The 72,089-nt window shown below is 39.0% G+C and overlaps 3 protein-coding genes and 1 long non-coding RNA gene across 4 annotated transcripts; 3 read left to right on the top strand and 1 right to left on the bottom strand.

The window, feature by feature from the left end:
* Positions 1-15,659: 15,659 nt before the first annotated feature.
* LOC311297417 (olfactory receptor 52K2-like) lies at positions 15,660-16,622 on the top strand (the record flags this gene model as incomplete). The annotated part of the gene is made up of 1 exon (XM_084419665.1): positions 15,660-16,622. One exon carries the CDS (start codon positions 15,660-15,662, stop codon positions 16,620-16,622), a length of 963 nt encoding a protein of 320 aa, XP_084275791.1.
* Positions 16,623-23,701: 7,079 nt separating this feature from the next.
* Positions 23,702-25,140, top strand: LOC311297418 (putative nuclease HARBI1; the record flags this gene model as incomplete). Its single annotated transcript, XM_084419666.1, has 2 exons — positions 23,702-23,994; positions 24,255-25,140. 2 exons carry the CDS (start codon positions 23,702-23,704, stop codon positions 25,138-25,140), a joined length of 1,179 nt encoding a protein of 392 aa, XP_084275792.1.
* A 5,870-nt stretch (positions 25,141-31,010) lies between these two features.
* Positions 31,011-32,645, bottom strand: LOC311297513. The gene is made up of 2 exons (XR_014628818.1): positions 32,268-32,645; positions 31,011-31,512 (listed from the first exon to the last, which is right to left on the bottom strand). It is a non-coding gene; the product is annotated as an uncharacterized lncRNA (long non-coding RNA).
* A 24,372-nt stretch (positions 32,646-57,017) lies between these two features.
* Positions 57,018-57,980, top strand: LOC311297419 (olfactory receptor 52K2-like; the record flags this gene model as incomplete). Its single annotated transcript, XM_084419667.1, has 1 exon — positions 57,018-57,980. The coding sequence occupies one exon, from the start codon at positions 57,018-57,020 to the stop codon at positions 57,978-57,980; it is 963 nt and encodes a 320-aa protein (XP_084275793.1).
* Between the last annotated feature and the right edge of the window lie 14,109 nt (positions 57,981-72,089).

Here is a 72,089-nt window from a genome sequence, read left to right on the forward strand (position 1 = left end):
GCCAGCGCTCTCTTCTTTGCTGCATGGCCCGCAGCAACATGTGCAGACACAGACATGCTCGCCGCTGCATGAATCATCATTATTTTATAATTATTAGTTGGCCAAGTAGGCTATGATTAATACATTAATTTAGAGGCCTATAATAGCTACTACTATAATAAGTGACTTGGTATGGTTGCAGGTACAAATAAAGTGAAATAATAATAATAATAATAATAATAATAATAATAGGCCTGATAATAATAATAATAATAATATTAATAGTAATACACACACTTAAAAGAAAATCTCACCGGCTGCTTGATCCGCCCCTTGCACCGCCGTCCCCTCCTCTCTGAAACGGGCTATCTGACGTTTGGCCAGCTGAAAGATGTCATCCCTCTCAGCATTGGTAAACATCCTTAACTGACTGAACTTAGGCCATAAGAATATGGCCAGTTTGTGAAGTGGCTGGATGTGGACTTTCTTTATTATCCACTCAAGGTGTCGTTGGCGGATAATCGCTTGGGAAGGAGTGTCCGACACATCTGGCTGGCAATGGTGTTTCAGCTTGTGAAGCCAGGGCACGACGAGGTTCAGTGTTGGGTATTTATCCCCCTCAAACTCCCTTTGTGCGTCATAGAACGGGCGCAGAAATTGCACCAGGAAAGACAGCACATCAGGGGACACATCGTGTAGTCGCTGGCTCTCACCTCGGCTCTGAAGTATCTCCTGTAACTCTGCGTAGACTGACTCAATTGACTCCAGGGTGAGAAATACGGTGCTAAATCTGGTTTCTGCCATCTGTTTGACAGTTTTTGACAACCGGCTTGTCAGACCTGACTGCTTTAAATATCGGACTAAAGCCTTGGCGGCCTGCAGGGTCTCTGCTACTTCTGGGACTGTTTCTGAAAGCTCATCTGGGTTCAAGGCATGCCGGAGGACAGTGTTGTACAGGTGGTCTTGACAGTCCAGGCGCCGGTATGGGCGTAGAGCGGCAACATAATTAGCGCCCTGATCGGTTACCCAGACAACAGAATTCATCACTGACGCATCAAATCCAAGGACTGAGACTAATTGCTGCTGCAACTCTTTTGAATATTGTCTGCTGTTTTGGCCTCGTTTGGGAAGCTTGTTGTGGTGAGTACCCTGCTCTTCATGTCATATTGTGGTGTGTCATAGTACATGTGATTGACATGTAGCTTATTTTACGGTGATCATCCGTCCACATGTCAGTTGTCATGCCCACATTTATCAACGACATGACCCCCTTGATTTCTTCAACCACGTCCCCTCTCTTAGCAGTCGCCAGTTCTTTGCACTTTCGGGAGATTGTGGTGGGGGGTCAGGGAGTAAACTTGTTGCTGATAGACGTCCATGGGCTGCGCCTACATTTATTAGCTCTTGCGCTAACTGGATGAAACCGTTCCCTGCTACCGTTTCAAATGACCGAATGTCCATACAACAGAAATTCACACATTTATCTGTGATCAGTGATTTCACCGTAGAGGGAGTTGGTTTTGCAAGGAAATCACTCACTCTCATTTGTTTGCTGCTGCTGGTTGGCCCGCTACCGCTACATCCACCACGCTCAAAATGTCTTTGTAAATGAGATGATCCCGTCTTCTTACTATCGTAGCTTAGCACAGCCTTGCAAATTGTACTTTGTGCATAACCAGTTGGCTCATCATTTAAGGTTGTCACGATTTGAAAAACAGCCCAGAAGTTTGCCTTTCCTCTGGTGTTTTTTACCGTTTTAAGTTGGCCATCTGCAATTTTTCTCTTAATATTTTCCATTATTAGCACATGAGGTGAATCGTGGGTCACGCCGCTGACGAGAAACCTTCTGTGTGTGCGTGGCGCGTGCGTGAGACTGTCATGTCAGTCATATGTCAGTGTAATTATAAGATTATGAAAGTTATGAGGTTATGAAATGTCTTTTTATGTTTGTTTTTCTATCGTCGACGTCGACTTCTTATATATTTTTTAATTAATGTCTAAAAATATAAAAAGAAGGATAACCCAAAAAAGGCCCGAGGCCCGGCCCGCATTTGAACTACGACGTGAAAATTGGCCCGAAGCCCGGCCCTAGGGGCGTAAATAAGTCGGGGCCCGTCGGGCTCGGGCTGAAATGCAGGGCTTTAATACAAGACAGATGTTCGTGGGAGAACGAAATTATTGCAAGGTAAGTGAATTTACTATTTTGTAAAAATTCAACATTGTCTAATGTTTACTAAGATAATTAGCAAACACTAAAATTTATTGTATGCATTTTGATTCGACTGTTTCAAAAGTCGACAACAACAAAGCTGACAAGCTGTTCTGACACTGACAGTACCGGTCAACCTTTCTTTGTTTGAAACTGGTGGACAAGAAGATACAGCATTCATTCATTCATCACATTTGTCATTATTCTAACAATGTTTTAGAAATCTGAAACACCTGCCAGAACAGCAGTCGACACATTAGACCTACAGTCAGATGGATTACCTAACATAATTGAAGGTTGACCAGCATAAACACACAGGACATTGTAGTAATTATACTGTTGGTACTATAACCCCATTGCTAAAATGCAGTCTTCATTTGATTGTTTTAACCCTCTGGGGTCTAAGGTGTTTTTGGGGTCCTTGAGATGTTCTGACATGCCCTGACATTTGTGCTTTTTTCAGTTGCTTATAAACATATTAATGGCAAAAAAAAATTACACACTATTTAGCACAAACAGGGCTACCATAATATGTGAGCAACAAGAATGTACATGTCTGCATTTTTGAGAGAATAATGTTTATGTGTGGTTATTGAAAAAACTAAAAACTAAAGTTTCTGAAATAAGACCACAAAACACATACTAAATATGTGCCAATAAGACTTTTGTCTAATGGATGTCATCGCCTAGTGTTTTTTCTTCAAAATTAAGTGAAAATCACCCTGCCTAATCATTCACATAACACAATACATTGATTTGAATTTTGCAAAGCACTTTCTGTTTGGAAAGGCAATATAGTTGGGTCATATATAGCAATTCCGTGACCGTGGAGAGGGAAGGTTCGTTTCTCATTGGATTTGTCATCTATAAAGGTTAAAGAAAAAAATTAGTCGGGGTGCCCCTCACAAAAATGTGGGGAAAATCTTTGAGAGCCCTATATCCAAAATGGCTGCCATCAGCCAAGCTGGAAATTAACTTTTTAATGGTTTTGGCCACGGTTCTGCATAATACATGGTTTCTGAGGCTATTTGGTTCATGCAATTCATAAATTATGTAGATTTATTGATTTGACCTATTTTTGACCTTCAAATTCAAGATGGCCGCCAATTTTTGGCTCTTTAAGGCGAGACACTACAGGTGAATAGGGTAATTTTTTTAACTTGCAGATATCACCATGAAACTTTGCCAGTTGATTACTCGCATGAATAGGAGGAAAACATGTATTGCAAGTTTTCTGTAATTTTTTGTTTAAATATGCTAATAGGCTATATCTAATTAAATATGCGCTAATTTACATATATTTTGAAGTGACGAATCTGACCATTGAAAAAAAAAAAAAGGTTCAAAATTATTTGTGCATTTTGTTGATATATTCAATGAAAAGACATTACAAGATGCATTACAAGAATATCTCCTTTTGAACCCTGTAAATCAGAAAATACTGCCAATAGCCTTAAATTCATTTCGGCCCTATTTTTAGCCATAAAATGTCATATAAATCAGGCCAAGAATGATGTATCAACAAATCCCTCTGGACAAACCAGAATATAGTTGCGAATACAACTGTAAAGTTTGGTGTATGCATATTCACCTATAAAAGACAAAGGAGATTATTTAGCTTGGAGTTGTTTTTTATTAACATTTTAACAAAAAGACTCTTCATCTGAATCTGTTGAATCTCCACACTGACTCCTCTCATCATCACTGCTATTCTCATCTGAGCAGTCATGAGGTGTGAGCTGCTGGGGCAAGGGGGGCAGGGTGTGATGCACTGGTCGACACTTTCCGTTCACTAGCTCCCAGCCGTGACCAATGGGAGAAGGATGCTCTTGCAGGTTGTAATGGAGCTGGCAATATGTAAGGTAATTTGTCCTTTCCATATGAAGATTCAAAGAATCCTCATCAGGTGGGAGACGGATTGTATACTTATTCTTCAGTTTGTGCCATTTGGAAAGTCACTACCAGTGATCACATGGAGAGGTATGATGATATCTGCAACCTCTTCCGAGAGCATGGCACGGCAGTTGATTAACGCATGCTTACGTTTAATCAGCAGATCACCTCTGACTTGCTGCGAGACGTAAGCTGCTTGGACATACACATCTGTGTCCTCGCAGTCTAGAACAACAGGCCCAGTGTACTTACTGGCTCTCACCTTTGCATAGGCAGAGAGAAGGATTGTATCTGCTTCTGGATGTCTGAAGACATAGTCCCCATTAGCCCATTAGCCACACCAGTTCTCAGGTTGGTTGACGTTTCTCTCTCGTCTATCATCATGCCTCTCCATGTGATCACTGGTAGTGACCACACCTCAGGGTTCTATGGGCATGGGAAGAAGAAGGTGTTGGAGAAGGTGAAGATCAATTCTGAGGCAAGAGAGCTCCTGGGACGAGTGGGTGAGAGTCTGGAATTAAAACATGAAGTCAGAGCAGATATGAAGGCATTTGTCCTCTCCATCATTTATGATGAGAGTGCAGATGTGAGCTACGGGCAGGCCAGACTTTCCAAATGGCACAAACTGAAGAATAAGTATACAATCCGTCTCCCACCTGATGAGGATTCTTTGAATCTTCATATGGAAAGGACAAACTACCTTACATATTGCCAGCTCCATTACAACCTGCAAGAGCATCCTTCTCCCATTGGTCACGGCTGGGAGCTAGTGAACGGAAAGTGTCGACCAGTGCGTCACACCCTGCCCCCCTTGCCCCAGCAGCTCACACCTCATGACTGCTCAGATGAGAATAGCAGTGATGATGAGAGGAGTCAGTGTGGAGATTCAACAGATTCAGATGAAGAGTCTTTTTGTTAAAATGTTAATAAAAAACAACTCCAAGCTAAATAATCTCCTTTGTCTTTTATAGGTGAATATGCATACACCAAACTTTACAGTTGTATTCGCAACTACACTCACCTAAAGGATTATTAGGAACACCTGTTCAATTTCTCATTAATGCAATTATCTAATCAACCAATCACATTTGTGTGTTGCAGTTGCTTCAATGCATTTAGGGGTGTGGTCCTGGTCAAGACAATCTCCTGAACTCCAAACTGAATGTCAGAATGGGAAAGAAAGGTGATTTAAGCAATTTTGAGCGTGGCATGGTTGTTGGTGCCAGACGGGCCGGTCTGAGTATTTCACAATCTGCTCAGTTACTGGGATTTTCACGCACAACCATTTCTAGGGTTTACAAAGAATGGTGTGAAAAGGGAAAAACATCCAGTATGGGCTGTCTTGTGGGCGAAAATGCCTTGTTGATGCTAGAGGTCAGAGGAGAATGGGCCGACTGATTCAAGCTGACAGAAGAGCAACTTTGACTGAAATAACCACTCGTTACAACCGAGGTATGCAGCAAAGCATTTGTGAAGCCACAACACGCACAACCTTGAGGCGGATGGGCTACAACAGCAGAAGACCCCACCGGGTACCACTCATCTCCACTACAAATAGGAAAAAGAGGCTACAATTTGCACGAGCTCACCAAAATTGGACAGTTGAAGACTGAAAAAATGTTGCCTGGTCTGATGAGTCTCGATTTCTGTTGAGACATTCAGATGGTAGAGTCAGAATTTGGCGTAAACAGAATGAGAACATGGATCCATCATGCCTTGTTACCACTGTGCAGGCTGGTGGTGGTGGTGTAATGGTGTGGGGGATGTTTTCTTGGCACACTTTAGGCCCCTTAGTGCCAATTGGGCATCGTTTAAATGCCACGGCCTACCTGAGCATTGTTTCTGACCATGTCCATCCCTTTATGACCACCATGTACCCATCCTCTGATGGCTACTTCCAGCAGGATAATGCACCATGTCACAAAGCTCGAATCATTTCAAATTGGTTTCTTGAACATGACAATGAGTTCACTGTACTAAAATGGCCCCCACAGTCACCAGATCTCAACCCAATAAAGCATCTTTGGGATGTGGTGGAACGGGAGCTTCGTGCCCTGGATGTGCATCCCACAAATCTCCATCAACTGCAAGATGCTATCCTATCAATATGGGCCAACATTTCTAAAGAATGCTTTCAGCACCTTGTTGAATCAATGTCACGTAGAATTAAGGCAGTTCTGAAGGCGAAAGGGGGTCAAACACAGTATTAGTATGGTGTTCCTAATAATCCTTTAGGTGAGTGTATATTGTGGTTTGTCCAGAGGGATTTGTTGATACATCATTCTTGGCCTGATTTGTATGACATTTTATGGCTAAAAATAGGGCCGAAATGAATTTAAGGCTATTGGCAGTATTTTCTGATTTACAGGGTTCAAAAGTAAATATTCTTGTAATGTATCTTGTAATGTCTTTTCATTGAATATATCAACAAAATGCACAAATCACTTTGAACCTTTTTTTTTTTCAATGGTCAGATTCGTCACTTCAAAATATATGCAAATTAGCGCATATTTAATTAGATATAGCCTGATTAGCATATTTAAACAAAAAATTACAGAAAACTTGCAATACATTTTTTCCTCCTATTCATGAGAGTAATCAACTGGCAAAGTTTCATAGTGATATCTGCAAGTAAAAAAAATTACCCTATTCACCTGTAGTGTCTCGCCTTAAAGAGCCAAAAATTGGCGGCCATCTTGAATTTGAAGGTAAAAAATAGGTCAAATCAATAAATCTACATAATTTATGAATTGCATGACCCAAATAGCCTCAGAAACCATGTATTATGCAGAACTGTGGCCAAAACCATTAAAAAGTTAATTTCCAGCTTGGCTGACGGCAGCCATTTTGGATATAGGGCTCTCAAAGATTTTCCCCACATTTTTGTGAGGGGCACCCCGACTAATTTTTTTCTTTAACCTTTATAGATGACAAATCCAGTGAGAAACGAACCTTCCCTCTCCACGGTCACGGAATTGCTATATATGACCCAACTAATATGCGGAGTGGGCGTCAACCATCCAACACCATCATGCATATTTAGTGGTTCACACCTGAGGAGACAATGGGGCCCGCATACTTAATTAGCCATTCATTCAGGTGAGTCACTGAGCCACAAGAATGTAAGAGCAACAGTTGGAAGTATCTCAATTCTTTTTTATTTTTCCACATATTGTGCTTGCAATTTAATATCCAAGGAAAACATGTCTAGTAATTGTGCAGTTAATTCTCATACTGTATTTTCAGTTTTGGAATATTTATCCTCTCCCCAAATTTGTCACTAATAAAACACAATAAAAATTATTTAACCCTCTGGGCTTCTTCGTAAAATAGTCACACTTAGCTTCCTCCCGCCCGAAAACGGGCGAAGCCTTAAAATTTTACTTTACTTTTTCCCAGGATAACCAATCAAATATATTTTTGTTCTATAATGTTTTCTGATTATTATTTAGAATTTTTAGAATTTTTTATGATACTTTGCATTAATTATATAATTTTTATGAGCTATTTTTTTCCATTAGAATTAATATATATATTTTTATTTTATTTATTTTATTTTATTTTTCAATAAATGCAACATTTCACATCAAAATAGAGTGCAGGCCTAAAAAAAAAAAATTTCAAGTGAGAGAAGAGCGCCATCTAGTGGCTTCAAAATGTATAAATATGTGTCATGTCCTATAACCGCCTATAGGCTGCCTATAGCTTTTTTATTTATTTATTTGATTTATTCCCATTCGGAAAGAAAAAAAATTATTACTAAGCAACCACTGAATGGAACAACACAAATTATATATCATTTTAAAGCTTAGGATCTCAGCTTTTTCATGCATCTAATTACATTTATTAACTCCTAACGAGTGCTGAGTAATCCCTCTAAAACCGAGTGTACCGCCAGCAGGCGCCACCTAGCTGCGAAAATATTCTTTACCATATTTTTCAAAAATCTTGCCTTGATTAACACAAAGTTGATGTCATTTGAAAGCTTAGAGTCTGAACTTTACAGTGAATGTATCCACTTTGAAAAACTCTTAAGTATTGCTGAGTTATTTGCTGATAAATAGAATTTCTTTTTTTTTTCATAATCTATAAAATAATGTACTGCAATGTGTCAAAAACATCATACAGCTCATGAAACATTCTCAGATAATTGAAAATGGCACTTCATTTTTTACAGCATATTATTACAATTAAAATGAGCCCAAAATTAACAATCTATTGCTTTTATGACAAGATATTCTTCATGGAGAAAAAAATGTCCATGAGGGGGTGTCAAAGACTGTACAAAAAGGCTGTCTCTTTTCCAAATGCTGTAACTTTTGATTCCTTTATCCAAAAATTATTATTTTTTTATCCAGATGCAGCTAACATGTAGGGGGACTTCACTAACAAAGAATTTTCCTCCTACCTTATTTCCTTCCTGAGTTATTCCATGACAAATAAGAAAGATATGCAAAATCATAATAAAAATTATATATATATATTGTCTTTTATCCGCCGTTTCTTGGCAGGACAATGTCCAAATGTAATGTAAATTATATTTTCAAAAAATTTAAAAAGAGTTCTTTCAAACGATACCTACCTTTTGACTCTCCTTGCTATAGTTTTGGAGTTATTATGATTATATAATTTTTATATAGTTTGGGGCAAAATTTGCTGTTTCAGTCTTACCAGTTCATTTCTCTCTGTGTGTGTGTGTGTTTGTGTGTGTGGGTGTGTGTGTGTGTGGGGGGGAGGGTGTCTTATTTGCACTCTTGATGTTTTAGAGTGTCACCCCTTCATTGCTGAACACTTTTTTTCAGCACAGTGGCTGATCTGTAGCTTGTACCACCAAAAGTTTCTCTGAGTTTTCCTATTTTTTCGTATTTCCCATTCATTTCCTATGTCGCCCGTTTTCGGGCGGGAGGAAGCTAAGTGTGACTTTTTTTTTTACGACCCTTTAACATATCAGAATCATCTCCTTGATTTTTTTGTGTGTTCATATAGGTAATAAAACAGAAGTCGCCAAGTTTCACCCCCATCCGATGAAGCAAAAAAATTAAACAATTCGAAATGTTCAAGTTTTCGCCCGTTTTCGGGCGAAGAAGCCCAGATTAAAGAAAATGCTTATATTTACCTTTTAATAGTTTGTTTACATCTACCTTGTAAATATATTTTTTTATTAAAAAGGTTACAATTACAACAACAATTCAAGTGTAATCTTTCTTTGTAAAAACTAAAGTATATCCTACATTTTATCATACATATTTCAAAGTTAAGGATTTGATTGATTATTTGATTATTTTTGACAAAACATACTATATTTAACATGAGCAAATATTGGCAAACAAAAGCTTATTTGAGGTGGCAGATATTTTACAGTAAAAATGTATAATCTATCCAAAACTAATAAACGAAATGTTGTCTTTCATATGTCTGTAACATAGGTCTTTCATTTTTATTATAAGAAATATAAATGTTAATTTGCAGTTTAATACGTTGCTTATACAAATACATTTTATTTCAACATATTTCAGTCGATTTTTACTCAGTATAGCAATACAGTTTGCTAAAACTGAAACATTCATTCACAAACAGAAACGCCTGACTGTAACGTTGTTTTTATGAAATATTAGGGCATATAAATGTTAATTTTCAGTTTAATACGTTGCTTATACAAATAGCCTACATTTTATTTCAACATATTTCTGTCGATTTTTACTCAACTCAGTATAGCAATACAGTTTGCTAAAACATCATCATTCATTCACACAGAGACGCAATTTAAATTTAAACTGTCTTTTTGCGAGCTGTGATAAACAGCGTGCATCTCTGCAGCTGCCGTTCATTCATTCACAGAAACGCGATTAACTTGAGAAGGAAAAAAAACTTACTACAGTATTCGGATCCTCTCTCCTGCAATACCCGCACTCTGAGGTAGATTTTCCGTTATTATTATTCCTCACAGCGCTGCCAGATGGTGTAAACACGTAGGCTACAATGATATGATTAAACTTGTGTTTTCTCGAGCTGATATGGGGGCGTTCACAGGATTGCCTCAGTAATTTGCGTTTGAATAGCGCGCGCTCTCCGTGGGCGGAGTCACATTACCTTTGAATGAGCTCTAATTAGCTCGACTGGAATCGCTCTCTTTTAATACAGATTTCACAAGATGAGAATATTTGTTTTTTATATAAATTACCTCATTTTAAAGAAGAGAATTCAAGCTTCATGCCTGTATGTCTGTATGCCTGTTTGACTCAGTATTCGCTGAGTTATTGTTCATTTTCGGACGCGTTTCAGAATGGTCTTCACTGACAGAGAGAAGGCAGAACTCGCATCACGTTTATTTTTCTTTATTTGGCAAAAAGCACAACAGTTTTTTTTTTTGTGAGTATACACAAAAATAATACACATTTAACAGAATCAATTGATGTATGAAACTTGCTTGTAATATCAAAGTCAACAGAGAAAAATTAATTTCTTTTGAACTGAACTGAAAAAAATCCAGCAAAACGCGCGGGCGCGTTTGTCGACCTCAGAGGTCGTCTGCGAGCAAAAATAAAAGGCTAAACTACTGATAGTAAACAAGTCTAAACTAACTACTGATAGTTAGCTAACGCTATATCAGGTGCCATTAGCAAAAGCTACATATACTACATACCTTCATAATTATGAATAAATGAGGAGGCGTAAAACTTAAAGGGGACCTATTATGCCCCTTTTCACAAGATGTAAAATAAGTCTCTGATGTCCCCAGAGTGTGTATGTGAAGTTTTAGTTCAAAATACCCAACAGATCATTTTTTGCAGCATGTTTAAATTGTTACTTTTACGCGCTGTTTTAGTGTGTGCCCTTTAAATGCAAATAAGCTGCTGCTGCACGGCACAGGGGGCGGAGCTTCATGAGCTTGCGCTCAGTCTCAGGACAATTTCATCTCACGGAATGATGATAATATCAGAAACTCTCAGTAGCGGTGTTCATTTCGAGTCGGACAATAATGCCTACAGAGTCAGAGTGCTGTATGGAGATGGAACAGGTATAGTTTAGTTTAATTACGGTTATAACGTATTTGTCATCTGCTTGTAAACCCTCTGTTACCGGCAAAGTGTGTAATCCGGCATTCTATAGAATGCCTATAGTAGCCTACAAGTCTGCTGTTTCGGACCAGGTCCGAATGATGATCAAAAATATACTGATGAGTTTAATAAAGTTTATTGCACATCACACAAAAGATGAAGCGTCAGTTTTACTCCAGAAAATCACCGTAAGAGCTGAGTAAACAGTATAAGAAGTGCGTAAGTACATAAACGAATTTCGGTAGAGTTGAGGGAGCATTTTCTTTAAACAAAATAGTTCCACCTCGTCTTCAGCGGCTGCCTCAGATTTCGGGAGTAAATAGAGAGAGCTATGTGGATTAATACATCCAGCCACACAACACCTACAACGCTTGGGAGACATTTTCGTCAGTGTAGCAATGTGTACAACTCGCTGTGAACTCGATCAGGGCGGGTCTATGTTAAAACGGCAGTGTCTGTCAACACTCATGGGCAGGGCTCTGAAAACAGGTCGTTGGGAGACACTGCTGATGATTTATGGGGATTAATAAAAAAGGAGTGAGTGGATTTTTATCACTATTGGGTGGTTGTGTACACACACTGCCAACACACATTAACGTCCAAACAGCATGCAAAAGTGAATTTTGCATAATAGGTCCCCTTTAAATCCCTTGTCTAGCAGAGTACGTCTGTTTGGCAATAGGTTGTACATTGCAGTGGCGGTTCTAGGATTTTTCTGTAACAGGGGCCATTAAGGGGCCACATGTTACATTCAGGGGCCAAGTACAGGGTACATTCAAGCACAAAAAATAATTTATTCAGTACGGTGCAAATACATTTCGGCAGTCATTCCTTTTTCAAACGCTCTAATAAAAAATGATGAGCCAGTAAAGTTCTTAATGATTTTTTTCATTTATTTATACTGTGCATAAAGGACACAATGCATAAATCTCTCACTCACACACACACACACATTTTGTTCTGATTTGCAATGATCTCTAAAGCCACCATTTCTGCACAGTGCTTTTTTCCAATTAGAGAACCCTGATTCTGACCGGAATATAGAAATTGGGGCATTTGGGAGCGAAAAGTGTTGCCAAGTGTTGAGAATGGTGTCGTCTTGGCGGCCCTAATTTAAAAACAAATGATCGTTGCGACGGAAGCGAATCAATCAAAACTAACTTTAGCTGGAAAATAACTTTATTAAAGAACCGCTATAAAGCCAAAACAATCTTACGTTATATTATACATTTATCTCTGTGAAGCTGCTTTGAGACAATCTACATTGTTAAAAGCGCTATATAAATGAAGATGACTTGACTTGACTTGACTTTTCGCTCCCAAATGCCCCAATTTCTGAGTCTGAGCCTTTCTGAGCCAAAAAACTGAGTCTCTAGAGACAGAATACTCCAGCCACGTAAAGTCTTTGTACTAGGTCTCAATGAATGCTCTCTTCCTGTTCCCGTGCTGTGTCTTGGGGAAGACCTTGAGGACAGGTTGCACTGGACCATCTGCTCTGGATTGGAAATGTCTGGAGAGAAGCAAAAAATTTGTAAAAAAAATTTATAACTTCTTTCTGAATTCCACCTTTTAAGTTTCATAATCATGTCGTCGCTTATAAACAGTAAATTATTGTTAATCAATGCATAGTTTGTTAAATGTCCATTGAGAACTTCAACAGGATGAAAATATAGGCATACCATCAGGTCCAGGTGGAGCAGCACAACTTCTCTGCACCGAGCCCTCTGCTAGGCACCGGGAAATGTCTACAAGAAGCAAATGAAAAACAATTAAACATAACCACAGAGTCAGTACCACATACATTGCCTGTAATGTTTCTCTCATCTTATTTAAAATATGCACACAGTAAGAAGATAGTAGCTTACCGGGACTCTGGTCTGGGTGGTTCTAGAGATTGTGGGTTGAAGTCCTCATTCGCTCTCACAGGTTCGCTCTCATTCTGGCTGTCATCATCTGAGCCTGTGCCTTCACATAGAGCTAAAACAGAAATATGTGTCACAAAAATGATCCATGCTTCTATTCAACATGCCATCTGACAACTACAAATTTAGTTCTGTTTAAGAAATAAAATAATAAAATGCAATCCATACAACATTAATCATGTTAACCTAGAAAGGGTAACAATGACAGCTAAAGTTGAACTGTATACGTTACTTGACATCAGCCAGACATCAGCGAGGCATGCATTCTTCTGAAAATTAGGTTAATATGAGCAGTTATTGCTAACTTTTCTGGTACTAGCTGCTAGCAGAAACATCCATTTTGGCGTCATTATTTTCAGACCCTCAGCAAGCAGTACATTTCCCCTCGTTGCAATTTCAATGAATACCATTTAATACATTGCATTGTGTGTCTATCATCTGGCTTTGCCTACATCATGTTTTCTTGGTGAAGAGGGGTTTGGGCTACCCTGGTCCTCAGCCTGCGGTTGTCGACCGTCCTCTGCTGCCTGCTGGTTGATTCTGTCCTCTGACCGCTCTTTGCTTAAACCCTCACTTTCAGTGGTATCATCGGTTAATTTTGTAAAAAACCTCTGAATGGCTCACTGTGTCTGTCCCTTTTTTTTCATGATCACTATATCTGCCAAACACGATATTTAACATTATCACAAAGGTCTAATTACATACAAGGCGGTTAGTGCATGCAAAAACTCTAAAGCTAGCGCCACAGACGTTTGATAAAGTTAACTATAGAATCTTTGCTAGCGCTATCTTAGCAAAAACATGTTAACATTGCTAACAAATTTATTGGTTTACTTCGACAGTGCTTCCAGTGCTCCTTCCACAATTTAGTTAACAAACCTAAAATAAGTGAGAGCAGCAGCTAAATATCCTTTCATATTTTAATGACAACCAACACGAGGATTTGTGACTCACCAAGAATTGTCTTCTTCAAGTTGGATAGATGGATTCTTTCTCCCGCCTACTGGCATAACGTTGTCAGAGAATGTTCTGGTATCGCTCAAGCCAAAGCCATTCACAGTCAAAGTTTCAAGCAAAGATAATATAAAGCAAAGACCTCTGCTTCTTCTCCCAAGTTGCATCGACACATTACTGCCACCAATTGTTTGGGGGTGGAATTGCATCTGTGATCGTTGTGAAGAATTCTCCGGTTGCTCTTCTCGTCGACGATTGATGGAACGGGGACCAATCAGATTTCAGCAGGGGCCAGGACCCCTGTGGCATCGCCTCTAGAACCACCCCTGGTACACTGGAAATTGATATTAGGGGTAGCTCCTGCAAACACCAGCTAGAAGGTCGCCATTACTACGCTGTGTTTACCTCAGTAGCTGACGACTGGAAGTAGTTAAACCCGTTTTGTAGAAGCCGGAAGAATGTTGCGCATAACCCCTATATGAGTTTCAGTGAGTGCACAGTGCGGTTACACTTTTAGCTCACTGTGAACTCACATTGTGATCATATGGAGAGATCACTGTGAGATCAACGTGTTGACTGGTTAATAAGCAGAGTGTACGCGCGTTGTGGACCCGCCTATAGGTGGACATTACTAACACGATCTTTAAATAACAAAAAAATAAATAAATACGAGGACGTGAAAATGATAACTGCGTCGCGCTGAAACTAGCAAAAGACATTTGCGTCGCGCCTGGAGCTGCATTGCACCGAGTGTATGATAGGGCCCTTAGTTGTAAACTAGTTGTGCACTCAAAGTTTACTACAGTTACACTTTTTAAGTATACTTAATTTTATACTTTTATAAACTAAAAAGTGGGCCAGTTAAGTCCCAAGTATTATTGAAACAGTACAAGTATACTTCTAGTACATTGGTATTGGTATAATTACTTCATAGAGTATTCTTAAAAATATGCTTAAATATATGCCTAACTTTACTAAGGTATAGCCTACTTAATAAAATGAACTTTAAGTATACTTATTTTTTTATAAGGGATATATACTGTGAGCATATATAATGCATAAGTGAAAACCTGTGGGTGGTTCTATTCCAACATGGGAATAGTTTACAGACTCATGGGAACACGGCATAGTGTATTTAGAGACCATGATTTCATGTCACGCTTTCATTTCACTCTTACATGTAAGAAAAAAAATTATGACAGTTAAACAATAGTTATGATAGTTATAGAGAGCACAGGTTAATGCATGAAAGGCCCATGTAATTAAACATAACATAACATCATATCTTGTATCTTTATCTTTATATAATGAAACATTCACTGAACATCTAACTTGTAAAGGTCAGCTTGATTTTTTTTTCTCTCTTCACAGCAACAAGTACAACAAAGAAGCCTCACAAAGAAGGTAAAATTAAGTGTATTCTAATCCTTTATGAATCCTTTATCTAATCCTAGATGAAAAGCACATTCACTCTGCATTTTAATTCATATTGTGAAAGTGAAATCACTGAATAACATAATTGTGAGCAATACTGTAGAATTTTTTTTATTTATCATCAAATGTAGCACAGCCTACTGGACATACATGGAAAAATGGTTTAGTTTTTATCTTTAGGCATTAATTCCTTCTTTTTTTATGAACAGCATGAAGAATCTTTCTGCACAAAATATTTCATTCACAGACTTCAATCTGATTGGTTTCTACAGCCTAGGAGAATGGAGGCCTTTTTTATTTATCCCTTTCTTTCTGATGTTTTTACTGTCTATCACAGCAAATTCTATTCTCATATATTTAATCATATGTCAGAAGTCTCTGCATTCTCCTATGTATGTACTAATAGGTTTAATGGCTGTTGTAGACTTGATCTCACCTGTATTTTTTGTACCTAACATGCTTCTTAGTTTTTTATTTAATTGGAGTGGGATATCTCTAACAGGTTGTTTGATACAAATGTTTTGCATTCATTTTTTGGGAGCATTTCAGTCCACTTTGCTTTTTTGGATGGCACTGGACCGTTACTTTGCGATATGCAAACCGCTTTACTATCATAAATACATGGAAATCTCTAACTTTCTAAAGTTTATTGTTGTCCCATTAATCAGAAATGGACTCCTGAATATCACCATGGTCTCTCTGGCTGGAAAACTGTCATTTTGTTTAACAAATGTGATCGATCACTGTTTTTGTGAACACATGGCGTTGGTTCAGTTAGCATGTGGAGATATATCTATTAATAACTTAGTAGGACTTTTGTCTGCTTTCCTTATACCAACTGCAGATTTTGTTCTCATTACTGCTTCCTATGCTGTGATTTTTACCTCTGTGTTTAAATCTGGGAAGGCCCACATGAAGGCCATAAACACCTGCATTACTCACATCATTGTTATGACATGTAGTTTGATTTTTGCCCTGATTGCGTATATGTCATACAGAATAAGAAATAATTTTTCTACCAGTAGTCGTGTATTTGTGAGCACAATGTACTTACTTTTTCCAAGTTGTTTTAACCCAATTGTTTATGGAGTGAGAACAAAAGAAATAAGACAAAGGTTTATTCAGTTTATTAGAGAAGTAAAAGTCTTTCCTTTGCAAAGAAATCCAATTTAAAAACATCAAGAATATAATATGCTGATACTGTAACATTTTAAAAAGGCTGTGGTTTGTTAAAGCTATAGTTTAAAATGGCCATATAGGCCCTATTTGAAAATATGGGACTGAAAATATGTAGTTAATAATAAACATACTGTAAACACTGATGGTCATTTACAAGAATGATATTGTTCACAATTTTTGAATCCAGACCTGAAGGAGTTACTGACGAAATCAATTAGCAAAAAAAAAAAAAAAAAAAAACAGCATTCTCCATCAGCTGCAATTTTTCTCCAGCCTGTCTGATAAAGCCTACTAAATAGAATAATATCTTTTTACTCCATTTATACTCTTCTCCTTGTAAGAGAAATACAACTAGTTACCTGTATTTTTTTCTATTAGTGCCTACTTACTTGCAGTATACACACCTCTAAGAAGCCAATCTCACTACTAGAATATCGTAAACATCAGGTATTCAACCATATAATCATTTTCAGTAATATAGGGTGTACCAAAGCTTAGAATCTGTAGTTATCTGTAATCATAATATGACATGTAAATTAAGCTTCATATACAGATTTGAGTAAAAAAAAAATATATATATATATATATATATATATATATATATATATATATATAATATATGGAAAAGTTATTTTGCTCCAGCAATTTCAGACTATTACCAGGAGAGGGAGACAATAATGTATGAGATAATTGGAGAAGGAATAGCATGAACCTGCATATCTTTTTCTCATTACTGCTTTATTATTTCACTTAAAGCTTATTTTTATTATTATTAATATTATTATAATTATAATTATTATTATAAACCAGAAGGTGCTTTCTAGAAAAGCTTTGGTCATGGCATTTGACCCATTACCCAAATTTTTTTTTTTTTTTTTATAAAATAACCTGCGTTATTTTGTTGATGCCATCAGTCATTCATTTAAAAAATATATATACATTTTCTTTAGACACTACATTTTTAGATTTCTAATCATGTCTTTCTGATAACATTGAAAAAAAAAAAACATTTTCTTTAGACAAGTCAAGTCAAGTCAAGTCACCTTTATTTATATAGCGCTTTTTACAATACAGATTGTATCAAAGCAGCTTCACATTGATAACATGAAAATAATACAACAAAGTTTGTTTCTAGAAGAAAATTGCATCATCGTCCACCCATAATAAGGCAGATCAATAATATTGTTGAATATTAAATGTCCCCAACTAAGCAAGCCAAAAGCCAAGGCAACAGTGGCAAGGAACCAAAACTCCATCAGGTGACAGAATGGAGAAAAAAACCTTGGGAGAACCCAGGCTCAGTTGGGGGCCAGTTCTCCTCTGGCCAACGAGCGAACAGTGTATGATTATGATCCAGGCAGCATAACAGGTCAGAAGTCAGATTGGTCGTGTCGATGAGGCCTTCACAGGGCTGATGAGGATGGCACTTCAGGATGCGTCATGGTTAGGTCCAGGTGCAGATCCACCATCTGATCTGGATACGGCCGGGGTCCACCTCACTTCAGGAAACGGAGAGTCTGGTTGACACTTCAGGACTGCGTTGTCGTCGCGTCCAGGCGCTGGTCCTTCATCAGATCTGGATACGGCCTGGATCCGACGGACTGCGGTAAACCTCGGTATAAACAGAGAGACTAATATTAGCATAGACGCCATTCTTCTTATGATGTAACGAGTACATCAGGATTTATGGGAAGTGTTCCCGGTTCCGGCTGGCCTAATCTATGCAGTCTAATATGGAATTATAGAAGTCTATAATGTGTTATGTGTATGCTAGGTCAAAGAGATGTGTTTTTAGTCTAGCTTTGAACTGACAGAGTGTGTCTGCTTCCCGGACAATGTTAAGAAGACTGTTGCAAAATTTTGGTGCTAAATAGGAAAAGGATCTACCGCCAGCAGTCGATTTTGATATTCTAGGTATTATCAACTGGCTGGAATTTTGAGATCGCAATAGACGTAAAGGACTATAATGCGTTAAGAGCTAGCTCAAGTACTGCGGAGCTAAACCATTTAGTGCTTTGTAAGTAATCAGCAATATTAAAAAATGTATACAATGTTTAATAGGGAGCCAGTGTAGTGTTGACAGAACTGGGCTAATATGGTCATACTTCCTGATTCTAGTAAGAACTCGAGCTGCTGCATTTTGGATCAGCTGTAGTTTGTTTATTAAGCGTGAAGGGCAACCACCCAGTAGAGCATTACAATAATCTAGCCTTGATGTCATGAAAGCATGAACTAATTGATCCGCATTTGTCAATGAGAGCATATGACGTAATTTAGATATATTTTTAAGATGGAAAAATGCAGTTTTACAGATACTAGACACGTGACTTTCAAATGAAAGATTGGTATCAAAGAGCACACCCAGGTTCCTAACCGACGACGAAGACTTGACAGAGCAGCCATCAAGTGTTAGACAGTATTCTAGATTATTACGTGAGGACGTTTTTTTGTCCAATAATTAGAATCTCTGTTTTTTTCAGAATTAAGTAGTAGGAAATTACTAGTCATCCAATTTTTTATATCAGCTATGCATTCCGTTAATTTTGTGAATTGGTAAGTTTCGTCTGGGCGTGAAAAAATATAGAGCTGAGTATCATCAGCATAACAGTGAAAACTAATGCCATGCTTCCTAATGATATCTCCCAAGGGTAGCATGTACAGAGTGAACAACATTGGTCCTAGTACTGAGCCTTGTGGTACACCATACTGAACTTGTGAACGATAAGATCTCTTCATTTACTGCTACAAACTGATAACGTCAGATAAGTATGATTTAAACCATGCTAGTGCAATTCCACTAATGCCAACATAATTTTCGAGTCTATTTAAAAGAATGTTGTGGTCAATAGTATCAAATGCAGCACTAAGATCGAGTAACACTAATAGCGAGACACAACCACGCTCGGATGATAAGAGCAAATCATTTGTGACTCTAATGAGAGCAGTCTCAGTACTATGGTACGGTCTAAATCCTGACTGGAAATCCTCGCAGATATCATTTTTTTCTAAAAAAGGAACACAGTTGTGAGGATGCCGCCTTTTCTAGTATCTTTGACAGAAAAGGTAGATTCGAGATCGGCCTGTAATTGACTAATTCTGTAGGAAAGAGTTGCGGTTTTTTAACAAGCGGTTTAATCATAGCCAGCTTAAAGTTTTTTGGTACTTATCCTAGAGACAAAGAAGAATTAATGATATTAAGAAGAGGATCTATGACCTCTGGGAGCATCTCTTTCAGTAGCTTAGTCGGAATAGGGTCTAATATACATGTTGTCGATTTAGATGAATTAACGAGTTTGCAAAATTCTTCCTCTCCTATAGCAATAAACGAATAAATTTTTTCCTTAGGGACACTACAATGCACTGCCTGATGCGATACTGTAGTAGACGGTTGCATAGTTATAATTTTGTCCCTGATATTATCAATCTTATAAGTGAAGAAGTTCATAAAGTCATTACTGCTGTGTTGCTTGGAAACTTCTGGGCTTGAAGCTTTCTTTTTCGTTAGTTTAGCCACCGTTTCAAATAAATACCTAGGATTATGTTTATTTTCTTCTAATAGGGTTGAAAAATAAGCAGATCTAGCAGCTTTTAAAGCCTCTCTGTAAGTAATCGAGCTCTCCTTCCATGAAATCCGAAATACCTCTAGTTTTGTTTTCTTCCAGTTGCGCTCCATTTTTCTGGCTGCTCTCTTAAGGGCCCGAGTGTGCTCGTTGTACCACGGCGTTGGACTATTTTCTTTAATCTTCTTTAAGCGCAACGGAGCAACGGTGTCTAATGTGCTGGAAAAGAGAGAGTTAAAAGTTTCTGTTGTAATATCAAGTTATTCTAAGCTATCCGGGATGCTGAGATGATGAAACTGATTAGGAAGATTATTGATAAAGCAATCTTTAGTGGCAGAAGTGATAGGTCTAACATATTTTATAACACGGAGTTGGCTTTGCAGCCTTGGCTAAATGTAATTTACACGAGACTAGATAATGATCTGAGATGTCATCGCTCTGCTGCAGAATTTCAACAGCATCAACATCTATTCCGTGTGATAATATTAGATCTAGAGTATGATTACAACAATGAGTAGGTCCTGACACGTGTTGTCTAACTCCAATTGAGTTTACAATGTCTTTAAATGCCATACCCAATGCATCTTTTTCATTATCTATGTGTATATTAAAATCACCAACAATTAGTACTTTATCTGCAGTCAATATTAATTCTTATAGAAAGTCTGCAAATTCTTTGATAAAATCTTTATGGTGCCCTGGTGGCCTGTATACAGTAGCCAGCACAAATCTCAAACGGGATTTATCATTTACACTATATATTTTTACATTAAGTACCAACACTTCAAAAGAAGTATATTTATTGATTTCTTAGTGGTTTTGAAAATATTACTATTACAGCAACACTTCCCCCTTTGCGTTTCAGACGAGGCTCATGTTTATAACAGTAATCTTGTGGGGTGGACTCATTTAAAGTAATGTAATCGTTTGGTTTTAGCCAGGTTTCTGTCAAACACAGCACATCTAGGTTATTATCTGAAATCATATCATTAACAATGAGTGCTTTTGGAGTAAGGGATCGAATATTCAGCAACCCAAGCTTTATCATTTGCTCATCTGTATTACAGCTGTTTTTTATTTGTTGAACATCAATTAAATTTTTAACCTTAGATGGGTTTGGACGTCAGACACAGTCTCTATATGATGATAGCTAGGTGAAAGAGGCTCTATGTGATGGGATTTATCTGACCTTGGTGACGCGAGGCCGCTAGCAGACAGTCGGTTAAGCCAGTCTGTCTGCTTCCTGACCTGGTGCCCAATTTGTCATTTTTTATCTCTAAGACTATGAGCCAAATTACTAAGAGAGAAGAGCAGCACCATCCCAGGAGGGATGAATACCATCTCTTTTCAACAGGTCAGGTTTGCCCCAAAAACTTTTCCAATTGTCTATGAATTCTATATTATTTTGCGGACACCACCGAGACAGCCAGCCGTTAAGTGAACACAATCTACTAACTATCTCATCACTCCTGCGAACAGGAAGGGGGCCAGAGCAAATTACAGTCCTTGACATCGTACTTGCGAGTTCACACACCTCTTTAATATTAATTTTGGTGATCTCCGACTGGCGGAGTCGAACATCATTAGTGCCGACGTGAATAATGATCTTAGAGAATTTACGATTAGCATTAGCCAGCACTTTTAAATTTGCTTTGATGTCAGGCGCTCTGGCTGTGACTATGGTGGCTGGTGTCTCTATTTTCACGTTCCGTGTGATCGAATCACCAATTACTAGGGCACAATCAACAGAATTCTCAGTGGGTGTTTCGCTGAGCGGGGCAAATCGATTTGTTATGTTATTTGTTTTATTAACAAAGTTCGGGAGGAGCACGTTCAAATAATCAAGCAATCAATCAATCAATCAATCAACTCATCAAACAATTACCATGTCTACCCTATCAGCATGAGAGGAAGCATATATATATATATATATATTCACTCTGTCAACTCACCTAACTTCCTTGACAGTTTTCAGCATCCCTCCACCACCCCGACTCCTCACTCTTGGCTTGTTCTTTCACAGCCAGGAATACGGGGGGAGTACTCTGGGTTCGGGCCAAATACCGAGCCCGGAGCCCTCTCCTCGGACAGCACGCCAAATACGCATTTATTCTATCTGACTTATTTGTAAGTGTGAACTCGTGAAATAGTAATTGGAACGGAAGTGTGGTTTTTTGATCCGCGATTAGAGTGATCCCTCACTGTCACCCATTTGCCTTGTTGCATGGGCTCTACTTCAGCCAGAACCGAGTCATGTAAAGAGTTCACTATGTTAGGCACATCCAAAGCAGTATCTAAAGCTCTAGCACTCTTACTATCATCAATTAAAGTTTGGATGCGTGTCTCTAGTTCTGAAATCTTCTCCGTCAGCCTAACTGTCTCTTTGCATTTAGCACATATAAATCCTATATTGCCGACAGAGAAGGCTATGCTAAACATGTGACATGAAGTGCAGGTGACAATAACAGGACAAGACATTACTCACCGTGTTTGTTGACTGATTCTTACTCACCTGAGCTTTTTATGAACTCAAAGGCACGAGCGCGCGAGAGAAAAAAAGAAAAAAATAGCTGAGCGCACGGGTGGCGCATTAACAGGCTAGCGAATTACTAGTGTACGCAAAAATCACGGTTCGGTACGTACCTCGGTTTTAAAGTCACGGTTCGGTTTATTTTCGGTACAGTAAGGGAAAGAAATGCAAACATTAAACTGCAGGTTGTTTATTACTATAAACTTTTTTTAACAATTTGTTTACACTTTTTTAAACACTTTTTAATAAAATATATATATATAAAAAAAAAGAATAAGAAATAAAATACTGCTGCAAAGTTGTCCACTAAATAAAATACTCTCAGTCTCAAACCAATATCACATAATAAATTTAATGAAAAATATAAATAAATAACTATGATTACAGTGCAGCATTACCAATCCCAGCTTGTAGGCCTGCTCATATTTAAAAATTAAGGCTGGGAATCGATAAAAAAAAAAGAACTAATTAATTGCACAATTTGCTGTAATTAATTGCAATTCCTCCAAGCTTGTAATCATCAATAATTAAACTTAGAATCACCTTTTTGAATGAAACACAGGGGAAAAAAAGGAACAGAAAATAGCCCTATATTAAAATAATATTAAACATAAATATATCAATGTATTATTATTTTTCAGTAATCAATCAACATAATCAATTTAAGATTTTTTATTATATATATTTTTCTAATTATCAAAATAAAATATAGTCCTACAAAGCTATTATTACCAGAGCATGTGATCAGAGCCTAAAGCCCCGTTCACACCGCCAGCGATTTTGTCGCTGCATGTCGTCAGCGCCAGAGATTCATGTCGCTAGTGGGCGTTCCCACTACGGGTTGCCTATAAACGTCATTAGCAGATCACCCTCCTACATTATTGACATCGAATCATTTTCCTTGCCGCTAAAAACAAACATTTTTGGAGGGAAATGACTTAATATAAATAGAATCAGTGCATTAAGTGTTTCATATGTGAACAATGAATGACAAACAACGCCTGCTTTTTGCCATTGCGGCTATATATCTACGCCGAAAGCGCAAACGCCGGTCTGTCTGGGTTCACGGAACCATTCGGGCTCGGAGTCAGCACGGCGAGTACCACCGGCTGGTGCAGGAACTGCGGCTGGATGAAGTCCGGTTCCAGCAGTACTTCAGGCTGGACAGGACCCAGTTTGATGTGCTGCTGCGGAGAGTTGGCCCCTTGATTGCCAAGGAGAACACAAACTACCGCCGAGCCATTTCACCTGGTGAACGGCTGGCAATTTGTTTACGGTGAGTAACCTATTTATTAAGCTTTAAGTAATTAAGTTTAATTGTAACACCTACATGAAACCCTATATATATATATATATATATATATATATATACATATATACACATATATATACATATATATATATATATATGTATATACATATATATATATACATATATTCTAGAGCTGTTTAATTCAGTCATTTTTTTTTAAATAGCTCAACATGTTATACATATGAATTTCTGCTTTGACAATTGCATATTTCACATTTTTACAGATTCCTTGCAACAGGGGACTCTTACCGCACTATTGCCTTCAGCTACCGGGTTGGACACAGCACTGTGGCTGGTATTGTGGCAGAAGTGGCAAAGGCCATTTGGGACTCCCTGGTGGAGGAGTTCATGCCTGTTCCCACCACAGAAGATTGGCAGGAAATTGCAGCAGAGTTCTACCATCGCTGGAATTTTCCAAACTGTGTAGGATCTATTGATGGGAAGCATGTAGTAATCCAGGCTCCCAACAACTCTGGGTCACTATTCTACAACTACAAAGGGACATACTCTATTGTCCTTTTGGCAGTTGTAGATGCCAACTACTGCTTCCGCATCATAGATGTTGGCAGTTATGGAAAGACCAGTGATGGTGGGACTCTGGCTAATAGTCCTTTTGGTAATGCTCTTCGCCGTGTCACCCTAGGCTTACCTGAGGACACACTGCTGCCAGGAGCAGAGCACCTGGGACCCCAGCCTTACGTCTTCGTGGCAGATGAAGCCTTCCCTCTCCGTAGAGACCTCATGAGACCCTTCCCAGGTACCACCCTTCCCATTAGACACAGGGTGTTTAACTACAGGCTTTCGCGGGCAAGACTAACTGTGGAGAATGCGTTTGGTATACTCGCAGCACAGTGGCGAATGTACCGGCGTGTTATTGGCATCAGTCCTTCCAATGCAGAAACCTGTGTAAAGGCTACCTGTGTTCTACACAACTTCCTGCGGAGGACAACGAGGACGGTTTCCTATGTTGGCGACGGAGAAGCCTCTGGACTGCACGACATCAGCCAAGTAGGGAGCAACAATGCTGCACGGGAAGCTATGCGTGTGAGGGAGACACTAGTGAACTACTTCAGTGCTGAGGGTGCAGTTCCTTGGCAGCCACAGGCATGAGAGATTCTTCACAGAACAAACCAAAGGCTCTTTTAAGAGCCACCCACATTTGAATAAAAGAGCAATTTTTTCATGTGTCATTTCTTATGCAAACACATCTCCCCCAAATGCATAAAGTGCAGATATTAAATATTGTCCTATAGTCAATGCAGTATTGTAAACACTCTCTGATAAGCTATAAACTATAATATGTACTAAATTGTTTTATATTGCAAATCGTAAGGGTAAATGTAGTAAATTATTCTCATTTTAAATATAAATAATAAAAAAAATTCAGCAAATTATCTACTTAATCACAAAAAGGAAAATATTGAAAACTGAAGCAGATTTATGCGTTTATTTATCAAAACTGACCTTAGATGTTATCAGAGATGATACTCAAAATCAAACAGATTTTTTTTTTTCTCGAGGTACGAGCTATAGGCTCCACTCTCCTCCTCAAACATATATACATTCATTATTTTGATTAACACTATGAATGAACACACTGCACAAGGTACAGCTGACAGGACCATGAGGGTAAATAAGCTTACTAACACCCCTCATAGCCTTGTCAGCTGTACCCCGCTCTCCTCCTCAAACATATATACATAAATTATTTTGATTAACAATACTTAACAGTTATGTTCTTTTAACAGGGACAACAAAAAGTGTAAACACTATGAACACACTGCACAAGGTACAGCTGACAGGACCATGAGGGTAAATAAGCTTACTAACACCCCTCATAGCCTTGTCAGCTGTACCTCGCTCTCCTCCTCAAACATATATACATAAATTATTTTGATTAACAATACTTCACAGTTATGTTCTTTTAACAGGGACAACAAAAAGTGTAAACACTATGAACACACTGCACAAGGTACAGCTGACAGGACCATGAGGGTAAATAAGCTTACTAACACCCCTCATGGCCTTGTCAGCTGTACCTCGCTCTCCTCCTCAAACATATATACATAAATTATTTTGATTAACAATACTTCACAGTTATGTTCTTTTAACAGGGACAACAAAAAGTGTAAACACTATGAACACACTGCACAAGGTACAGCTGACAGGACCATGAGGGTAAATAAGCTTACTAACACCCCTCATAGCCTTGTCAGCTGTACCTCGCTCTCCTCCTCTTCCTGACTACACTGGGCCTCGTAAACTAATTTGTGTATTTCAAATTTCAGCCTCTCTTTTCTTCCTGGTTTTAGCTGTTTAATTTGGGGCAACACGCTTCGAATGAATAGTTCATCTGGGTCCTCTGATGGTACACATTGTGGCCTAGATGATGCCTCTGCCCTGTGTAATGCAGCCATAAGCTGTTTCTCAAATACCGTCATTGCACCCTTGTGTCTTTTCGAGCGCTCTTCTTCTTGCCTCATTATGTTGTGTGCTTGGCTGCTCGCTACGTGTGCCTGGCTAAATGCTGGGTCTGCCTGCTCTTGGTGTGCCTGGCTGAATGCTGGACCTGCCTGGCTGAATGCTGGACCCTCCTGGCTGAATGCTGGACCTTCCGGGCTGAATGCTGGACCTTCCGGGCTGAATGCTGGACCTGCCTGGCTGAATGCTGGACCCTCCTGGCTGAATGCTGGACCCTCCTGGCTGAATGCTGGACCTTCCGGGCTGAATGCTGGACCTTCCGGGCTGAATGCTGGACCTTCCGGGCTGAATGCTGGACCTTCCGGGCTGAATGCTGGACCTGCCTGGCTGAATGCTGGACCCTCCTGGCTGAATGCTGGACCCTCCTGGCTGAATGCTGGACCCTCCTGGCTGAATGCTGGACCTTCCGGGCTGAATGCTGGACCTGCCTGGCTGAATGCTGGACCCTCCTGGCTGAATGCTGGACCTTCCGGGCTGAATGCTGGACCTGCCTGGCTGAATGCTGGACCCTCCTGGCTGAATGCTGGACCCTCCTGGCTGAATGCTGGACCTTCCGGGCTGAATGCTGGACCTTCCGGGCTGAATGCTGGACCTTCCGGGCTGAATGCTGGACCTTCCGGGCTGAATGCTGGACCTTCCGGGCTGAATGCTGGACCTGCCTGGCTGAATGCTGGACCTTCCGAGCTGAATGCTGGACCTGCCTGGCTGAATGCTGGACCTTCCGAGCTGAATGCTGGACCTGCCTGGCTGAATGCTGGACCTTCCGAGCTGAATGCTGGACCTGCCTGGCTGAATGCTGGACCTGCCTGGCTGAATGCTGGACCTGCCTGGCTGAATGCTGGCTCCCTAACCCTTTGCAGCATGTTCCCACTGCTGGGTCTAGCCTCCATGAAAGGGTTGAGAAAGCCCATGATGGCACTGTACTTCCATGGTTTGTGACCCTCCGCTGCTGACCCACTTCTCTTTTGGTCTTTTGTTTTATTAACCTCCCTCCTATATGCATCACGGAGGTTCTTCCACTTTTTTCTACACTCCTCCACTAAAAATACAAAACACAATCATACACATCACACACACATTATCATTATGTATAATGATAGCTGCATCACCTGTTATATATATATATATATATATATATATAGGCTATATAATCTTTACACTGCACTGCACACACGTGTGGGTTCACTCTATTTTTACATATGCATGTAATTGTAAACACTCATTATTTGTAATAGTAATTAAATTATAATTTGTAATTAAATAGTACCGTTTTTATTTCTAGTGTTGTCCAGAACACTGTAAGTTATTAGAATACATACACACTGTACTGTAATAGGTAGACCAGATGCAGTTTATAGTCAAAACTTACTTGATATCCCCACAATCCCAGACACGTTTTTCCATGCATCATTTTTTTTAAATGTGTCTCTATATGTACACAGAGACATATCGTAAAGAACAGGGAAATTGCTAACAGCTAAAATCAACTTCTCCTCCATCTTGACACGACACCGCAGTAGCAGTACAGCAGACGGATCACGTGCACGCCACTGACTTCACTCCTATTGGTTGTCGCTCGCGAAAATCGCTTCTCATTTGCATAAAGTTGAAATTTCTGAACTTTTGTCGCGCGTCTCGTGTCGCTTGACACGCCCACATTCTGTCGCCAACGGTCACTGTCGCTCGTGTCGCCGGGTGTCGCCAGCGCTCCACTGAAATGAATGGGATTATGTCGCTTTGTCGCTGCGTGTCGCTGGCGGTGTGAACGGGGCTTAAGTGTACCATTGTTGCCAGCATGACTATACCAGCTCAGCAAACAGAAGTCTACTACTGAGAAATTTCACGTTATTTGAGCGGACTTTGCTTTTCCAGTGCGTGATCGGTACATGATTGGAGTGTTTGGGCCGTTAACGACAGAGCAGAACACGCAGCGCAAACACGGAGTCGAACATTGAACATTGAGCAGAGAGCGCAGCGCGCAGACACACACACACACACACACACGGAACGGAGAGTGCGGCGGCGCACACGGAGCCGAAAAGCTTTTTTCGCCCTGCAGTCGATTTCATTGGTTTAGGTTACAGTGACGACGGGTAAAACTTTAAAATCAGCTGCAGGGCGGGATTTGCGCTGAACGCGGAGACTTCCGCCACTTAATATGTTCGTGTGGAAACACGAAAATGTACCTATGTTCCGCACACAAAATATTGCATTCGGTCATTCGGTACACACGTGCACCGAACCGAAAGCCCTGTACCGAAACGGTCCGGTACGAATACACGTACCGTTACACCCCTAGTGTATTGTGCAAGTAGTGACGGAAGCTAGCGATGTCAGGTTAATCTGAGATGTTGGGTAAGCTGTATTTAGTAGTAAACAACTAGAAATTGTAGTAAATGATGGTTCAAAACAAAGAAATACGAGGCTAAGACGGAGCTTACATCACTGAAGCAAACAAACTCACAGCAGGCAGCGAGGCAGACAGGAGCAATCGATCAGCGATCAGGGAGGCAGACAGGAGCAATCAAGAGGAAGGGCGGATGAATCCGGAGGCTAGAGAATCCAAAATATATTTCTCCATGGCCTCCCTTTCTGGAACAGAAAGTGAGTAACCGCCCGGTCGAAGACCCGTCTCATCTCCTCCGAGAGTGCCTGGAATGAAGAACAGCAGAGATGTTGGTTTTCCCACACCGCCGTTCCCCACAGAGCCGCCCGTCCCGAGAGTAGCGTAAGGACGAAGGCTACCTTAGATTCCTCCGTACTGAAAGTCTGAGGTTGCAGGGCAAAGAACATAGAACATTTCGTCAGAAAAGCTCTACAGTAATTAGGCTCACCAGAGTATAACTCCGGGGTAGGCAGTCGAGGTTCGGGCTGGCTGCTGGCTGCTGGTGGAGTGGGGGGGAATCGGCGGTGGGCTGGGCGCAGTGGGACGAGCGAGTTGTTGAATCTGTTGGGTCAGCTCGGACACCTGTGCTACCAAGGCCTGTAATGCTCGTCCTGTGACAGCCAGATCCTCTTCCTGTTGGTCCATTCTTGAAATGCTGCATGACAAAAACTCGTTGAGATCAGGTGCAGGTCTACTTGCTGAATCCATTTTGGTCAGAGAGTTCTGTGATGAAATGACGAAGATGATTCAATTGCAAGTAAAATATATGTTTATTAAAGTGAGCAGGTCAGAGACGGTGAAAGTGGTGAAGATAAAGTCCAGGGATGAACTGCACTTGGCAGCACAGAGACGCTGAGGACAGCCCGGAATTCCGATGATGAATGACGTGATGATGGTGATGAACTCAAACTGGAAACCAGGAAGTATGTAGCGCGGGTGACAGAAGTGCAGGACGAAGACGAACACACAAGCTGTGTCCCAATGTTGAAGGCTGCATCCTTCGAAGGACGCAGACTTCAAGGATGCAGCCTATGCGTCCTCTGAAGGACGCACCATGTAGCCTTCCTAGGATTTCCTAATTGTGCAACCAGGTGTTCCCGATCACCGCTCCTGGCGCCAAGCAACGGTGCGAGAGGACAGCTGCTATCCTGATCATTCATTTTGATAACTGAGTAAACAGCTATGGAGCCAGAATTGGCTATTGTCATTTTTATGTTTTATATTTTACTGGAGGTCATGGTGTGCCCCGGCGCTGCCGGATCATGTATTTTCGGTTTAGCCCTGTTTGAATACAAAACCCAATTTAATACGGTTAAAAAGTCCAGTATTTCTCGCGCTCGTCATCGGCAGCTGTCACGGTTGCCAGGCGACAAGAACAATCCTCCGTAGGCTAGACCGGTCCGAGCGCTTCAGATCCGCCCTTTGATATGGGACGCTGCTGTAGTTAGCAACAATTTGTTAATATTGTGACAATAAGCCTACATTTTGTTACTTTAATTTTCGGAACTGCATATTTCGTTAAGTATTCACTTACAAATGTGAAGTAACCTGAAGTACCTTTTTCCCTCACATCACAATGTGATTACATTACACTACACAAAAGTATATAATGTAACACAGATATTACTGTATATTGAAAATATACAGAAGTAAAATGCAACATAGCCTACGCAGTAATGCAGTAGTAGCCTAATATAAATGCAGTAGTTATTAAAAGTACTTTTTTCAGAAAGCCGTCGATTGAATCAGCCCTGCAAACCTGTTGGTAGACAACTTAGTGGATAGTGGAAATATGCACTTTAACACTCTGGAGACCATCCCAGATGATGTCCCACCAGCAGGAGGCATTACCAGGGGCAGCCCATCTCGGTCCAGCAGCTCAGCTCAATAGAGTCTACATCATTTTTTTCTTATTTTATGTATTGTAAAATTAAATGTTTATGTTGATTTTGATATGTTTAACGTATTTTGTAAATAGTTGGAAAAAGTACTTTAATGTAGCCTAAAGAACAAATGATTTTCATTTACCAATTTTATTTGAAAAAATAAAAAGGTATAGAATTTGTTTCATGCAGAAAGTATTACTGTCATTACAAAAATAAACAATGTCCAGAACAATTCATTCTCTTTTATTTACACAATTAAAGTTGCATAAAAATAAATGTACATAATTTTTCTTTTAAAAAATAAAAGTGAAAAAAGTTAAACAAGAATATGTAGAAAATATATATATTTTTCAATCATTCTCTCAAGAAGAGAAAACAGCCTGTCCATCCTCTCCCTTCTTTCCTGTGCACTCCTCGCCTCTGCCTCCCTCTGTAGTTGCATTTCTTCTCTGATCAAGTCCAAAAACTCGTCCTGTCTCGCCGCCTTCGTGCTGGTGCTCCTGCTGGTGCTACTGGTGGTGCTGGTGCTGCTGCCCCTGGCTCCTCCTCACCATGGGCACCCACTGCTGAACTCGGCCCTGGTCTGTCCTCAGGGATTGAGGCGATGAGGACAGGGGGGTTGGTGCAATGCCTCTGTCCCAACACCTCATCCATGAGGACAAACCAGGGCCAAGCTGCAGCAGTGGGTTTCCCACTCACACCCTCTCCTGTCCCAGGACACTTGCAATCCTAAAGGCAGAGCAAATGAACCATATTGTTAACAACAACAGGACAATACATTTCAGCAAAGATGTGTGTACTACTTTTCTTTATATATATATATATATATATATTAGGGCTGTGAAAAGATTAATTAAAAGTTTGTGTTTACAAAATATATGTGTGTGTACTGTGTATAATTATTTTGTATATATAAATACACACACATGCATGTATATATTTAAGAAATATTTGCATACATATACTGTATATATTTATATATAATTTATATCATATATATATATATATATATATATATATATATATATATAATTTTTTATATATAAATAACACATTTTTCTTAAATATATACATGCATGTGTGTGTATTTATATATACAAATTTAATTATACACAGTACACACACATATATTATTTTAACACAAACTTAAGAAATCATATTTCTGTATACTAAAATTTGGTTAAAACCACATAGCTTGCATGACAGCACTACAAAAACACATAAAAGTGAAACCCCATTGCCTTATCTACTGCTTTTCTTATTGTTTTGGGCTTTATTGGGTGAGTAATATTTCTTATAATACACAAGTGCAAATATTGCAAATAGGTCGTTAAACTAATAACGTTATTACCACAAGTTTTGCCTAAAACTACCTGATAAATGAAGCCACGCAATGGTGACGAAGGAGTTAAGAAGAAGTTTATAAGAAAATTTAACTCTGGTTTCGCTAGCTATTTGAGTAAATGAAAACATAATACTTACACATTTAAATGTGAATTTGCTGTCCACCACCGATCTCTAGTCTCGGCCGCCTTTAAAAATAAATAAATAAATGCTGTCGTCAACGGAGCGCAATGACTTATGGGGTAGAATAGGCCGCTAAGTGTCCATTTATGTATCCTTCTTTTCACGGGGAAACGAAGGGTGCATTTGGCGTCGCTTTTGAATCAGGGAAGCCTTCGTCGCGGCGCGATGACGCCAACCGGCCTTCGAATACGGCCTTCGGAGGATGGAGAATTGAATTGGGACAGCCTTCATCGAGCCGCGGTGACGCAATCGGCCTTCAAATGCGACCTTCCAAGGATGCAGCCTTTGAATTGGGACGTCCTTCGTCGCGCCGCGGTGACGCAATTGGCCTTCAAATACGGCCATCCGGCCTTCAAATACGGTCTTCGAAGGACGTAGCCTTCACTTTGGGACACAGCTACAGGCTCTGACGACAGGCGGATCACACGGGAAACAGGCAGGAATAGGCAGGAGCACACGGAACATCCAACAACGCTTCTCATTACACTGCCGCCTACAAGTTTGGCATGCTCTTGACAGCATATACACGGGTTCGTGTGCACGATGTTATTTTTGAAAACGAAGAGGGGTGAAATGTCCGTTTATGAAAATAGCCATCCACATGTAAACGTAGAATAAACAAGTTGAATAAACAACTTAAATTTTTTTTTTAACTCAAAAATGTATGTTTAAACAACTGCACTAGATTTTCTGTTGAATTAACAAGTATAATTGATATTTTAACTAATACATGTAAGTTGAAACAACTGCACTAAATTTTCTGCTGGTTTTATTTCAATTATACTCTAATGCTTCAATAGCAGTAAATTTACTTTATAAACTAAACTTAATTTATCTATATTGCTGTCTGGTAGACTGCATTAAAAAACCTAAACTTCAATTTTATTTTATACATTAAAACTGTTATTTACAATTATGAGCACAGATTAATTAAATTACACAAAAAATTGTCTAGCTGCTTCAGTTTTTATTCGTGGTCAGATTCAATCCATCACAGATTTGGGCGATTCATGAAAATGAACAGCTCAAGATGATTCACTGAGTTATTTTTTTCTCTGAGAATTTTCGAGAAAAGCCTGCGGAAACCGGATGATTTTTCCATGTTGGACCTTACACGTGTCTTCAGAAGGAGTGATACAGAATAAGTGTGACATTTTATATTGTGAAAGTGGATGCAAGTTTTTAGTTCGTAATAAGCGTTTTATTGTCTTGTGTTATCGAATATTAAAGATTTGTAAAGCACACAATTAAATGTTTGTTATAGTCACAGTGTAAATATTGTTCACAAATTCGTCATTTCTGACAATAAATTACTAAAAGCAGATTTTCAGAAGTATATTATCCATTTTGAGTCAGAGTGTTTTTGCACATAGAAGATTAGCTGATTTTACTTCCTTATGTTCACTTAAAGCTTCAGTCAAGCTGCTCGTTCACCAACCGGACCAAACCGGATTTTTTTTTTTTTACCTCAGTTTTATCTCGGTTGCAGAGCGCCAGATATAGGAAAGTTTTCACCACAATCTTTGAATTAAAAAAAGTAAAAGTCAAATTGAATCGATATGGGTGATAAAAATAACAAGTAATACGTCTGTGGTTTGAAATGTCACGGTTTTCATTATTACTATTCAGTGTTTGGATTTTGCCGGCCCCGTGCCATTTCGTTGCGCTTTTGTTCATGTTTTTAATAAATCTTGATAATAGGGTGAATTACACACGATGTTGTCACGAATGTAAGATTATTGAGTGTATTTCTGCACATTGTTTTGCACGTAGAAGATTCGCTCATTGTATTTCCTCGTGTTGACTCACAGGTTCTCTTTCAAACATTCGCTCGGTATCTCACTATGGGAAACGCCTCTGGGCGTGACAGACCTGGAAGCACCAATCACACCACGTCTGTCAGTTGACAGACCAATCACGACAGTGATGCGGGAGTCCGGCCTCCCTTATACAGTATATACCACTACCGATGGTCCCTACTCCATTCTCGTTCTCTTCCCCGTGAAGATCAAAATTGGAAGCTATTTTCAGCAGGACCTGTTTTTCAAAATAGTTGTTTAACTGTTCTGAGACGAGCCGTCAAGGTACGTCACCGAATGCAGCTGTTTTTGTTAGCGGGTCTTTTTCACTGTAACAGTGATTTGATTTGATTCTGGTATACTAAGAGAATTAACGTGTTATGGCGAATTCTCTTATATTCCTTTCTGAGTTGCACGTTGTGGTGAGCTTGGATAGCCTACTATTTTTGCTATGGCAACTAACGTTACTAGTTCTGCAAGCGGCGGACCGAAAGCAGAAACTTCACGTCCGTGTGCGTGCGGTTCAATGATATCAGGCAAGGTGAAGGTTAAGTGAAGGTTCACCCTCCCCAGCTCAGGCGGAGCTCGACCTACTGGAAATGTGCCGGAGGGCGGCGGCTAAACTCTCCATAGACTGGCCGTCGCAGCAGACGGGCCAGGGGGCAGAGAGAGATCTCTATGACGGCAAGAGACTGCCGTCACGTGACCCACCAGTGAAACAGCTCATTCCAGCGGTCCCCGCGTGCGTTTCAGAGATGAAACGTTTCTGGGATAAGCCTTTTTCACACAGGGTTCCTGTAAAAGGATTTTCTAGGCTGGATGTTGATAACATGGAGGAGTTAGGGATGTCAAATTCCCCTCCTGTTGAGCTGTCAGTTGCACATCATCTCCACCCTAACCGCAGGGCAGCCTTTTCCTCAGCTTCAGCTTCACTGCCAGGAGCGCCTAGCAGCCTCAGTTTTTCAGAAAATGTATTGTTCTTCTGCACTGGCAGTGAGGGCTCTTAATGCCACCTCTCTCCTCACTGCTTATCAAGCAGAGTTTATGGAAGAGATGGGGAGGCAAATGGATGCTGGGACACCAAACCCAGCCCTCTGGGAAGAGATTTGTGTCATTGCAGATCTCAACCTGAGAACTTCCGGAGGTGCGGTCCAGAGCTGTGGCCGCAGCATGGGCCTGGCAGTGGTCGGCGAGCGAGCTCTCTGGCTGGGACTGTCAGGGTTGTCAGACAGAGAAAAATACTTTTTGGATGCTCCGGTTGAGCCCAAAGCCCTTTTCGGGGCATCTGTCACTGCTATGCGTCAACGGAAAAAGCAATCTGAAAAAGCAGGAGGGAGAGGCTTTCCAAACCTGCCTCCCTCGCAGATCCGCTGCTAGGGTTCCTCAACCACCACGGTCCAGGTTTGAAGCCCCCCAGAGGAGTGGTCGGTCAGATTTCAGAGGCCCTAGGCCTTCTCAGCCTCAGCAGACTGAGCCACAGTCTAAGCCAGCTCAGCCGAGGGTAAAACCATCCTTCGCTGCGGCTGCAGCCAGACACCGACCAGCAAACCCTCAGGGAGGGAAGAAATGGCGAGCAACCTTATGTTTCATTATGTTCAGGACAAAGGGATGAACAACAGCACTCACGGAGTATCTGTTGTTATCGTCCCTCAAAAAGAGCGGTCATTTTCTCCCCCTCCCGCCAAGAGAAGGCGTTGGACACGGGAACTGTTCACAGGAAAAAGTTATCCAATGACCAGTTCAGTTGTGAAGTTTGCACCAGTTCCCCCAGTGCCTCACAGAGAAGTTTCCCTCCCTCCATCCACGGGGTTACAACAGAGGGCAGAGGGCTGTTTTCTAAAAGACATGTGTGCTGTGAAAATAATAAACACGTTTCCTGTGCATCCAGGCAGTGGGCCGAGGGCACAGCAATGTTTGAAAAGAAAAACACACACAAAAACAAAATTGTCTTATCAGGGATCTGCTGCTGTGCACGATGTCATAGCAATAGGCAGAGAGAGAGACAAAAATGCTCGTGTCTCATTTGGAGAGCTTAGGCTTCAAGATAAATGAGAATAAAAGCTGCTTGGTGCCCATGCAAGAGATAATTTACCTGAGTCTCAGACTGAACTCGGACTTATATCAAGCGTTTCTGTCCGAGGAGCGCATCGGCACATCCGTCTGTCCAACGGAAATCCTCTGTATGGATAAGGGCAGAGCCTTTTCAACTGTTAAGGTTTATCTTGCCGCAATTTCTGCGTGTCATGTGGGGATTGACAGAAACACTATAGGTAAAAAAAAACTCTCTTGTATGCAGGTTTATGAGAGGTACACGACATTTTTCACGAACAGGGTTTCAAAGCCATTGATTCCGCCGTGGGATCTGTCTGTGGTCCTTATCTCAGTCCCCGTTTGAGCCTATAGAGAGTGTTGAATTAAAGCTCCTTTCGCTAAAGGCTGCTTTATTATTGGCTCTTTCAACCGTAAAGCGGGTTAGTGAACTTCACGCGTTGTCGGTTCATAATTCCTGTATGCAGTTCGCTATGGATCACTCGAGAGTAACTCTCAAAACGAATCCAGCATTTGTGCCTAAAGTTAGTGAGTCAGCTCTCGCCTGTAAACAGGTGGATTTACTGGCTTTCCATCCGCAGCCTTTTTCCTCGTCAGAGGATGCGCGGCTTCATTGCTTGTGCCCTGTCCGTGCGTTACGTCACTATGTGGACAGAACGAAAGCACTAAGGAAGAGTAATCAGTTATTTGTTTCATGGGCTGATTCTCATAAAGGGAAACCTATTTCGCATCAGCGCCTGTCCCACTGGGTAGTGGAAGCTATTATATTAAGTTATAATGGCATGGGTCTCTGTCCTCTGGAAGGGCTGAGGGCTCATTCTACCAGAGGTTTGGCTACCTCATGGGCACTGTTTAAGGGCGTTTCAGTTCAGGACATATGTGCTGCAGCAAGTTGGGCTTCGCCTCACACATTTGTCCGATTTTAAGACTGGATGTCACTGAGCCATCACTGGCTCATTCCGTCCTAAGTGTGTATAAAAAAATAAAAATAAAAACTCGTTATGGTGTGTTTATGTTACATACATCACTGAGTTGGTTGACAGGCCTGCTTCAGACAGCATATCTGCAATACGGGAGTTGTCTATATCCCATAGTGAGATACCGAGCAAATGTTTGAAAGAGAACTTTAGGTTACTTACGTAACCCCGGTTCTCTGATAACATGAGTGAGGTATCTCACTAGGGCTGGGTACCGAGTTCGATACTTTTTAGGTACCTACCGAATTGCCTCGTTACTATCCAGTATCGAAAAATTACATGTTGTCCGGTACCAGATTTCGATACCTAAGGGGTTAACTCGTCAATGTCAGTGCTCAAACAATGAAATGCACAACGACACCCCTAAAGTCGCTCAAGCACATACACGCAAACTCTACACACACTACTCTACACTCTCCGCGCACGAGACGCGTGCACGCACTCACAAACTCTCCACGCACATACAGTGAGGAAAATAAGTATTTGAACACCCTGCTATTTTGCAAGTTCTCCCACTTAGAAATCATGGAGGGGTCTGAAATTGTCATCGTAGGTGCATGTCCACTGTGAGAGACATAATCTAAAAAAAAAAAATCCAGAAATCACAATGTATGATTTTTTTAACTATTTATTTGTATGATACAGCTGCAAATAAGTATTTGAACACCTGAGAAAATCAATGTTAATATTTGGTACAGTAGCCTTTGTTTGCAATTACAGAGGTAAAACGTTTCCTGTAGTTTTTCACCAGGTTTGCACACACTGCAGGGGGGATTTTGGCCCACTCCTCCACACAGATCTTCTCTAGATCAGTCAGGTTTCTGGGCTGTCGCTGAGAAACACGGAGTTTGAGCTCCCTCCAAAGATTCCCTATTGGGTTTAGGTCTGGAGACTGGCTAGGCCACGCCAGAACCTTGATATGCTTCTTACAGAGCCACTCCTTGGTTATCCTGGCTGTGTGCTTCGGGTCATTTTCATGTTGGAAAACCCAGCCTCGACCCATCTTCAATGCTCTAACTGAGGGAAGGAGGTTGTTCCCCAAAATCTCGCAATACATGGCCCCGGTCATCCTCTCCTTAATACAGTGCAGTCGCCCTGTCCCATGTGCAGAAAAACACCCCCAAAGCATGATGCTACCACCCCCATGCTTCACAGTAGGGATGGTGTTCTTGGGATGGTACTCATCATTCTTTTTCCTCCAAACACGTTTAGTGGAATTATGACCAAAAAGTTATATTTTGGTCTCATCTGACCACATGACTTTCTCCCATGACTCCTCTGGATCATCCAAATGGTCATTGGCAAACTTAAGACGGGCCTTGACATGTGCTGGTTTAAGCAGGGGAACCTTCCGTGCCATGCATGATTTCAAACCATGACGTCTTAGTGTATTACCAACAGTAACCTTGGAAACGGTGGTCCCAGCTCTTTTCAGGTCATTGACCAGCTCCTCCCGTGTAGTTCTGGGCTGATTTCTCACCTTTCTTAGGATCATTGAGACCCCACGAGGTGAGATCTTGCATGGAGCCCCAGTCCGAGGGAGATTGACAGTCATGTTTAGCTTCTTCCATTTTCTAACGATTGCTCCAACAGTGGACCTTTTTTCACCAAGCTGCTTGGCAATTTCCCCGTAGCCCTTTCCAGCCTTGTGGAGGTGTACAATTTTGTCTCTAGTGTCTTTGGACAGCTCTTTGGTCTTGGCCATGTTAGTAGTTGGATTCTTACTGATTGTATGGGGTGGACAGGTGTCTTTATGCAGCTAACGACCTCAAACAGGTGCATCTAATTTAGGATAATAAATGGAGTGGAGGTGGACATTTTAAAGGCAGACTAACAGGTCTTTGAGGGTCAGAATTCTAGCTGATAGACAGGTGTTCAAATACTTATTTGCAGCTGTATCATACAAATAAATAGTTAAAAAATCATATATTGTGATTTCTGGATTTTTTTTTTTTAGATTATGTCTCTCACAGTGGACATGCACCTACGATGACAATTTCAGACCCCTCCATGATTTCCAAGTGGGAGAACTTGCAAAATAGCAGGGTGTTCAAATACTTATTTTCCTCACTGTACTTATATGAGACGCGAGCACACACACACACACAAACACACGCATATACTCAATGAGACGCGAGCACACACACAAACTCTCCACGCACATATTCATATGAGACGCGAGCACACACACATAATACCTTAAAGATGTGGAAAAGTCGATCAAAAGTGTGGCTACATTTCTCCAGGCTCGATGTCAACAGCGCGCGATGCAGTATTTGCGGTAAAATTATTGCTGCAAAGACTGGTACCAGACAAATATGATGAAGCCCTTGACAGTCTTCGACTGGTAAATGAAGAGATACCTTGTTGATCACTCTGACAGTGTTTATATTGCAATAATGACCTACTGAATGTACACTGCCGTTCAAAAATGTGTTGGTTAGTTAGTAAGGATGCATTAAAGTGATCAAAAGTGACCTTAAAACATGTGTAATGTTACAAAATATTTCGTTTTTAAATAAATGCTGTTCTTTTGAAATTGTTATTCATCAAAGAATCATGAAAAAAAATATCAGTTTCCAAAATATTAAGCAGCAAACTGTTTTCATATTTCTGAAGGATCATGTGACACTGAAGTAATGATTTTAAAAATTCAGCTTTGACATCACAGGAATAAATTACATTTTGAAATATATTCAAATAAGATTTTAAATTGTAATACTAATAATTTCTCAATATTACAAGTTTTACTGTATTTTTGATCAAACAAGTTCAGCTTTGGTGAGCATGAGCTCTTTATAAAAAAAACAAAATTGTTCCTTTGTGCTTTTTTGTTCCTTTGTGCACTGGCTAAGGAGCCAAAGGAGTCAAACTGAAAAAAATAAAACCAAAGTTTTTCTGAGGTAATGTGTTATGTAATCTTGTTAAAATGGATTTCATAAAATTGGTCTCGGAAAAAGTATCGCTCAGGAACCAGTATCGAAATCAAGGTATCGGTATCGGTATCAGTATCGACATTTTTTTAACAATACCCAGCCCTATATCTCACCACACTTCCCTCCTTGCAGTGGAGAAGAGATATGCAGAGAATGGAGTAGGGACCATCGGTAGTGGTATATATAAGGGAGGCCGGACTCCCGCATCACTGTCGTGATTGGTCAACTGACAGACGTGGTGTGATTGGTGCTTCCAGGTCTGTCACGCCCAGAGGCGTTTCCCATAGTGAGATACTGAGCGAATGTAATCAGAGAACTGGGGTTACGTAAGTAACCTAAAGTTCCGTCAAGTTGACTAAAAGCTTGTTCACCAACCGGATTTTTTACCTCATTCACTACATCTCAGTTGCAGAGCACCAGATACCTACAGGTGAGTTTTCGCTGCAATCTTTGGAATTCTTAAAATTAACTATCAATTTGAATTGATGTGGGTAAAATAAGTAACTTAATATATCTGTACTTTTAAATGTGACTGTTTTTATTAATATTGGAAATGGTTGTGATTGACACACACTGCATGTTTCAGTGATGCGTGTTTGAGTCACTTGTAATTTGAGAACACATTTCAACCATCTTCCTAAATTCATCATATATCATTTATAAATGGAGTGGAGGTGTCTGAAGTTTTAGGCATTTGAAAGTAAAAATATTAAAGGGTTAGTTCACCCAAAAATGAAAATTCTGTCATGCATTAATCATTTCTTGTAAAATAATTCTACAATTTGTCACCCTCATGTTGTTCCAACCCCGTAAGATTTTCGTTCATCTTCAGAACACAAATTAAGATTTTTTTGATTAAATCTGTGAGCTGTCTCACTCCTCCATAGGCTTCTAGGAAATTTCATTCTGCCGGTCCAGAAAAGTTAGTAAAAACATTGTTAAAATAGTCCAAGTGACTACAGTGGCTCAACCTTAAGTTTATCAAGCGACGAGAATACTTTCTGTGTGCAAAAACAAACAAAAATAACAACTTTATTCAACTCTTCATTTTCTTACGTGTGGTCCTCTGACGCGAGTTCACAAGAGCGCAATGACGCATGCGTCGTGGCGCTCTCGTGAACTCAATCAGAGGCCCACACAGAAGAAAATGAATAGTTGAGAAAAAAATTTTTTTGTTTTTGCACAAAAAGTATTCTCTTCGCTTGATAAACTTAAGGTTGAGCCACTGTAGTCACTTGGACTATTTTAACAATGTTTTTACTAACTTTTCTGGGCTGGCAGATATAGATTACCTAGCAGCCTATGAAGGCGTGAGCAAAAGGTGGAGAACATTCGGGTAAAAAAAAAAGTCTACCTTTTAGCCTTTAAGTTTGTAGTTTGCGGATCTGACAGAAGTTGTTGGCGATTCTTTCTTTTGTAAAGTCAATGTGAAACCTCCTGTCGCCGATCCATCACGCAGTGTGAACACAGCAGCAACTGAATGTTTCCCCAGATAGTTGAGCAATGTGAAAAGAACAGTGACCAAAATTATCTAAAAATCACTACTTGAAAATTGTGCAGTGTTTGCTAACGCCTGTTCGCCTGTTGCTGAGTGTATTTGCAATTAACCCTCTGGGGACCAAAAACGCGCCCGCGCGTTTTGCTCGTTTTTTTTTTTTTAGCAATGAAAATAAACAGTAAATGCTCTGTTAATTTTGATCTTTCATTTTCGTGTAATACATCAATCGATCCTGTTCAGTTTCTATTTTTTTTCTGTATACTCACAATAAAAATAAAGTGTTTTGTTTTTTGACAAATAAAGAAAAATTAACATGATGCGATTTCTGCCTTCTCTCTGTCAGTAAACTCCCATTTGAAACGCGTTCGAAAATGATCTATAACTCCGCGAAAATTCAGTCAAACAGGCAAACAGACCCACGGGCATAAAGCTTGAGATCGCATCTTTTAAATGAAGTAATTTATATAAAAAACAAATATTCTCAGCTTCTGTAATCTGTACAAAAAGAGAGCGACTCCAGTCGAGCTCATTACGAGCCATTCAAAAGTAATTTGACCACTCCCCGGAGAGCGCATGCTATTCAAACGCAAATTCTGAGAACGCCCACATTAGCTGTAAACAAAGCGCGTTGCAATCGAGTGAGGCATAATATAGCCTAGCCTACCTGGTGAAAAGTTTCCTCAGAACAGTGCTGATATGAGGAGCAATATCTGCGTTATGGAATAACGTTAGTGTAGGCCTATGCAAACCGCAAAAAGATGAATCGCATTTCTATAATATGACTCGCCTTTCTGTGAGATGAATGAAGGGTACATATTTGTAAAGACTGTTTAGCCTAAATATGAATCGCGCATCTGTGTGTGAAAGAATAAACTGCTTTGCTATAGCCTACTGAGATGAGTAAAAATCGACTGGAATATGTTGAAATAAAATGTATTTGTATAAGCAACGTATTAAACTGCAAATTAGCATTTATATGCCCTAATATTTCATAAAAACAACGTAGTTTTATATATATATTTGCTATATTCAAACTAATGAATACATATGATAAAATGTAGGCCTATAATCTTTTTTCTTTTTCTTTTTTACAAAGAAAGAGTACACTTCCCATATGGAAAAGGTTTGCTAAAAACTCCTGTGATTCTTATATGTTCCAACAGAATATTGTAAGGGACATATATGCTGCGAAAACCACATATATAAATTGTATAATATTAGTGTATTTTTAATCATATTATGTCATATATGTCCTACATACAACTGAAGCCATATAGATTTTCATGATGTAAAAACATAGGAAAATAATGCTAATTTAATATGAATGTCTAACATGGATGTGTATAAAACACAGTGCAGTTTACCAATCAGTATAAGGCTGTGCTTCACTCATGCTTGTTCTTATCTTGTCCTAAGTCCAGCCCTATGCCTGTAGTCAATCATGGTTACTGTATACTGTATAATCAGCCTTAGATGAAACATTTAAACTACGCACACAAGCACACATTTATTAGAGTGTGTTCTACAAGATACAGTTGCATATTTCACATATAAATAGTTTTCATTTTAAATCCTGCATCACCAGATTTCATTTTCATTTGTGAAAATTTCTCTAAACATTATCACAGTACTATGTTATACAACATGCAGTTCTATTCTTAACATATAACTTTCCTAAATGTCGAAGTGATTCTTATGGGTAAAATAAAAAATAAATTCTAAAAAAAATAATTCAGTGGCTTAGTAAATATCACAGCAATAATTAACTTTATTCACTTAATAAAATCTCTGAATATCATTTACTTGATAGTTTGAGTTGAACATAACGAAATAGGCTAATTGACTAAAACTCCAACAATTAATTTTGTCTGAAATTTACAGTTATATTTAAGTTTGAAGTTTTTCACTAAAATAATTTAGTATTTGACTAACCAATTATTTATTTAAAATACACTGAGCTAATAAATTTGTGAAATTTCCATCACCATATTTGAGAATGGATAATTAAAATGATCTGTTTCAAGAACCACAAATATTACTTAAATAAAATCAATATTATTAATATTTAACACGCATAAGAAATTAAGTTTACTCAATTAAAACAATGCGCGCACCTCCTCCCTCCCCCCTCCCCCCTCCACTCTGAAGTGACGTGACGACATCTCAGCGGTTGAGTGAGCGCGCGCTGTTTGAATTCTCTTCAGTCTTCAGAGAGTTCTCCTCTTCTCTTCTCAGCGGCGCAGAATTGGTGCATTTCCTCTGTGAAATTCAGGTGTGTGGATGTTTTATTTGATCTGTATAATCATTAATGTGCTTTAAATCATTTTATTTAATGCGAAAGAACATACAGAGATGCAATGTTACTCACCGAGTGTCGGCTCGCGTCTGCCTTTTCGCATGATTGTAACGCCTTGCATAAACACACGACTATATTCCTAAAGATAATGAATATAACTAATTTGGATGATAAAATGTCCTCAGAACTGTGCACTATTTGTTTATTGGCTATGGCGAGCGGATAATGCCTTTTCTAAGTCTACCCTGAAGAAGGCGAAGGAGCAGTCTACCCTTCCGTCGCCGTCAGTCCGTGTCTATTTTTGAATGGGATTGATAGAGACGTCAGACGACAGACCGGCGGCGACGTCACGGCGGCGTCACAGTAGTAACGTATACCTTACGGCGACGTGGCGACGGCGTACGTGAGAAATGTATAAAAAATCATAACGTCTGAACCAGGCACGTCGCCTAATAAGACGCCTGATACACACGTCGTCCCTCAGTACGTCGCCTAATAAGACGCCTGATACACACGTCGTCCCTCAGTACGTCGCCTAATAAGACGCCTGATACACACGTCGTCCCAGTACGTCGCCTAATAAGACGCCTCATACACACGTCGTCCCTCAGTACGTCGCCTAAAGGCCTCATTATACTTCTGCGTCGGACCTACGCCGGAGCCTATACGCCGTAGGCAACGTGTTGGTTTTAATTTATACTTCTGTGTAGTTGTCCGCGTTGACGCGCACCTAGGGAGCATGTGAAACCCCGAGGGAGGGGTTCTGGCAGACCAATCACAGCGCTTGTGTCCGCGTAGAATTGACGCGTTGTTACATTTTTGGAGAGGTGCACGTCAGGGTACGCCGTAGGGTACGCGCTACACACAGCCTACGACGTAGCTACGGTGGCAGTTCGACGCAGAAGCATAAAACAGGCTTACGGTACGTTCACACGGGGCGTCAGCGTCAACGCTTCCCATTGACTTTGAATGGGTGACGTCAAGCGTTGCCGAAAAGAATTGTGGATCCGTCGGCGGCGCTTCACTGGCGTTGCTCGCGGCAGAAGTTGAGAATTTTTCAACTTCTGCCGCGAGCAACGCCAGTGAAGCCCCGCAGACGGAAGCGTCAGCCAATCAGGATCGCTCTATGCAAATACAGTAGCCAGGCGGCAGCCAATCACGGCAATGAAGCTTGTTGTTGAGTTCCTGTCTAATTTCATTGGCTGACGCTGCTATGACCATGGCGTCAGTGCCAAACTTCAGCCACGCCTTCAGTTAAGCGTTGACGCTGACGCCCCGTGTGAACGTACCGTTAATAAGACGCTTGATACACACGTCGTCCCAATCTAATGTTATTTTTCCGATGTTGATAACGAAAAGTGAATAGCATGAGTAAGATTGGATTTGCAATAGGCTATATCGGGAGACATGATTTTTGTTTTGTTTTGTAGGAAGCTTTTCTTTAAAGTGAATTTTTGTTTAATATTAAATGCCTCTTAATTTTAAATTTGTCATCACCCAATTGCTTGGATTTAATAAAAAAAAGAAGTGAATATTCCATAAACAGGCTCTAACTTGTTGGTCTTTCTACAGCAGTGTTTCAATAAATGGTCTATCTTTTCTAGACAGAAAAGTTAACAACAAAGTAATAAAAATCTTTTATTTGCAAAATCTATCCCTGCCTCCAGATACAAATGGTCCCCCTTGTATGAAAATATTAATTGGAATAGAGCATGGAGTAACCCACATACATTTTTAATTACAAACAAATTAAAAGAAATATAATTTATTACCCCTGTAACAAGATTATCTCTAAATTTATAGCCTACCGTAGACGAAAAATGCAGCTTTTGCTTTATGGAAACGGAAACGTTAGACCATTTATTCTATAATTGCTCACATAGCTCTTCTCTGTGGAATGATAGGCTATAGCCTACAATGTTTCATTAATGGCAACAACAATGTTTCAACAACTTGGCTCAAACATTGCCTACATTTATCTAATTTTGATATCTTCTTTTACTTTTCTGACTCAAATTTCTCTGTACAATATATAGTCGACTTAATCATTTTGCTTGGAAAATTCTTTATTCTTAAATCGAAGTTTATGAAAAACTACGGTGACGCATTGCTGCCACATACATATAATTTTTTTCCACTCAATTATGTCGTAATAACGAGATCTTATGTCGTTTTAACGACATATTTTTCTCGTAATAACGAGATCTTATTTCATTAAAACGACACATTTTCTTGGCCTTATAAGGACGTGTGTAGTCATGTACAAAATATGCCTTTATCCACATAAAATTGATAGCCAATCATGTCTTTATCATACGTTCAAAAAGCTGAAGAAATAGCAGCCCCCAACGGACATTCATGTTAAAAGATCAAATTCTGTACACACCTTATTAATAGCAGATGAGCCCAGAATACGAACATTGTGTTTAATTCATAGACTGTAAAAAATAGGTTTATTAGGCTAAAGCATAAAGAAAAAGCTTAATGTGGCTTAATAGGCTACTTCAGTGATAAAGATCAAATGCTGTACACACCTTATTAATAAACCATACTATCCTACAGAAAAGCAGATGAGCCCAGAATATGAACGCAATGCATTTAATTACACGTTAAGCGTTTTCCGATAGAAACCCTTTATTATAAAGAAAATAAAGGTGGCTCTTAACGTGTCTTTCTATGGGAGGATGGCATTGCGGTGCACAGCAAATCCTTTAAATGGTATTCAATGCAAAACAAAAATGAAAAATAAAACTAGCCAATAAAATAAACAAATTATTGTGGCATTAATTAGCCCACAAACAATATTTATTTTAAAGACTAAACGAATTTGTTTAAAGAAAAAAAAAACAGCATTGGCCGTTTATCTGTAGAGTGTTTCAGCCGCCCTTTTCAAACTGGCGCAATAAAATGCAACAGAATTTGATTTGTTAAACATGAAGGACTTATCAGTCTGGCATGGCCGCTCGCTCTAACGTTAACCTAGATAAATGTTCGCTATTATTAAGCGCATATCCGAGTGTTTGTGCGGAGTGTGGAGCGCGCACTGCATGGCACACATGGACGCGCCGGTGCCATCACTCGCATTTTCCTATCAACAGTGGAAACAACTTAAATACTCCATTTCTGGTCATACAGAAAAGAATAATACATCAGTCGCAACTTTATTTGTGTAAACTCTCAACAACAAGAAAACGTTGTGCTTTTGTAAAATAAAAGAAAACGAACGCGCTTTCTTGATCTCTGTGAATTGGAGCGCATCCAAAAAATGAACCGAAAAACAGTTAGCCTCACAGACATGAGAAATATAACTATCTATATAAAGTTTATAAATAAAATAAAAATGTCCACCAACGAAAAAAAATCCAATCGAAAGCAAATACGGTAGGCTACCATCTGATTATGTGATCCTGTCCGTATGAAAGGCGCATTTATTAGCCTACTTTTGCCGGTGCTTTGCAGCAAGTTTTATGCGCTTGAGCGCGGAATAGCCATATATACACCCAGGATTGAAGATAAACGTGTGATTAGTCCTAATTGCTTAAATAAATTACTACTAGTCTAGAAAAATCCTTTAGTCTATGGCAACTCTAATCAATAGCCTACATTTAATATTTGACATTATTTAATTAGTAATTTTATCAAGCTCTTTACATTAAATTAGTTGAGTTAGCATAATTAGTTCATGAACAAATAAAATAATAAAATAAAGTTTAAATTATACCGGTAACATAGCATTGCTTATTCCACCACACAAAGGACTGTTTATGAGGTGACAATCCGTTATACATGTGAAGATTGTATATGGCTGTATCTTGAAGATTTTTGTATTGTATCTTCTGTTATAAAGATGAAGATTGACATTTCGTTAATTAAACAAAATAAGAACACAATGTTGTTAAAAATAAACAACTTAGGCTATGTTCTGTTAGATGTGTTTTGACTACTTTTTGTTTAATTATCTATAGGTAATGAAGATATAGCCTATTAACAAAAATAAATCTTAGGCTATATATAATTAATATATTATATAAAAAAAACTTATAGGCCTATATAAAATATATTTTTAAAAAGGGCCTCATTGATTCATTTTGCCTGATTGGGGGCTGTTACTATTTTGAACGTAGAAGTGTGAAAAAGGATAGGCTGTCAATTTTATGTGGATTATAAAGGCAAAAAAAAAAAGATGTCGTGACATCTCGTTATTACGAGAAAAATGTCGTTTTAACGACATAAGATCACGTTATTACGAGAAAAGATGACGTTAAAACGACATACGATCTCGTTATTACAACATAATTGAGGGGAAACAATAATATGTATGTGGCAGCAGCTATGCGTCACCGTAGTACTGCTCTTGATGTAAAGTGTAACAATTATCGTCAGTTATCCTCTTGCGCCCTCTGTTGGCATTTGTACATAATATACATATGTTCATTGTTTATATATTTCTTCATGTATTTTAATAGTGTTGTTAAATAAAATAAAATAATTAATTACTTTTAATACCCTACTTTATTTGAACCAATTATATTGCCTCATTTGTAATTATGTATTTAAGTCATACTAAAGGCTATTGTTCACTTCAGATCTATCTTTATGACCAAAAAATATATAGCCTAAATAAATAGTCGACACTGACAGCCCTAGTCTTGAACATTTGACCATGAACCTACATTGTTTAGCATTTTGTGACTAAACGACTATTTCCCTGTCTTATTTTTTCATTGTTGATTTCTTGAAAATAATAGGCTATTAAAATACTTTCTTGTCACCTTCTCCTGTAAACAATATCGTGAATAGTTTCATTTTGTGTATTCGCCCATTATGGTCAACTGTGTAAATTAAAATTATTACCACCTTCAAAAGTAAAAACTCAGACTGACACATTCCAGAATACTATGTTTATAGATTACAATTAATGAATTTATCTGTTCAACTTTAAAGTTGTTGTTAATAATTGTGCAAAAAATTGTGACTTTGATGGTGTATAATTTGCATAGCCCTCATATCCAGTAGAAAGTGAGTGAATTATTTTAAACAAAAAAAAAAACTATGTTCGTAAACCATTCAGAGATGACATTAATGACATACACAACTTTGTATACAATACAAAATTTGTATCAATGATATTTTCAATGTCATCAGAATACAAGAAAAGAATGATTGATTAGAAAGATAACAAAGGAAAGATAAGAAAAGCTAGGGGGGGAAATAGATATTATTTTATTGTGATGCGACGTTGGAGTCATGCTGTGGTGAGACGTTGGTGTCACGCGTCTGTGATGCGACGTGCTGTGGTGAGACGTTGGAGTCACGCGTCAGTGGTGCGACGTGCTGTGATGCGACGTTGGAGTCACGCGTTGGTTTCACCCGTCTGTGGTGCGGCGTACCCCTTCTGTCACGTAAAAGTACACGACTGTAGACTTCGGTAAGTTATCCGTGGCATTATCCACTCGCCATAATTGGCAGGTTATGGAGTCAGTCGCGTCACAGCATCTTTCGGCTGTGAGTGACGCAGGACGGCGGTGTAAAGTTAGAGGCTTCCCCGCAGAGGCGAGTCCATCTCCGGCTGGAGAAACAGCGCTGATCCGGTGGATACTGGATAACAGACCGGTTGATTACACTTGAATTACTTTAATGTTTAGGCCTAAATGTTTAGTTTTTACTTCGAAAATGTTTCTTACATGAGTTTAAATATTGTATACGTGTTAAAAAGATTATAAAATATGCTGTATTGCTGTAGGCTACTCATTGACAATAAAGGCCAATGTCATGTAGTTATACTGGTGGTTGTATGGAATATTTTTTACAAAGGTTTAGAGGAAATAAAAAAGTTAATATTACTGGCATATAAACACAGTTAATATTACTCATAAATATTTGTTTTTAAATGTTCTCCCCAAATTATTTCTACTCAATTTCATTTGTTAATGTACCAAATGCAGTTACTCAGATCTATTTAATTAGTTTTACTTACATTTACTCAGTTAATACAGTGTATGTAATTTATTTCACTGCTTAAAAATCTAATCAATATTCTAAGTGTAAAAATGTTTCACCAAAAAAAAATTGAGTTCAAATCAGAGTTCATATACAAAAGCATATTCCAGCCAATTTTCAACATTTTAATCACTGTTCTAGAAACATATTTGACTCAACTTTGTTCATTTGCAATAATATGTTATGATTTGTTCACAAACAACAGGGCCAGACAGTTCACAATTAATGTAAATGCACGGTCTTACAATGTCATTGCTTTAACTGCTCTTTCAAATCCTGTAGGAAAATTAACAGTCTTCATAAAGGTCAGTGATATTCTGACAGCTAGTAGTAATCCTCGAACCGGCTTCTGCACTGTGTACAATTTAAAGGGATACTCCACTTTAAAATGAAAATTCTGTCATCATATATTCACCCTCATGTTGTTTCAATCCTGTATGAATTTCTTCTGCTGAACAGAAAGGAAGATATTTAGAAGAATATCAGTAACCAGACAGTTTCTGGTCCCGCTGACTTCCATAGTAGGAAAAAAAGTCAATGAGACCAGAAACTGTCTGGTTACTGATATTCTTCTAAATATCTTCCTTTCTGTTCAGCAGAAGAAAGAAACTCATAAAGGATTGAAACAACATGAGGGTGAATATATGATGACAGAATTTTCATTTTAAAGTGGAGTATCCCTTTAAAAATTTGCCAACTGCATATAAGTGAATCAGATGTTGGTCATCAAAACATGAAATCTGTATGAAACACATAAACAAATGACACAAAATGTGTATAAATTCTATATGACTTTAATTTGACTAGCATATGATTCAATATAAGAACTTTAAATGATTTATATATAAATTTTATATGAGTTTTATATATTTCTACTAATACCATACACATTTGCATACTTTTGTCATGTAAAACTCATATAAGTCTTTTAACAGTATTCATATATAACGCAAAAATCCCCTACAAGTTGTATGTGTGCTATTTAGTATGAAAGTGGCCATAATCGGTCTGATTTTGTATAGGACATATATTGGCCTTATATGAAACACAGAAGGTAATTCTGGCTGATTTAAGTAAGGAAGATATATGGTTGCTGTATATGAACCATGCAGGTTTTTTCCATATGGGTTGAAATATTGTTGAAATTGTAATTATTGTTGTAATTGTAACATTTTTAATAAAATAGCAAAACATATTTACAAGATAGATGTAAGCGAAATCTTAAATGGTCAATATAAGTCTTCTTCTAAATACATCTTTTGTCCTTGCATTGTGGCTCAGTCAGTGTCACACCTGAATGAATGGCTAATTATGCAGAGTCATTATGCAGAGTGGGTGGGACATTGTAATCTAAGGTGTAAACTACTCCTCCCCCTCGCATATTGGCTTTCCAAGCAAAACCTGTTTTACACCATTTAAATCAATGTATTTTTTTTTGTGAACGATAAAGCAAGACTATTTTCACATAATTTTGAAGCTAGAACTCAAAGGGACAACATCCATATGTCAAAAGTCTTGTGGACACATATTTAATATGTGTTTTGTGGTCTTAATTCAGCAACTTTCATTTTAATTTTTTCTAATAACCACGCATAAACATTATTCTCTTAAAAATACAAACATCTACATACACGTTGCTCGCATATTATGGTAGGCCTGTTTGTGCTATATAGAGTGAATTTACACCTTTGCCATTATCATGTTTATAAATAACTGAAAAAAGCACAAATGTCAAGGCATGTCAGAACATCTCAAGGACCCCAAAAACAGCTTGGTCCCCAGAGGGTTAAACTTCATTGGAACTTTATTCATCTGTCTTCGTCTGTCTGTCTACCTGCAAACACACTGTGACTTCTGATGGGAAACCGATGCGAAAGTTTGAATGAGTGAGTTCAGCACGCTTCCATTCATATCCGCTTTGCAGGGTGTGGTTCTCAATGAAAATCTCACTCGTCAAAGTCCATTGGCTTGTTTTGTTTACACTTGAAGGTGATTGGGCTCTCAGGCCAGATCCCAATTCGTCAGCCACTGATGTAACGTTGAGCATGACTGACTGATAGGGAAACTTAGGCAGATGGGAGTTTTACTTTCTCAAAAATGTTCTGAGGGCAGAAAGGAAAATGATTGGTTTACAGCTTCAACCAATGAAACTGAAGCAGGGGCGGGGTCAAGACGTTTGAATGTGCGGTGCGAAGGGATTTAGGAATAGTCGGAATACAAGACAGATGTTCGTGGGAGAACGCATTTATTGCAAGGTAAGTGAATTTACTAAATATTTTGTTAAAATTCAACATCTTCTAACGTTTACTAAGATAATTAGCGAACATTTAAATTATATTGTAGCCTATGCATTTTGATTCGACTGTTTCAATAGATGACAACAACAAAGCTGACAAGCTACATTGTTAAAAGCGCTATATAAATGATGACTTAACTTGACTTGACAAGCTGTTCTCAGGTTGCCCGCAGATCCTTAAAAAGTCTTAAATTAGATTTTTAAAATTTAAGGCCATAAAAAGTCTTAAAAAGTCTTATTTTTACTTATGAAAGGTCTTAAATTTTCGATGGCAATTTGACTTAGACATATCTAAATGTTTTCCAAATTAGAACTATCTAATTAGCGTACTTTTTTATTTATTATTCTTTCTTTGTAGATTTGCTTGTTCGCGTGACATTTCGCGTCACATTCGCGGCAGCATTACGTCCGTCTCCTGCACGTGAAACAGGAGGAGAGAAGGAGAAGCAAGTTGCTAAATGTCAGTTCAATTGTAAGTTCAATCTTTATATGCGTAGTGGTGTGCGATGTGTATTGTCTATTGTGATATTGTAGCCTAATCATTGTTTTAACGATGTACGAGGCACTGCGAGCTGACATCGCTTTTGTCTCTTGTGCTTTCACTGCTTGATGTGTGCAATTATAGGTATGTTCCCAAATGACTTTTTGTCTTATATTTATATCATATTATGTTGTTATCATAGGCCTACAATATCACATCAGCAAGAGTTCTGTTTTCCCGTGCACAATTGCAAATGTGATATTTATTTTATATAACAGTTAAATTAACAATAAATTAACATTGTGAGTTACATTTTATAAACAACATTGTCAATATTGTTTGTTTTCCCTTTATTTCGCTGACGAGAATTTCAAAATTAAGCCATAGCAGAGTCTCAATGCAACAGACAGCGATGATTTTCTTGACTGGAATCCGCGTTTTGAACGAATCAATTTAATGATTCAATGAACAATCACTTGCTTCCCGAATGAATCAGCCGTTTGAACACATTGGTTGAATGAATGACTCCCTCAACTCACTTATTAAGACAGTGACTTGCCGCCACCTACTGGCAGTTTTAGTTTCACTTTTAAAGTACCCATTAATTAGAACGTTAAAGAGTAACTAAACCCCTGGTCAGAGCCTGACTCCACCCACTGGCAATATTTGAAAAATGCTAGAAAAGTGGGCAGACCCCAGCGGAGATAGAGGGGATGAACCGAGGGCGGGGCTGAGCGGGGGGGGCGTGCACCTGAGACCCGCAGTGACGGATTAATTGACAGCCGCTGTCAGACTCTAAAATGGAGAGTGACTCAAAGGGTCGCAAGACGACGTAAAGCACATGCATCTGATGAGTTTTATCGAGTTGATGTCAATAGCGCGCGCTCTCTGTAGGCATATTCAGATTTTGCCGCTAGGTGAAAAAATCCAGCAAAATGCGCCGGCGCGTTTGTCTAACCATAAATTGTGATTCAAATATATGATCACTCACATCAAGACGCCGCTGCAGTGGTGGAGTCCATGCAGGAGGAGCAGTGTTTGGCATTGCGTCGCTTTTCAGCACGAGCTGTGTGGAGAAGCCCATTTCCACCTCTATTGCGTTGGAGAAGCAATCCCGCGTAAAATGCAGGTTGCACACTTGAGCTCTAGAAGGGAACTCACGGTCTTCCAGGCCAAGTGCATGCAACCACTGGCGCCTAATTTCCAAGTCTGATAGAAAGCTATGCAATCCAGCAGTGTTGCAACCAGCAACACTACACCTACGTACCCTCCTGACCACTGTACTAAATACAGATAAATCTACGCTAACTTAAAGCTATCCTAACTGATGCAATACTATGTGTGGTAGCTCGTACCAAGGGCGTGGTGAGCTGGAACCTGGTAACGTCACACAGTACTGCTTACATCACGCAGTACCGCAAACATCCAATAGGAAAATTTGACTGCAGTAGCCACCGTTCAACCTGAAGAGGGCAGCACTGAGACGTTTTTACACCATATATTGTAGAATTAAAACACTTTATACCCAAATGTCAAAAAAGTTACTCGAATCAATGAACAGCACTAATAAAGCCCCAGTTTTACAGATCATTAACTAAAAAAAGTTGGTTTAGGGTTTAGTTACCCTTTAAAATTAGAAATCAGTTAATATTTAACAATCTCATAGCTTTATTTATGCAATTGTAAATGCAGTGTAAATATATTAATGCCAGATCTGATGCCACTTCTGTTTCACCTCTGCACTGCAAAGATGGATTTTGATTTAATGATTTAATTTGACTGGTAACAGTGGTATTGTGTAATTATTCTAATAGAATTTAATTTGAATGTTAGAATTTAAAGGTCTTAAAAAGCCTTAAATTTGACTTTAAAAAGTGTGCAGAAACCCTGTGTTCTGACACTGACAGTGTCTTAGTTTGAAACTGGTGGACAAGAAGATACAGCATTCATTCATTCATCACATTTGTCATTATTCTAACAATGTTTTAGAAATCTGAAACACCTGCCAGAACAGCAGTCGACACATTAGACCTACAGTCAGATGGATTACCTAACATAATTGAAGGTTGACCAGCATAAACACACAGGACATCGTAGTAATTATACTGTTGGTACTACAACCCCATCGCTAAAATGTAGTCTTCATTTGATTGTTTTAATCGTCTGCGAGCGAAAATAAAAGGCTAAACTACTGATAGCATACAAGTCTAAACTAACTACTGATAGTTAGCTAACGCTATATCGGGTGCCATTAGCAAAAGCTACATATACTACATACCGTCATAATTATGAATAAATGAGGAGGCGTAAAACTTAAATCCCTTGTCTAGCAGAGGACTCGGGGGTCTGGACGTCTGTTTGGCAATACGTTGTACATTGGAAATTGATATTAGGGGTAGCTCCTGCAAACACCAGCTAGAAGGTCGCCATTACTACGCTGTGTTTACCTCAGTAGCTGACGACTGGAAGTAGTTAAACCCGTTTTGTAGAAGCCAGAAGAATGTTGCGCATAACCCCTATATGAGCTTCAGTGAGTGCACAGTGCGGTTACACTTTTAGCTCACTGTGAACTCACATTGTGATCATATGGAGAGATCACTGTGAGATCAACGTGTTGACTGGGTAATAAGCAGAGTGTACGCGCGTTGTGGACCCGCCTATAGGTGGACATTACTAACACGATCTTTAAATAACAAAAAAATAAATAAATACGAGGACGTGAAAATGATAACTGCGTCGCGCTGAAACTAGCAAAAGACATTTGCGTCGCGCCTGGAGCTGCATTGCACCGAGTGTATGATAGGGCCCTTAGTTGTAAACTAATTGTGTACTCAAAGTTTACTACAGTTACACTTTTTAAGTATACTTAAAGTACTATACTTACTTCATAGAGTATTCTTAAAAATATACTTGAACTTTACTAATGTATAGCCTACTTAAAGGGATAGTTCACTTTGAAATTAATTTTTTATATGTTTTAGCTTACCTCAAGGGCATCCAAGATGTAGGTGTCTTTGTTTCCGCAGTAGTTTCAATTTTGATATTTTTAGGTCAAACCGTTCTTGTCTGTCAGTCATATAATGCATGTCGATGGTCACTGGCTCAAAACACAAGCACAGAGTCCAAATTAAAACAATTCCCCATCGTCCAAATGAAACAATTCCCCATCATAAGTACACATTGATGGCCTAAGACACGAAACGAGCGGTTTGTGTGAGAAAACGAACAGTATTTATATTGTTGTTATCTCTTGAAAACAGCACACGTCCAAATGATCTGACGGCGCGGGCGGATATAGATATATACATAGCTGTCGCCTTGGCTACTGCAGTTCATTGGAATGAAACCGTAGCCAAGCGACATCTAGTGTATATATCTATATCCGCCCGCGCCGTCAGATCATTTGGACGTGTGCTGTTTTCAAGAGATAACAACGATATAAATACTGTTCGTTTTCTCACACAAACCGCTCGTTTCGTGTCTTAGGCCATCAATGTGTACTTATGATGGGGAATTGTTTCATTTGGGGGTGGGGAATTGTTTTAATTTGGACTCTGTGCTTGTGTTTTGAGACAGTGACCATCGACATGCATTATATGACTGACAAACAAGAATGGTTTGACCTAAAAATATCAAAATTGAAACTACTGCGGAAACTAAGACACCTACATCTTGGATGCCCTTGAGGTAAGCTAAAACATATCAAAAATTAATTTCAAAGTGAACTATCCCTTTAATAAAATGAACTTGAAGTATACTTATTTTTTTATAAGGGATATATACTGTGAGCATATATAATGCATAAGTGAAAACCTGTGGCTGGTTCTATTCCAACATGGGAATAGTTTACAGACTCATGGGAACACGGCATAGTGTATTTAGAGACCATGATTTCATGTCACGCTTTCATTTCACTCTTACATGTAAGAAAAAGAATTATGATAGTTAAACAATAGTTATGATAGTTATAGAGAGCATAGGTTAATGCATGAAAGGCCTATGTAATTAAACATAACATCATATCTTGTATCTTTATCTTTATATAATGAAACATTCACTGAACATCTAACTTGTAAAGGCCAGCTTGATTTTTTCTTTTCTCTTCACAGCAACAAGTACAACAAAGAAGCCTCACAAAGAAGGTAAAATTAAGTGTATTCTAATCCTTTCATTATGATAATAGATGAAAAGCACATTCACTCTGCATTTTAAATCATATTGTGAAAGTGAAATCACTGAATAACATAATTGTGAGCAATACTGTAGAATTTTTTCATTTATCACTCTCAAATGTAGCACAGCCTACTGGACATACATGGAAAAATGGTTTAGTTTTTATCTTTAGTCATTAATTCCTTTTTTTTTTATGAACAGCATGAAGAATCTTTCTGCACAAAATATTTCATTCACAGACTTCAATCTGATTGGTTTCTACAGCCTAGGAGAATGGAGGCCTTTTTTATTTATCCCTTTCTTTCTGATGTTTTCACTGTCTATCACAGCAAATTCTATTCTCATATATTTAATCATATGTCAGAAGTCTCTGCATTCTCCTATGTATGTACTAATAGGTTTAATGGCTGTTGTAGACTTGATCTCACCTGTATTTTTTGTACCTAACATGCTTCTTAGTTTTTTATTTAATTGGAGTGGGATATCTCTAACAGGTTGTTTGATACAAATGTTTTGCATTCATTTTGTTGGCTCATTTCACTCCACTTTGCTTTTTTGGATGGCACTGGACCGTTACTTTGCAATATGCAAACCACTTTACTATCATAAATACATGGAAATCTCTAACTTTCTAAAGTTTATTGTTGTCCCATTAATCAGAAATGGACTACTGAATATCACCATGGTCTCTCTGGCTAGAAAACTGTCATTTTGTTTAACAAATGTGATTGATCACTGTTTTTGTGAACACATGGCGTTGGTTCAGTTAGCATGTGGAGATATATCTATTAATAACTTAGTAGGACTTTTGTCTGCTTTCCTTATACCAACTGCAGATGTTATTCTCATTACTGCTTCCTATGCTGTGATTTTTACCTCTGTGTTTAAATCTGGGAAGGCCCACATGAAGGCCATAAACACCTGCATTACTCACATCATTGTTATGACGTGTACTTTGATTTTTGCCCTGATTGCGTTTATGTCATACAGAATAAGAAATAATTTTTCTACCAGTAGTCGTGTATTTGTGAGCACAATGTACTTACTTTTTCCAAGTTGTTTTAACCCAATTGTTTATGGAGTGAGAACAAAAGAAATAAGACAAAGGTTTATTCAGTTTATTAGAGAAGTAAAAGTCTTTCCTTTGCAAAGAAATCCAATTTAAAAAAAAGATCAACAATATAATATGCTGATACTGGAACATTTAAAAAAGAATGTGGTTTGTTAAAGCTTGTTAAAATGGCCATATAGGCCCTATTTGAAAATATGGGACTGAAAATATGTAGTTAATAATAAACATACTGTAAAGTAAACACTGATGGTAATTTACAAGAATGATATCCTTGTTCAAAATCTTTGAATCCAGAACTGAAAGAGTTACTATGGAAGCTTGTTTCCGCCACAAAATAAAACATTTTAAAAGATAATTGAGACTTTTTATCTCACAATTGCGAGTTTACATCTCGCAATTCTGACTTTATCAGAATTGCGAGATATAAAGTCAGATGGCGTGAAATAAAGTCGCAATTGCGTGTTATAAAGTCAGAATTGCGTGAAATAAAGTCGCAATTGCGTGTTATAAAGACAGAATTGCGTGTTATAAAGTCTCGCAATTTTGACTTTATAACACGCAAGTGCGAGTTTATATCTCGCAATTCTGACATCTTTAAAAAGTACTAATACTAAGGGGAAAAAAAGACGAACTTTATTTTATTTATTTTTTTTACCTCAGAATAGTTTATATCTCACAATTCTAACTTTATAACACGCAATTGCGACTTTATATCGTGCAATTCTAACTTTATATCTCCCAATTGTGACTTTATTTCTCAGAATTGCGACTTTATCTCGCAATTGCGACTTTATTTCTCAGAATTGCGACTTTATTTCTCAGAATTCTGACGCAATTCTCGCAATTCTGAGAAAAAAGTCACAATTCTGACTTGATATATCGCAATTGTGAGAAAAAAAGTCAGAATTGTGAGATAAAAAGTCGCAATTATTATTATTTATTTATTATTCAGTGGCAGAAACAAGCTTCCATAAGTTACTGATGAATTCAATTAGCAAAAAAAAAAAAAAACCAGCATTCTCCATCAGCTACAATTTTTCTCCAGTCTGTCTGATAAAGCCATACTAAATAGAATAATATATTTTTATTCCATTTATACGCTTTTCCTTGTAAGAGAAATACAACTCATTACCTGTATGTTTTCTATTAGTGCCTACTTACTTGCAGTATACACACCTCTAAGAAGCCAATCTCTATGGAGTAAACAAAACTCACTACTAGAATATCATAAAAATCAGGTATTCAACCATATAATCATTTTCAGTAATATAGGGTGTACCAAAGCTTAGAATCTGTAGTTAACTGTAATCATAATATGACATGTAAATTAAGCTTCATATACAGATTTGAGTTAAAAAAAAATTATATATATATATATACTATATAGAAATTTCCAATTTCTGTGGGAAGTATTCATACCCCCGGTAAATATGATCAAAAATGGCTGTAAAAAAATAAATCTTTCATTCAAAAAATTTGATCTTTTATTCAAAAAATTGGCAAAATTCTAACCTTTCATTGAAGTAAAAGAATTCAAATTGGGGGGGAACTCACATTATGAAATAAATGTTATTCTCCAAAACACGTTGGCCACAATTATTCATACCCCTAGAATGTTTCATGAATAAAATATCTCTGAAGTATATTCCCATTAATATTTAAAAAAAATTAGCACACCAGGGGGACTAGGAACATGACATTGTCCAGCCATGACTTCTTGTTTCACAGGATTTTAAATATGAGGAAACACAAAGGCCAAATTCCCTTAATCATCCATCACAATGTGTAAAACCAAATAATACAGTTCTGATTTGCAGCAAAAGATTGTTGAGCGTCACAAAATAGAAAGTGGCTGTAAGAAAATAGCTAAATAATTGAAAATACCCATTTTGACCATCAGGGCAATAATTAAGAAGTTATATTCAAGTAAAAATTTTACAAATCTGCCAGGAAGTGTGTCTATATTATCTTAATGCACGGTGAGGAGGATGGTTTGAGTGGCCAAAGACTCTTCAAGGATCACAGATGGAGAATTGCAGAGATTAGTTGAGTCTTGGGGTCAGAAAGCCTATAAAAAAAATCAAACAACCCCTACATCCCCACATGTTGTTTGGGAGGGTTTCAAGAAAAATGCTCCTCATCCAAAAACAAACTCCAGCATATTCAGTGGTCAGACACGACTGGAACTTCAAACAACACAGGGTTCTGTGGTCAGATGAAACAAAAAAAAAAAAAGCTTTTTGGCAGCAAACACGCTAGATGGGTTTGGTGCACACAAGGATAAAAAGTACCCCATGTGTACAATTTAATATACCGTTGGATCTTTAATGTTGTGGGCCTATTTTTCTGCTGGAGGTCCTGGACTTCTTATTCAGATACATGGCATCGTGGATTCTATCAAATATCAACGGATAAAAAATCCAAACCGGGCGGCTTCTGCTAGAAATCTTATAATGGGCCGTGGTTGGATCTTCCATCAGGACAACGATCCAAAACAAACATCAAAATCAACACAAAAATGTGTTTCGGAGCACAAAAAGCATCTGCCATGACCGTCCCAGTTCCCTGATCTGATGAGTGGAGTGAACTGAAGAGAAGAAGCACCAACATGGATCTGGGAATCTGAAGGATCTGGAGAGATTCTGTATGAAGGAATGATCGCTGATCTCTTGTCAGGTGTTCTCCAAACTCATCAGGCATTATAGGAGAAAACTCAGAGCCTGTTATCTTGGCAAAAGGAGATTGCAAAAAGGTATTTTCTAAAAGGGTATGAATAATTGTGGCCAACGTGTTTTGGAGAAAAACATTTATTTCATAATGTGATTTCCCCCCCAATTTGAATTCTTTTACTTCAATGAAAGGTTAGATTTTTGCCAATTTTTTGAACGAAAGATAAAATTTTCTGAATGAAAGATCAAATTTTTTGAATGAAAGATTTATTTTTTACAGCCATTTTTGATCATATTTACCGGGGGGTATGAATACTTTCCGTACCCACTGTATATATATATTATTATTTTTTTTATATATATATATATATATATATATATGGAAAAGTTATTTTGCTCCAGCAATACAGACTACTACCAGGAGAGGGAGACATGTATGAGCTAATTTGAGAAGGAATAGCATGAACCTGCATATCTTTTTTATTTTTATTATTATTAATATTATTATTAGTATTATTATTATAAACCAGAAGGTGCTTTCTAGCAAGGCCTTGGTCATGGCATTTGACCCATTACCCAAATGTTATTTTGTTGATGCCATCAGTCATTCGTTTTAAAAAAAATAGAAATTTTCTTTTGACACTACATTTTTAAATTTCTAATCATGTCTTTCTGATAACATAAAAAAAATAAAAAAAAATAATCTATTTTATGCCTATGCTTAGATGCTTAAATGCTATTTAACTCGTTAATTATTGCTAAAATGCAGTGTTGAAGTGCTCATTGATGCCCACTCCAGCTGGTGGTGGCCTAGGAAACCTCCTAGGTTGCCAATGCCTAGAAAAGGCCCTGCAATAATCTCATGTATGTAGCGACTGAGACAAATCAGACACAATTATTTGTTATATGTAACAAATAATCTTTAAAACTCACTCTGGGATCTATGGTCCCATTCCCCCAACAAGGGCAAGAAGTGTCTTGGTAACCATGACTACAATCAGATAAGTTGGTTTTATTGTTGTTAAAAATGTGGTCATGTGGTCAAGGCAGAGAACATAGGGAAGACAGAAACAGACCTCATAACAGACTTTGCTGCATTTATTTATAGACAAACTGATCAATAATTGAACATTTGTGTGAATGATTTACTGTCTTGTGTAGTGTCTTTTAATTCTTTTCTTTTTTTTTATACTGTGTATTTTATGATAGAGCCAAAAATATCCTCAATAACCAGGTTTCCATCCAAGTGTTTTTTTGCGAAAAAAGGTTTAGCGCATCAAAATGTTTGCCGATATAGCTGATGGAAATGGCAATTATCGATATTTTTTTGCAAATGTCGACACAATCCTTTTCCGTTTAACTTTAGCGCATACATTCTATGTCGATACTTTAAATGACGCGAAAAACTAGTTTGGAAACACTTTTTGTCGAAAAAAAAGGGCTTTAACGCAAATAAATGTGGTGTCACATGATTTTCATCACGTGCGCAATAGTGGCGCCAGGATTTTGATTGTAGGTGAATCAAAGAAAACTGGATGGGCCAGTTAAAATAAGCCAAAAAAAAAAAAAAAACGGGTTCCCCTTCATCTCCGTTTCAGCGCTTTTCTGCGGCACTGAGGACAGCGACTCAGTAGCCAACCTGAATTTAATGCGTAATTAGCATAGGTTTAAAAAAAATTAAACAGGAATTTTTTGTTGCTTTTAATATAATTACAATTTCATTTAATTTATTGTTTAATAAAATTATAGGCCTATTATTTTTAGTTTATTAACAGCAACAACAGCTGTAAAGATGAAGTTGACGATCGCCATCTCCGTAGTACGCGCCTATAGAGAGAAATGCACATCATGAATTACATAACCAGAGAGTAGCCTATTTTCGTTTTAAATTGTTAAAAAGACATTTCAAGCTTTCTTAAGATAGGCTATATTTTATGTCTGTGAGGCATATGCTGAGTTTCGTTAAGTTAGGATGAGATGCGCTCCTGTTCACGAGTGACCGCGCGGGCGCCTCTATGATTGTTGTCTGTTATATTTAAATATTTGTATTTATTAAATGCAGGCAATTGGTTGATAAAAAAAAAAAATTAAATTAAGATACAATTTATACAAAACGAAATTCACTTTAAAAAAAGTCTTTCAGCAAAACTTAACTTAATTAAGTGGTCAAAATCATGTCTGACCCGCTCCATGTCTCTCGATATTGCTCATCCTATCTTACCCGTGCGGTTCACTTTTCATAATCAACATAGATGAAAAAATAACATTATAATATTTTAACAAATATGAAACTAAATGCGCTTATTTAATGGCAACAACACAGTAGGCCTACAGACTCTCTATTTGTACAACTTGCTGCACATTCATTTTATTCTGAATTTTGCACACATAAGTTGAAAGGCATTTGTTTGTGCATGCATGTAAAACATATCTGCAACATTCATCAAGTTCACTGATAATTATGCGTGCATTTATTAATTATTATCAGAGAGAGTGTGTGTGTGTGTGTGTGTGTGTGTGTGTGTGTGTGTGTGTGTGTGTGTGTGTGTGTGTGAAATGGCACAGGTTTTGTGATTTTGGCTAAAAACGGCATAATCATCTTTTAAAGATCACTGAGAATGTTTAAAAATAGCTCAAAATATGATCAAAATGTGGGACTTTAATGAATAATGTAACAAGGAGCATGTAAACTGCGTTGTTTGTTTATGGAATGGATCGCAAATAGATCTGAATGAAGAAACGTTCCATAGTAAAAAATGTACCAGGCCCACCCGGGCCCAATGGTATCAGGACCAATGAATCCACACAGCATCTCAAACGTCGGCCGTGTCATTCTAAAATGTTGCACCCAGAGACTTTCTGTAAAGTGTCTCTCCACAACTTCCTCCCAGAACGCCGTATTGCATGGTCTCTCCCAGACCCTTGGACTTCGTCGCGTAACGGTATAGTTAATTTGAGCCCTATCAGATGAGCAACTGTTTAATTCTGCCGTCGTCTTCTGATATTTCGGACACTTGCAATTATTTGTGAAATTGAAATGACAGTAAGCTGGCAAATTTCAATTAACTGCCTGAATACTCTCTCCATTATTATTTTTTTTATTTTATTTGTTTGTTTGGTGTTGGGGGGTGTGCTGACTGGAACCCCAAAAGGTAGAATTTGCGATAAAAAATAAAATAAAATAAAAGATGTATGGAAACGGCTCAAGGGCACATTTTTTTTGCGATACACCAAAACATATGCGACAAATCGCTTTCGTCATTCGTGACGTCATCACGCACACAATCTTATCGGTAAAAGGCCAATTGAATGGAAACAGTCTGGAGACGGCAAAGTTCGTAATGTTTTTTTATCGCATATTCACTTTGTCGATAACATAACAGCGCAAAAAGTGGATGGAAACTAGGCTATTGATAAATATGCAGGTTCGGACAACTCTTGGTTTCAAATAGCACTACAATAACAATAAACAAAAAAGAAAAAAATGCAACACAAAGAAACAGCAATTTACAGATACTAAAATGTATATAACTCACAAAAACAAAACAGAAAGTATGCCAAATCGCAGGGCTGAAAAAATTCCCACACTGATGGATGTGCAGCAGCTGAATCCCATCCTTGAACTGCCACCTTACCGTGGTGGAGGGGTTTGAGTACCCGAATGACCCTAGGAGCTACTCTTGAGGCAGCTTACGGGTACCGGCAGGCCAAGGGGACTGCAGCCCGGGTGGTTGTGGAGGCAAAAAAATCGGGCCTGGGAGGAGTTCGGTGAGGCCATGGAGAAGGACTACCGGCTGGCCTCGAAGAGATTCTGGCGGAGAAACTGTCCGGCGCCTCAGGAGAGGGAAGCAGTGCCCTACCAACGTTGTTTACAGTGGAGGTGGGCAGCTGTTGACCTCAACTGGGGATGTCATCGGACGTTGGAAGGAATACTTCGAGGATCTCCTGAATCCCGCCGACACTTCTTCCATTGAGGAAGCAGAGGCTGAGGGTTCGGAGGTGGACTCGTCCATCACCCAAGCTGAAGTCACTGAGGTAGTCAAGAAACTCCTTGGTGGCAAGGCACCGGGGGTGGATGAGATCCGCCCTTAGTACCTTAAGTCTCTGGATGTCTTGGGGCTGACTTGGCTGACACGCCTCTGCAGCATCACGTGGCGGTCGGGAACAGTACCTTTGGGAGGGCAGATCGGGGTGGTGGTCCCTCTTTTTAAGAAGGGGGACCGGAGGGTGTGTTCCAACTACAGGGGGATCACACTTCTCAGCCTCCCCGGGAAAGTCTATGCCAGGGAACTGGAGAGGAGAATACAGCCGATAGTAGAACCTCGGATTCAGGAGGAACAGTGAGGTTTTCGTCCCGGCCATGGAACACTGGACCAGCTCTATACCCTCTCCAGGGTGCATGGGAGTTTGCCCAACCAATCCACATGTGCTTTGTGGATTTGGAGAAGGCATTCGACTGTGTCCCTTGCGGCGTCCTGTGGAGGGTGCTCTGGGAGTATGGGGTCCGGGGCCCTTTGCTAAGGGCTGTCCGGTCCCTGTATGACCGGAGCAGGACCTTGGTTCGCATTGCTGGCAGTAAGTCAGACTTGTTCCCAGTGCATGTTGAACTCCGGCAGGGCTGCCCTCTGTTCATAATTTTTATGGACAGAATTTCTAGGCGCAGCCAGGGGCAGGAGGGTGTCAGGTTTGGGGACCACACGATTTCATCTCTGCTCTTTGCTGATGATGTTGTCGTGCTGGCCCCTTCAGACCAGGACCTTCAGCATCCACTGGGACGGTTTGCAGTCGAGTGTGAAGCGGCTGGGATGAGAATCAACGCCTCCAAATCCGAGGCCATGGTCCTCAGTCAGAAAAGGGTGGTTTGTCCGCTTCGGGTTGGTGGAGAGTTCCTGCCTCAAGTGGAGGAGTTTAAGTATCTTGGGGTTTTGTTCACGAGTGAGGGAAGGATGGAATGGGAGATTGATAGACGTATCGGTGCAGCTTCTGCAGTAATGCGGTCAATGTACCGGTCTGTCGTGGTGAAGAAAGTCAATTTCTTGATTTACCAGTCAATCTACGTCCCTACTCTCACCTATGGTCATGAGCTTTGGGTCATGACCGAAAGGACAAGATCCCGAATACAGACGGCCGAAATGAGCTTTCTCTGCAGGGTGGCTGGGCGATCCCTTAGAGATAGGGTGAGAAGCTCAGTCACTCGGGAGGAGCTCAGATTAGAGCTGCTGCTCCTCCACATCAAGAGGGGCCAGCTGAGGTGGCTCGGGCATTTGTTCCGGATGTCTCCTGGATGCCTGGTGTTCCGGGTGCATCCCACAGGGAGGAGACCCCGGGGAAGACCTAGGACACGCTGGAGGGACTATGTCTCCCGGCTGGCCTGGGAATGCCTCGGTGTCCCCCCCGGAAGAGCTGGAGGAAGTGTCTAGGGAGAGGGAAGTCTGGGGCTCTGGGCATCTTTGCTTAGACTGCTGCCTCCTCGACCCGGCCACAGATAAGCATAAGATGAATGGATGGAAAAACAGAATGTGATATTCAGAACATGGTAACTACAGTAATTATGATAGTGGGAAGTGATGTTCCCTGAGGGCGTTTTACCCCACAGAAAAAAAAAATGTCATTCTAAAAATATTATTATATTTTCCTAGAACATGTACTCCCTAACCACAGGCCTTACTATTTTCATATCATATATAACTGTGATCTTCTGCAAAACAACAAGCTTTAAAACACTTTTTTTCTTACTGCTGAAAAGATCACTCACTATGAAATCTGTTTTCTCTAAGGTATGTCGCCAGTGTAAGCTTCAAAGGGAATACTTTCAATTCAATTTCAATTTATTTATGAAGCACAATTAAAAACAACTGCCGTTGACCAATGTTCTTTACAAAATGAATCACCATTGAATAAAATACAGAAAAAGACACACAAGTAAACAAAAGCAAGATCAAATACAAATTATTTTAACTTTGATTTAAAAAAAAAGATATTGTGGGAACAATTCTGATTTCAACAGGTAAACTGTTCCAAACTCTCAGTGCGGATGCGGAAATTTCCCGGTCACCCCTAGACTGTAGACATTGTTACGTTCCCATTTTAGTCTAGGGGTTTTAAAGAGGGAGTAACAAATGAAGTAACAAAAAGTAAATGAATAAACGTGAGAAATCTCCTTTCCATCTATCCCAGCTCTAATTCCTTTTCACCTTTATCTCCAAAAGGCTACACAACACCCATTGATTTGCAACTAGCAACAAAAGGAAACTGAGAGAGAGTATGCTTAATGAGTTTCTTTTAATAAAGGTTTAACCAATATATTTATAAAGCAAACAAAGATCAACAAACAGACAAACAAACTTAAATAATAACCATATCGTCAGGAGAGGGCCAGGCCAAAATAACAAACAAAACAAGGACTTTCTAAAATTTATAAACCAAAAGAAATAAAAAAAATTAAAGACAGTTGTCTTACCTCTCTCCCTGACTAGAAATAAACAGGATAAAAGTTTAGGGATGGATCATCCAAATAAATTGGCGCCCGTCTCCCTACACGGTTTAACTATTTAAACTCACTCAGTCTAAACGGTCATTGGACTCAGACAACAGGTTGCACAAAAGAATATAAGTTCTCTTTTAGACAGCAATTCACACAATAATGTCTGGGATAGCTGGAGAGGGATTCTGCCGATCACCGTCTCTTTGCGGTTTTATACAGGCTGACAACAGATAAGCCACGCTCCTGCTAATTGGCATCAGCTGCGGATGATTTGGAGTGCTGCATGAGAGAAAGAGAGAGATAGAAAAAAGAGAAAACAAATCACCAGCACAATATAAACAAGACTACGTCACAGGACGTAACACCCCCACCGTTAAGATTATAAATAGAGTTATTTATAATAAACAGTCACCAGTTCACTTTCACTATTAAACATTCACATGTTATTGTAATCATAAATCGTTAAACCATTTATGACCTAGACAACGCATCCGCAACAACATTTTCGGAGCCTATTTTGTAACGGATGTTAAGATTAAACTCTTGTACCGCAAGAGACCACCGCATAAGCCGCTGACTCGCATTGGACATGCGCTCCAGAAAAATTTACGGGTTATGGTCTGTGTACACTACTATTGGAGCAACACTACCACCCAAGTACACTTCAAAGTGCTGTAGTGCCATCAACATTGCTAGTGCTTCCTTCTCAATAACACTATAGTTCTGCTGACACCTTGAGAACTTTTTAGAAAAGAATGAAACCGGATGCTCTACACAAAAATTGTCTTCCTGCAACAGGACCGCACCAGCTCCTGTAGCTGAGGCATCAACTTCTAACTTAAATGGGGCATCAAATTGAGGGGCTTTGAGTATTGGAGCATTACAGAGCAAGTCTTTTGCTGCATTAAAAGCATACTCACAACTGGGTGTCTGGACCTCTGGGTGAATAAACCTCTTTGTAGTGCTTAGCAGATCAGTTAGTGGCGAGACAACGGAGGAAAAGTTTGGGCAGAAAGCACGATAATACCCACACATCCCAAGGAACCTGCGCAGTTCACGTTTATTAGAGGGAATCTTGTATTCGAGGATAGCTGCAACTTTATTTATTTAACTAAAGTAATTTATTTATTTATTTATTTACTTTTTGTTACTTCATTTGTTACTCCCTCTTTAAAACCCCTAGACTAAAGTGGGATTTAACAATTGGGAGCTCGTCCGGGATTTGAACCCGGGACCTCTCGAAACCCAAGTGAGAATCATACCCCTAGACCAATCAATCTCAGAAAACTTCACAACAACCAATGGGTCCCTCCCAACCATTACAGGATTCTGTCCAATCTGAAGCACAGCAGGCATGATAGAAAACCAGCTTGGTTTGGTCAGGACTTTGCACTCAGAAGACTCAAAGGAATAACGGAGTCTGAAAAATCAGCAGTCCACCAGTTTCTAGTTGATCCATGGGGCTTGAGGTGAAATGTGTTTTACTGTATATGCCTCATTTACAAATTACAGTGGTATTTGGAACTTAAGGGTGGGGGTGTTACGTCCCAGGACGTATGCACTTGTGTTTTATAATGTGTAAGTGTCATTTATTGATTTATTGAGTGTGTGTGCTGCCAATGGACCCAACAGCCTGCTGGGAGTTGTAGTTTTGTTGTATGTTTTGTCCAATTTCTTGTGCTCCTCCCTGTTCTAATCTAGGTGATGGGACCTGCCAGCTGTTCCTCATCAGTGGCAAGAGGATCCAGTATTTAAGCAGAGCCGGAGAGAGAGACTGGGAGAGATTTTCTTCTCCCAAGAGCCTGAGACTGTTGGTGTTACCATACTCGGAGTGTTGTTCTTGTTGGTGTATGTTAAGCTTAAATATGTTGTTACGGCTGTAGTGGCAGCTTTGATGTGTTAAGCTTAAACCAAGGTCAACTTAAATGTCTTGTGGCTGTAGTGTACAGCTTTTAATTGCTTGCCCATTATTGAGTGTTGGAGCAGTAGGGAGTGGGTGCCATTTTCCTTTTCTCATTTTCTCCTGTTTTTGTTAGTTAGGAAGTAAGGTAAGAGTTCTGTTGTTTATTTGTGTTTATTGTTGTAGGTTAATTCGATTTCCCTTCTACCAGGTAGTGATCTTTTGTTTGTTGTTTTGGCTTTACCCGCTCCTGAAGAACACGCTTCATTTCTTTTTCTTTTGGAGCTGTTTGTTTAGGATTCTTTTTGCACTGTATTTATCACTTACTGTAAATAAATGTATTGGAAATCTTACTTTGTGTATTGTGTGCTGGGACTCAGATAGGTTAACTTCTCTTTGTTGGTGTTAATTTTAGCTTTAAAAGGTTACTTCCCTTTTGCCCCTAGAAAATACCAATTGGGAACGTAACAATTGGGGGCTCGTCCGGGATCGAGACAATAGAAACAAGTTTCTCCCCCATTAGGACTTAAAACTGGTGTACAACATTTTTCTATACCTTTCCCATTTTAATATCTTCCATTCGACCATTCTCAGTGGTCTACAACTTTCTCTGCACTGCATAGTTTACTGAGAAAAGTTGATGGGTGAGCACAAACTCAGAGATCACCGTCGTCTCAGAAAGTGTCATGACTTTCTGAACATTTAGATGAACCACCACAGTTTTAGGCACACAACTTTTAAAATCTTCCAGTAAAATCAATTATTGCAACTGGTCAAAGCTTATAATTCTACAGGAAACACAATTTCTCAAAGAGATCCTTCTCCTGAGCAAATTCTGCAAAGTTTTTGATTGACTGTTTTCGTTGAATTGCGATAGCAATGTAGGTTTCGGGCAACACCAATTTGTACGCTAGTGCAAGGTCTAACTCTATAAGTCTAATAGCAAGTACCAGATCAAAATGTAGACTGGCTGGAACAATTCTGGGAAGCAAATCCACACAAACAGCTTCTTCAGTCCCAATATCATTCAAAACCTCTTCTGAATCTGCAGACAAGATTCCAGTTTTAATTAGCTCACAAAGTAGCTCTTTTCAAATAACTTGCATAGCAGGTTCCTTCAACGCATCACTTTTAAAGAAGTCAGCTATCAATAGAAAGTCTTTCTTTCTGCACACATTAAAGACTTCCATAGAAGGAGCCAAAGTGAAATCGATCAAATCAAACTACATATTTACCCACATCTCCTCTTACACCAAAAAACGAAACAGTCAAGCAAAGCACACGGCTTATAAAACAATTTCACCAAATTTCTTAAATGCAAGCCCATTTAGAAAAAACAAAAAACAATGCTTTAGACGAGCCCCCAATTGTTACGTTACCACTTTAGTCTAGGGGTTTTAAAGAGGGAGTAACAAATGAAGTAACAAAAAGTAAATAAATAAACGTGAGAAATCTCCTTTCCATCTATCCCAGCTCTAATTCCTTTTCACCTTTATCTCCAAAAGGCTACACAACACCCATTGATTTGCAACTAGCAACAAAAGGAAACTGAGAGAGAGTATGCTTAATGAGTTTCTTTTAATAAAGGTTTAACCAATATATTTATAAAGCAAACAAAGATCAACAAACAGACAAACAAACTTAAATAATAACCATATTGTCAGGAAAGGGCCAGGCCAAAATAACAAACAAAACAAGGACTTCCTAAAATTTAAACCCAGATAAATTACCTAACCAAAAGAAATAAAAAAAAAATAAAGACAGTTGTCTTACCTCTCTCCCTGACTAGAAATAAACAGGATAAAAGTTTAGGGATGGATCATCCAAATAAAATGGCACCCACTCCCTACTGCTCCAACACTCAATAATGGGCAAGCAATTCAAAGCTGTACACTACAGCCACAAGACATTTAAGTTGACCTTGGTTTAAGCTTAACACATCAAAGCTGCCACTACAGCCGTAACAACACATTTAAGCTTAACATACACCAACAAGAGCAACACTCCGAGTCTGGTAACACCAACAGTCTCAGGCTCTTGGGAGAAGAAAATGTCTCCCAGTCTCTCTCTCCGGCTCTGCTTAAATACTGGATCCTCTTGCCACTGATGAGGAACAGCTGGTAGGTCCCATCACCTAGATTAGGACAGGAAGGAGCACAAGAAATTGGACAAAACATACAACAAAACTACAACTCCCAGCAGGCCGTTGGGTCCATTGGCAGCACACACACTCAATAAATCAATAAATGACACTTACACATTATAAAACACAAATGCATATGTCCTGGAATGTAACAACATCTATGCTTTAACATCCAAGAGTCAAGCAACTACAGAGTCTAAAACCATTCATATGTTTCAGAGGGAGATATATTTGTGTGTCGTCTGCGTAACAATGGTAACTTATACCATATTTCTCAAACATGGAACCAAGTGGGAGCAAATAGAGACAAAATAATATGGGAGCTAGGGTAGAGCCTTGGGGGACACCACAGGTCAGAGGGACAGAACCAGAAATTGCCCAATATTGAAGGAGAATACAATCCTGATATGATTGAAACCAACTCAGATCTACTTATGCCAACCACCTGTTCTTCAAAAGAACATTGTGGTCCACAGTATCAAAGGCAGCGCTCAAGTCTAAAATCCCCAGAGTTGGAGGCTAATAGAACTACTTTCTGTAGAATTTTAGCTTAAAACGAAAGGTTAGAGGTGGGTCTAAAATTAGATGAATCAGAAGAATCTAAATTCTTTTTTTCCTTTTTTAAGTCTGGGTTGTCCCTTACGGAACAAAAATATATGGGAATGTACTGCAAAATATAATGCGATATATTACATAATTAATTTCCATATATGGGAAACTAGTGCTTATATTTTTCAATATACTACAATATATGCATTGACCATGTATGGCTATATATTAATGAATATAAAGTATTTATAAATGAAGACAAAAGTAGATTTTATCCTTTATTGTGTACATATATTGCACATACATGTTCCCATATAAATGTGAATGTATGTTCTCACATGTACTGTATGTATATACACTCACATTCACGGAATGAGTTACGACAGATTTCTAGTTCCCAGCATGCTTTGCTTCTGACTGACTTCTGAAAGGAGAGCAAATGTCAACATTTTGTGTT

This window comes from Rutilus rutilus (genome assembly GCF_951802725.1).
Source record: "Rutilus rutilus genome assembly, chromosome: 9".
Lineage (NCBI taxonomy): Eukaryota > Metazoa > Chordata > Actinopteri > Cypriniformes > Leuciscidae > Rutilus > Rutilus rutilus.